The sequence below is a fragment of the Neoarius graeffei genome, chromosome 11 (assembly GCF_027579695.1).
Source record: "Neoarius graeffei isolate fNeoGra1 chromosome 11, fNeoGra1.pri, whole genome shotgun sequence".
Taxonomy (NCBI): Eukaryota; Metazoa; Chordata; class Actinopteri; order Siluriformes; family Ariidae; genus Neoarius; species Neoarius graeffei.
Window position 1 is genome coordinate 6,776,799 of NC_083579.1, and position 72,089 is coordinate 6,848,887.

The 72,089-nt window shown below is 41.9% G+C and overlaps 1 protein-coding gene across 1 annotated transcript; it reads left to right on the forward strand.

The window, feature by feature from the left end:
* The first annotated feature begins 4,651 nt into the window (after positions 1-4,651).
* On the forward strand, positions 4,652-51,026 carry LOC132893745 (glutamate-rich protein 1). Its single transcript, XM_060932863.1, has 6 exons — positions 4,652-5,008; positions 17,649-17,783; positions 17,939-18,082; positions 32,933-33,328; positions 36,281-36,475; positions 50,513-51,026. Exons 1-6 carry the CDS (start codon positions 4,990-4,992, stop codon positions 50,590-50,592), a joined length of 969 nt encoding a protein of 322 aa, XP_060788846.1. The 5' UTR covers positions 4,652-4,989; the 3' UTR covers positions 50,593-51,026.
* Positions 51,027-72,089: the final 21,063 nt, after the last annotated feature.

Below are 72,089 nucleotides of genomic sequence, written 5' to 3' on the forward strand. Positions count from 1 at the left end.
TTCCCTAAGATCAATCAAAAAAAAGGATTTACAATACAGAAATGTCCAACTTCTGAAAAGTATATTCATTTATACACTCAATACTTGGTTGGGGCTCCTTTACCATAAATGCGGTGTGGCATGGAGGTGATCAGTCTGTGGCACTGCTGAGGTGTTATTGAAGCCCAGGTTGCTTTGATAGTGGCCTTCAGCGTATCTGTATTTTTGGGTCGGGTGTTTCTCATCTTCCTCTTGACAATACCCCATAGATTCTCTATGGGGTTCAGGTCAGGCAAGTTGGCTGGCCAATCAAACACAGTAATATCATGGTCAGCAAACCATTTGGTAGTAGTTTTGGCACTGTGGGTAGGTGCTAAGTCCTGCTGGAAAAGGAAATCAGCATCTCCAAAAAGCTCGTCAGCAGATGGAAGCATGAAGTGCTCTAAAATCTCCTGGTAGATGGCTGTGTTGACTTTGGACTTGATAAAATACAGTGGACCAACACCAGCAGATGACATGGCACCCCAAATCATCACAGACTGTGGAAACTTCACACTGGGCTTCAAACACCTTGGATTCTGTTCCTCTCCACTCTTCCTCCAGACTCTAGAACCATGATTTCCAAATTAAATGCAAAATGTACTTTCATCAGAAAAGAGGACTTTGGACCACTGAGCAACAGTCCATTTCTTTCTCTCCTTAGCCCAGATAAGACACGTCTGACATTGTCTCTGGCTCAGGAGTAGCTTGATATTAGGAATGCGAAAGTTGTATCCCCTTTCTTGAAGATGTCTGTTCGTGATGGGTCTTGATACACTGACACCAGCCTCAGTCCACTCCTTGTGAAGCTCTCCCAAGTTCTTGAATCAACTTTTCTTGACAATCCTCTCAAGACTGCGGCCATCCCTGTTGCTTGTGCACCTTTTCCAGCCACCCTTTTCAGCAATGACCTTTTGTGGCTTACCCTCCTTGTGGAGGGCATCAGTGATCATCTTCTGGACAACAGTCAAGCCAGCAGTCTTCCCCATGATTGTGGTTGTGTGTACTGAACTAGACCGAGAGATGCACTGTGTTCATACTGTTTTACTCAAACTCGAAATTAAATATTCTAATATTTTGAGATGGGTTTTTTTATGTTTTTGTACTGTATGCCATACTGATTAAAATTAAAATAGAAAAATGCTTGAAACATTTTAGTTTATGTGTAATGCGTCGATAATATATAACATTTTCACTTTCTTAAATAACTGATGGAAAATATTGAACTTTTTCACAATATTCTAATTTTTTGAGATGCACTAGTACTTACGTTCATTTAACATAGGCCGACTTACAACCAGATCGGTTTACGACCGGTCAGTCGTAACCAAACGCAGTCGTAAGTTGACGACTACCTGTAGACGACAAAGAAAACATTTCTGACCTTTTATTTTTTTTAAAATAGCACTTTCATGTCTCAAGATCTGAAATATTAAATTGCAGATTTGCAGAACATTGCAACACTATTACACTGTTAACCCGAAAGTTCATTCTATGCAAACAGTTTGAGTAAATTCCACTTTTAAAGATTAGTTTTATTGCATTACTTAAACAGTATGAGTATATGAAGAGTATATGAGACAGTCATTGGGTGTACTCATTTTTGTAATTTAAACAAACTTAAACTATCCTGTTTTACCTCAGGCCACAGTGCTGCCCTGTTGTGATTGGCTCAAAACTCAAGACAAGTCTGTGCTTGTCCGTTGACGGCTACAGAGGAAGTTGCATAATTTTCTAATTTACACAGAGCAATTTAAGGTCTTTGCACTTTTGACAGCAAGCTAATTAGCATTTGTTACCGGCTACAGTCGGTACTCGGCACGTTAAAAGTGGGTCAACGTTGTAACGACATAACGTTACTATACAAGCAATGCTTATTTAACGGTAACAAACTTGAGCCCTATATGTTGAAATTCCTCTCTTATTCGTTCGTTAATTTATCACACAGTCTTACCTCAGTCAACTTCTTCCCTCCTTCTGTGAAAATTCAACGTCTCAGACGTGGACAAAAGTGGGCGGGGGATGCGTTTGATTAAGTCTCCTGATTGGTTGGTGATAGATTGGTGTCATTATAGCACGTCGGAGCGGTTCATGCCAGGCTCGAGTCTGATCCACCACTGATGAGTTGCCCAATAAGAATCCAGAATGTCATCTCATCTCATTATCTCTAGCCGCTTTATCCTTCTACAGGGTCGCAGGCAAGCTGGAGCCTATCCCAGCTGACTACGGGCGAAAGGCGGGGTACACCCTGGACAAGTCGCCAGGTCATCACAGGGCTGACACACAGACAACCATTCACACTCACATTCACACCTACGGTCAATTTAGAGTCACCAGTTAACCTAACCTGCATGTCTTTGGACTGTGGGGGAAACCGGAGCACCCGGAGGAAACCCACGTGGACACGGGGAGAACATGCAAACTCCGCACAGAAAGGCCCTCGCCGGCCCCGGGGCTCGAACCCAGGACCTTCTTGCTGTGAGGCGACAGCGCTAACCACTACACCACCGTGCCGCCCCAGAATGTCATCAAAAGACAAATTTTTTCTCAGTAGACGCAGGTGATGTTCAAGCCTATTGGCAGTCACGAGGCAGACTACAAAACCGCAGGCCATCAAAGCCACTGTGGCCTTACGGCAGATATTTTTTTCCAAGGGCACAAGGCCAAATTGAGAGGGCACGAGGACCATGGCCCTCATGAAATTCCTGCCCTGTATATATTAGATAAAACTTTATTAATCCCTTTCGGTAGGTTCCCTCAGGGAAATTAAGAATATATATATATATATATATATATATATATATATATATATATATATATATATATATATATATATATATATATCCATGAATCAGCTACTACATATGCTCTGCATAGTTATTTCTCTATAATTGTGCATCCTTCCTTGTGTATATACTGATATCTAGTGTGCACTGTATATTTATTATGCAGTATGAATAAGTACTCCTGATGCTTCCTCAACACATACAGTAAGCACTAACTATACAGGAAGTATACAAACTGTATTAACAGCTGTATAATAGCTGATGCTGCACTTTAGCTCCCAGATGCTGCAAGTCGACGTGTCCACATGCCTTCCTTCTTGCTCTGTGGATGTTGTGTTACACTTGTCGTTACACTGCTAGTGAGATTTGTGTACTGGATTATGTAAGCTCTTTACACGTTCTTCCTCACAGTGTTTTCAGAAAGCAGTTCAGGTTAGATCATGATGTGATTCTCTCTCTCTCTCTGTCTTGTGTTTTCCAGTTCTCTCATCATGTTTGGCTTTCTTGTCCTCGCTCCTTCATCTCTTTTCATCCCTCTTCCATGTGCATGTTCTGCGTCTCGCACACAAATCACTGACTACTTCATCTCCTTGCCTTCCTTTCTTCTCTCTCCCTGGTTCAATACAAATCTGTCCAACATCATCCAGGCACTGAAGCGGTTCAGTGGGACAGAGTCCAGCAAGCGCTACTCAGAACCCCTGCAGAGGAAACGTCCTTTTCCTTCATCCTTTTATTTGAAATGCCATGCTGTTATCCACTTTTCAATTTTCAACACCGGTTCCGTATCGGACTGGATTTTATACCGCTGATGTATTTGATACCAAATCATATTTTCCATAACTTGCCAACAAAGTCTTCCAAATGTCAGTAGATCAGTATCGGTTCTCGGACAATATTTAGAGCTCATCGATGCACAATTAATTGAAACCATTTCTGAATCAAACCTGCATGCAAATCATTATACAGGATATGTAAAGGGTTATGTCTCTGTGAAGTGCTCTGATGAAGTCTGAAATGAGAGTTTGTTGAATTCTGGTGCAAATTTTTGCAGAATTTTAAAAATATATATATTTAAATATCTACTTGTGTAATATCTATTATTATTATTATAATAATCCAAAAAGTGTAATTTATGTATATCATGCTTAGTGAGCTACAATAAACTAATCTACTCTGACATTATAAGCTTGTCCTCAGTTTGTTTTTATGCAGTTTTTATTTATTTTCCTAAATTTAATCCTCATGCCTGCAAACTGTACGTGCACATGCATCAACTGCTGCAGCCCGCTCATGTGTGTGTGTGTGTGTGTGTGTCATAAAAACAAGATGCACACCAACCTTTTTCAACGCTGACATTCTAGGCGATCCAGTATATTTTCCCCGTGGCTTCCCCCCTTTTTTTTTTTCACATACTGAAGACGTGGAGAAGTTCACACAGGGAGCGAGCGTGCGTGCGTGCACGCGCAAATGCGCGTCCCCGTGCGCGTGCTCGCGTCCGGAGGCTCCTGAGGTGCGCGCGCTCGATCCGGTCCTGATGCTGAGCAACCTCCGTTATCCAAACCCCGCCTTCCTGCTCAAACGCTGTATCGACAAAAAATAATAATAATAATAATAAAAATAAGTCTATAAATATTAAGGAATATGAATAAACATAAAACAAATCGTTTATATTTACTCTTCAAGGTTTTTTTTTGTTTGTTTGAACTCTAACTGACGGATTCTCAATCGTCCAATCAGCACTTTTTTTTGTAGAGACTTTTATCCAGTCATATTTCAGGAGGCGGGATTTTTTACGAGTAAGGGCGGAACAAACGCGACCGTATTGACACAAAGCGGCGCCATCTTGGTTAGGTCACCAATAGTTAGCGCTGTGTGTAGAAGGATGATACCGTACGAACTGGATTAGTTTATGACGAAAAAATTATGCGTATAATTTTTGAAAGAGAATGGTATGCATTTTAAATGATATAAGAACGTCACCATTTCATTTAAGCCGTAACCATATCCGGTTTTTTTTTTTTTAATGCCGGCTAGCTAAGTCTACCTAACTCGATAAGATTAGCTAGGTAAGTTGGCTAGCAGCAGCCAGGTTTGTTTAGAAGTTGTGCAGTTTTAGTCAGCGAAATTAAATGTCAGCTAAATTGTCAAGCCTGTTTAAACAAAGAAGAACATACCCTCAGATAACATGGCGCTGAGAAAAGAAGGTAAGAGATGCTAACGCGGCTAATTCATTTACTGAGGTAAATTTATTTGACGGTTGGTGCAAGTGCAGCGCGCGCAGGCATAACTTGTGGGGGAAATAAATATTTGATTCACTGCTGATTTTGTAAGTTTCCCCAGTTATAAGCCATGCAGAGGGCTGTAGTTTTTATCACAGGTACACTTCAACTGTCACAGACAGAATCTAAAATTAAAAAAAAAAATCCAGAAAATCACATTGTATGATTTTTAAGTAATTAATTTGCATTTTATTGCATGAAATAAGTATTTGATCACCTACCAACCAGCAAGAATTCTGGCTCTCACAGACCTGTTAGTTTTTCTTTAAGAAGCCGTCCTATTCTCCACTCATTACCTGTATTATACAATTCCAAAAAAGTTGGGACAAGGCCATGTTTACCACTGTGAGACATCCCCTTTTCTCTTTACAACAGTCTGTAAACGTCTGGGGACTGAGGAGACAAGTTGCTCAAGTTTAGGGATAGGAATGTTAACCCATTCTTGTCTAATGTAGGATTCTAGTTGCTCAACTGTCTTAGGTCTTTTTTTGTCGTATCTTCCGTTTTATGATGCGCCAAATGTTTTCTATGGGTGAAAGATCTGGACTGCAGGCTGGCCAGTTCAGTACCCGGACCCTTCTTCTACGCAGCCATGATGCTGTAATTGATGCAGTATGTGGTTTGGCATTGTCATGTTGGAAAATGCAAGGTCTTCCCTGAAAGAGACGTCGTCTGGATGGGAGCATATGTTGCTCTAGAACCTGGATATACCTTTCAGCATTGATGGTGTCTGTCTTTCCAGATGTGTAAGCTGCCCATGCCACACGCACTAATGCAACCCCATACCATCAGAGATGCAGGCTTCTGAACTGAGCGCCGATAACAACTCGGGTCGTCCTTCTCCTCTTTAGTCCGAATGACACTGCGTCCCTGATTTCCATAAAGAACTTCAAATTTTGATTCGTCTGACCACAGAACAGTTTTCCACTTTGCCACGGTCCATTTTAAATGAGCCTCGGCCCAGAGAAGACGTCCGCGCTTCTGGATCATGTTTAGATACGGCTTCTTCTTTGAACTATAGAGTTTTAGCTGGCAACGGCGGATGGCATGGTGAATTGTGTTCACAGATAATGTTCTCTGGAAATATTCCTGAGCCCATTTTGTGATTTCCAATACAGAAGCATGCCTGTATGTGATGCAGTGCCGTCTAAGGGCCCGAAGATCACGGGCACCCAGTATGGTTTTCCGGCCTTGACCCTTATGCACAGAGATTCTTCCAGATTCTCTGAATCTTTTGATGATATTATGCACTGTAGATGATGATATGTTCAAACTCTTTGCAATTTTACACTGTCGAACTCCTTTCTGATATTGCTCCACTATTTGTCAGCGCAGAATTAGGGGGATTGGTGATCCTCTTCCCATCTTTACTTCTGAGAGCCGCTGCCACTCCAAGATGCTCTTTTTATACCCGGTCATGTTAATGACCTATTGCCAATTGACCTAATGAGTTGCAATTTGGTCCTCCAGCTGTTCCTTTTTTGTACCTTTAACTTTTCCAGCCTCTTATTGCCCCTGTCCCAACTTTTTTGAGATGTGTTGCTGTCATGAAATTTCAAATGAGCCAATATTTGGCATGAAATTTCAAAATATCTCACTTTCAACATTTGATATGTTGTCTATGTTCTATTGTGAATACAATATCAGTTTTTGAGATCTGTAAATTATTGCATTCCGTTTTTATTTACAATTTGTACTTTGTCCCAACTTTTTTGGAATCGGGGTTGTCATACAGAGGGCCAAATTACTCAATTCTGATTGGTCAATCAAGGAGGGCTTTTTTTTTCCCTTAACACAGGGCCATATTTCTGAAATGTTATTGGCTAGTTTGTTGCCTGGTTACGGTTACAAAAGTTAGCAAATTTTGTCAACAAAATGGCTGACTCTGCTGACTCAGCAATGCCGCGTTTTGCTATATTTGACGAAGAAACGATAAACCAATTGAAAGCTGCAAGCGAAAATGAAAATCCAAAAAAAAGTATGAATTTTTGGCTTTCCGTGTTTAAGAAATGGGCCGCAGAAAGAAATAAACGACTCTGTAGTGGCATATGAATGCTGCGAGTTAGACAAGGTGCTATCGCAGTTTTATGCAGAAGTGCATACTTGCCAACCCTCCCGATTTCGGCGCCCGCTTCCCGATCATATTTGTTAAAAACTGGATAATCTCCCGGTTTGGGGAAATCCCTACCGCCAAATTAAAAATACTCCCGATTATGTCCAATCAGAATCGTATGAGAAACATTCAACTGATTTTTAACCAATCAACGAACAGAACAACAGTCACTTCCGTAATTTAGGATTCACCCAGGCTGTCCATTTTTTACAAGCAGTCATTCATTCATCATGGCCACTAAACCCAATACCAAATGGCAAAAATATGAATGCAAATCCCAGGTTGCCTGGGAGAATGAATTTCCATGGATAAGCAAATGTTCGACCAGCCAGTTACACATTTTAAGGTAAAGATACCTTAAATCAGAATATAATGGACATTTGAGTGTGAAATTAAACTAGTCTTCCATAGCATTTCAGAAACAAACTGTACAACTTCTAAAGTGTTTAGTGAAATTTTGCATGACAGAGAATTTGTTTGAGGAGTGTATTTGAATAGTGTGGTCATGTATTCGTGCCATTTTGAATTTATGTTTGAAAGTTTACAAGTGAATTATCTGGAAAGTGATTGATTTTGATAGAGTTTTGAGGTTTTAAGTGAAAGAGTACTCGTGAGTGTATTTTGGTCATACTAAAATGTTGCATTTGAGTGAATTTCTTTGTGGAGTATATTGTGATAGTATGGTAGTATTTCTAGTGCCTTTTTTTTTTTTTTTGAAAACTTTCAAAGTTTGCAAATGAGCAAATTCCTTTGCTGCATTCCGATCGGATTTTGGTAGGATTTCTAGTGTTTTTTAAAAATTCTGTTGGAAAGTGTTTAGTGAGAGAGATGCATTTTAGTCGTACTAAGACAGTGCAGTATTTATTTAATTGAGTTGTTACTATTTTGGTTAAATCTTATTAAAATTTAATTTATATATGATATTATAGTTCTCTGTATTTTTACATGAGCTTACAGAAGGAAAACACATTTGATGCAATCCAATAATACTTTCATTCACTGCGACTATTTTAAGAAATGATAAACATTTCTTTTAAAGCATCACTTGTGTTATTTTCTGTGGGTCTCTGTATGTATACAGTATTTAGGCATGAGATTTTTCAGCTCAAAATCTGATTTAAGACTTCCCTTTCATTGTTATTATATTAAAATTCAAGATGAGTATTTCAGATGTTTCACTCTGCGCTCTCTCATGCCTGATACATGAATCCCATAACCTATAGTAATTGATAGAACAATCTCAACAATTCAAAAACTCTTTAATTGTATAACTTTCAAATGGTTTACAATTAATTGGGATCCACCGTTTTTATCATTTCAACCGCGCATCATACCCTCGTCCAATTGAAAATGTCGTTCACGCACTTTTCTCCCCCATGAGAATTATGAAAAGTTGGCAAGTATGGAAGTGAGGAAAGAAAAATGGGGAAAACTACGAACCAGACTCTCTTAAAGTAATGCAGGCAGCATTGGATCAGCATCTGAGACAAGAGAAATATCCGAGATCAATCCTGAAAGATGTTACTTTTCAAGAGTCCTCGAGGGAAAAGCGAGAGATTTGCGAAAACAAGGAATGCTTTAGAAACTGATTCAAATGTGCAAGATAGTCTTGCGCTCTGATTTGTTCAGAAAACGTGAATGACAAATGTTGTGAACTTGAATGGCTTCCGAAGTATGAATTTGGCCCTATATATTATAAACAAGTAATCGTATGGTTCCTCATAAAATTAAGGATCAATTTCACTCGTGATTTCAAAGTTTTGAAATCGCCTGGGTCGCCAAACTTCGAAATCACTCGTGAAATTAATCCTTAATTTCACTCGGCCCCATACGATTACCTATACTTGCACCCGTTTGAAATCGTTACCTGTATAAAAGACACCTGTCCACACAATCACACTCCAACCTCTCCACCATGGGCAAGACCAAAGAGCTGTCCAAGGACACCAGGGACAAAATTGTAGACCTGCACAAGGCTGGGATGGACTACAGGACAATAGGCAAGCAGCTTGGTGAGAAGGCAACAACTGTTGGCACAATTATTAGAAAAGGGAAGAAACTCAAGATGACCGTTAATCTCCCTCGGTCTGGGGCTCCATGCAAGATCTCGCCTCATGGGGTATCAATGATCATGAGAAAGCTGAGGGATCAGCCCAGAACTACACAGGAGGACCTGGTCAATGACCTGAAGAGAGCTGGGACCACAGTCTCAAAGCTCATCATTAGTAACACTACGCAGTCATGGATTAAAATCCTGCAGCACGCACGCAAGGTCCCCCTGCTCAAGCCAGCACATGTCCAGGCCTGTATGGAGTTTGCCAATGAACATCTGGATGATCCAGAGGAGGCATGGGAGAAGGTCATGTGGTCAGATAAGACCAAAATGGAGCTTTTTGGTATAAACTCGACTCGCCGTGTTTGGAGGAAAAAAAAGGATGAGTACAACCCCAAGAACACCATCCCAACTGTGAAGCATGGGGGTGGAAACATCATACTTTGGGGGTGCTTTTCTGCAAAGGGGACAGGACGACTGCACCGTATTGAGGGGAGGATGGATGGGGTCATGTGTTGTGAGATTTGGGGCAACAACCTCCTTCCCTCAGTAAGAGCATTGAAGATTGGTCGTGGCTGGGTCTTCCAGCATGACAATGACCCGAAACGCACAGCCAGGGCAACTAAGGAGTGGCTCCGTAAGAAGCATTTCAAGGTCCTGGAGTGGCCTAGCCAGTCTCCAGACCTGAACCCAATAGAAAATCTTTGGAGGGAGCTGAAACTCCGTGTTGCCCAGCGACAGCCCCGAAACCCGAAAGATCTGGAGAAGATCTGTATGGAGGAGTGGGCCAAAATCCCTGCTGCAGTGTGTGCAAACCTGGTCAAGAACTACAGGAAATGTCTGACCTCTATAATTGTAAACAAAGGTTTCTGTACCAAATATTAAGTTCTGTTTTTCTATTGTATCAAATACTTATTTCATGCAATAAAATGCAAATTAATTATTAAAGTCATAAATGTGATTTTCTGGATTTTTTTTTTTTTAAGATTCTGTCTCATAGTTGAAGTGTACCTACTATAAAAATTACAGACCTCTCCATTCTTTGTAAGTGGGGAAAACTTGCAAAATCGGCAGTGTATCAAATACTCATTTTCCCCACTGTATGTGCACATGCCATTATCACTGTATGGTGTTCAGTTAGCATTAGCATGCACGCACACACACTGATTTTAATACGATTTTAATCTATTTTACTCAGAAGTAGACAGAAATTAATTTCAGAAAACCTTCCCTCAATAGAAACGTACACTGTTTACATCTTACCACAGATGTAGTCAGCCATTTGACAACGGTTAGTGTCTAATCTTGGATGAAGCTCATAGATAAATAAGGGGAACGTATCTGTAAACTTGCTAAAGACAAAATTATTCCTTAAGGTTCATATTTGGAGTGTTTTGTTGTTTTTCTAACAAACCATTATTTGAATGTGAACACTACACCTGTGTATAACTTGAGTTGACTACAACAGCAGTTTTCATACTTTTGGTAACTTGTCCATCTTTTAACTGTAAAATCAATTCCATGAACCTCCCAAGTATGGATTTATTTCAAGATTTTTCAAATAATATATTTCTGAAGCCCTAGAGATTTCCATTGTTTAACCTTCCACTGATAGAACACATTAGGTCTGAGGTGACACTGATGCTTGGATCCCTAAATATAACAACATTTGATCAGACGGGTTGCAATTTAACTGCGCTGTAACTATACACGTGCGCACACACTCGCTAAATCATATATAAATCAAGAGCTAACATTCACGTCAAATATCAGAATGGGAAAAATTGTGATCTCAAAGTGTGATTTTCACTGTGGCATGGGTGTTGGTTTGGGCCAGATGGACTAGTTTGAGTATTTCAGAAACTGCTGATCTCCTGGGGTTCTCACACACAACTGTCTTTAAAGTTTACACAGGATAATAATAGGTTCAATTTGTATAGTGCATTTCTCAAAACCCAAGGTCTCTTTACAATTATAGGCAGAAAAAAAAAAGTCCACCAAATAGAGGTCAGGATGTCATTCCAGTGGTGTAGCAGCCACAGTCCCACCAAAAGGCGCACGAAAACAAGTCCCACACCGCCAGCACAGCCGCCGTGACGCTGCCAGCAACATCACTCGGGGCACCACGCCATGGATCCACAAAGCGAGCATAGAAGCACTGCCACGCAGAGCGCTGGTGTGTCCCAAACCGCCTGCACAACCGCCGCGACGCCACCAAGCAACATCGCTCGGAACATCACGTCAAGCACTAAAGCACAGGGCGCTGGACAACCACGATGTTAAAATGAGCAACGAGCTCACTGCAGTCCATAGCTGGGAGCACAGGCATCACCCACGGCGAACCAAGGCCTGGAGAGAACCAACGCCCAAAACTGGGTCCGGAGCTACACCACAACTGGCGGACAAAACACTCAAACATCAAACTACAAACACGCAGAAAAAAGAAATTTTTTTAAAAAGGAGAGAAAATAAAAAAGGCTCCAGTGAGAAGTGGCAGCCAGAATGCGCACGACGTACTCTCAACCAGAAACGTGGTGTGAAAAACAAAAAACATCGAGTGAGTGAGCGACAGTTCTGTGGGTGGAAACAAACGCCTTGTTGATGAGAGGTCAGAGGAAATTGGACAGATTGAGCAGTTCAAGCTGCCAGGAAGGATATAGTATTAGAATTAGAATAGAGTTTGAATAGTTCAAAATAGAAGACAAAAAATAGCTGTATACATAGAATAAGAAATAGGAGGATCTGAAATATACAAATTTGAAAAGTGGACATAATTTAAGGGGTATGTGCAGGAGTTGTTGAAGTCCAAGCTGTCTGGGATGTGCAAAAATAGGTCACATGATGAACATAGAAAAGAGACAAAGGAATGTATGAGAGGAAGAGAATATGTGTAATGGACCAAGTCAGTAACCAAGCTGTACAGTGTGAGCTGTGCAATATTTGTGCAGTAACGGATCACAGAATGGAAATGTATGCCATGATCTTGAAATGTGCAAAATTGTAGGTCAGAGACGAAGTGCATTAATGTCACAGATTGAAAATGTGAGGTTAGAGTCGGTGGGGTCTTGGGCCTGATTGATGAGGCAGGTGCAGTGGGGAATAAGCTGGCCTTATGGCATGAGGTTTTGGTTCTAATGGACCACAACCTCCTACCAGTGGGGAGTGGTTCAAAAAAGTTTGTGTCCGGGGTAAGAGGGATCGGCCACAATCCTTTCCGCTCTCCTCAAGGTCCTGGACTCGTACAGGTCCTGAAGAGATGGAAGGTTGCAGTTGATCGTCCTCTCAGCAGAGCGGATGATGCACTGCAATCTGCCCTTGTCCCTGGCTAGACAGTGATGGAGAAGGTGAGGATGGACTCGATGATGGTGGTGTAAACGGGCACCGTCATTGTCTTTGGCAGATCAAACTTCTTCAACCGCCGCAGGAAGTACATCCTCTGCTGTGCTTTCTTGGTGAGCGAGCAGGTATACGTCTCCTACTTAAGGTCCTGGGTGACTTATAGTCCCCAGGAAGTGGAAATACTCCACAGAGGTTACTGGGGGAGTCGAACAGGTTGATAGGGGAGGGTGTGGCAGAGCTCCTCCTGAACTCTACAATCATCTCCACTGTCTTACAGCATTGAGCTCTAAGCAGTTCTGCCTGCACCAGGACACCAGATGGTCAATCTCCCATCTGTAGGCAGATTCATCCTCATCAGAGAGGAGTACAATGAGGGTGGCGTCGTCTGTGAACTTTAGGAGCTTGACAGACTGATGACTGGAGGTGCAACTTTTGGTGTAGAGGAGAAAGGATGCAGCCTGGGGGATCCGGTGCTGATGGTTCGGGAGTCAGAGACGCGTTTCCCCAGTTTCACGTGCTGTTTCCTGTCAGACAGGAACTCAGTGATCCACCTGCAGGTGGGTTCAGGCATGTTCAGCTGGGAGAGCTTGTCCTGCAGAAGAGCCGGGATGATGGCGTTGAAGGCAGAACTGAAATCCACAAACAGGATCCTAGCATAGGTTCTTGGGGAGTCCAGGTGCTGGAGGATGACATGAAGAGCCATGTTGGCAACGTTGTCTGCAGATCTGTTGGGTCTGTAGGCGAACTGCATGGGGTCCAGGAGCGGGTCAGTGATGGCTTTTGAGGAGGTGGTACAGCACAAGGCGCTTGAAGGATGTCAGGACGATGGGTCTGTAGTCATTTAATCCTGTGATCCTTGGCTTTTTGGGGACAGGGATAATGGTAGAGGCCTTGAAGCAGGCTGGCACATGGCATGTCTCCAATGAGGTATTGAAGATGTCTCTGAACACCGGAGACAGCTGATCAGCACAGTGCTTCAGGGTAAATGGTGAGACTGAGTTGGACCTGCTGCTTTGCATGGGTTCGGCTTCTTAAAGAGCTCGTTAACGTATGAGGCTGTGGTGGAGGATGGATGGGCCTCTGAGGTGTGAAGTTGTAGAGAGGCCCTGGCAGTAGTGGGGGTGGTGGGTTGGACCTAGAGTGTGGAGTCACAGGGGATTATAGTAACTCATAATCACTCTTTAAAACCGTGGTGAGCAGAAAAGCATCTCAGCATGCAACAGCAGAAGACCATATTGGGTTCCACTCCTGCTGTCAAGGTGGGACACTTCCAAAATTTTGCAGTGTAATGTGGCTTACCATCTCAAACTACCCAGTAACCTCCTTGAAACCATGTTAGCTAAAGATCTGAAGTGCTATTGTAGTTCATGGGGAAAATGAGGAGACAGGCTTACGAAAACTTTTTTAGGTTTTCATTATTTTTGAGCTTTTCAGCTGAATGCTTCAAACACACACCACTGCGTTGGTTCTCTCTCTCTGGTTACTGGCTTCTCTTTAAAAGGACACACAAGTAAATTGCCGGTGATCAAACACAGGTGAGGCTCATCACGTTACCTGCTGGTTCGACTTGCTTCCTCTCCGTCCACAGCTGATGCTCGACCACACCTCTGCTGTCGTATTATTAGGGCTGCACAATTAATCGAATTTAATCGAAAATCGCGATTTTGGCTGCCACGATTAAATTAAATGAAAATCGCGATTTATTTCCATTTAAAATGCGAGCTCTGATCAAGCACTTTTTGACCAATTCTCCGCCAAACCATTAGGGGGCGAACCGACACATGTAAGGTTTCATTACTCCGCCTAAATAAGCAAGCAAGCCAAGTGCAGTGTTGCCAGATTGGGCGGTTTTAAGTGCATTTTGGCGGGTTTTGAACATATTTTGGGCTGGAAAACGTCAGCAGCATCTGGCAACACTGGCCAAGTGTGCAGAGTTTCAGTGCAGCGGTATCTTCAAGGGGTGATGGCGTGAGAGTAGGTAACAGGTTGAGGTGAGAGAGAAAAGCTAACTACCGTAAAATACCAAATAATAGCCCGGGCTATTATTTGTCTCAATCACGTAAGAGACCCAGCGCGTATTAGAGACTAGGCGGCTATTTGGAACAGGCGATTAATTCCTTCTTCACAAACACCTTCCCCAAAATCTACCTCAAAATGGGGAAAAAATCATTCTCAGATAGGCCTACTTTTAACCAGTATAACTTACAGTTTGTTTAGAGTTAGATTACAGATAGCACGGTGCCGACTTCGGGGAATTTTGAAGACGCAGAATGCATCTTCGCATGGCACAGTCGGGGTGGATAAAGGATAAATCACACACCTTTTCCTGTTAATGACTAGTTAAGTGCATGCTTTACAAAATAATCAAGAAACTACACCATTGTCTGTGCGCAGCACTGTGATTTAATTACTCCGCAAAGTTATGGTCACTTGCTATCACCCTCACCCATGCAGCCTCCACCCTTTGCGCTTCGCGATGTCTGTCAATCTGAAATTGCATGGAGGGCGCGACGTTGAAGCAACATAATTAGGGTGCGAAGTTTCAAACCAAAGGGTTTTTTCTTATGCTGAAAAATAAGTGACCTGCAGTGGCTACATACTGTCATCTTGCATTCTCACGTTTCTCTCCAAGACGTCTCCCTATTTGGCCGATATGAGCCTATTCCCCGAGTGAGTTGGTACGGTGGCTCGACCCCGTAGAAAACTTAAAGTTCGGATGAAAGTTAGTTGAATAGGTTACTGACTTGTAGGCCTACATGTTGCCTGCCTGACGCGTGCTTCTGCCCAACTTGCACGACAGATTACTTGTTGAAAAGGCCCCTTGGATTAGATTGGCCGCGAGCAGACTGAAATGCATGTTAGAACGCTCTCACCTTTTTTGTAAAGCGTCTTCCAGATCCGAATGGGTAAGGGCAAGTGAAATGGTATAAGGTCTTTAATAAAACTCAGTGTCTGCTTTGATGCATGCATTCGGCAATTTAGGTCGTTTAACAGAAGCAGCAGTCCAACCTTGGAAACCCGCAGTCCTCAATGTCACCACACACGCTGGCTTTCGTTGGGTATACCCAAAGGGGTATTCCTCATTCGATGACGTAAGTGATATCCCACACACCCATGTCAAACGTAATTGGCTAAGACATCTGTCAAAAGTAACGGAGTTGCATTCCTCAAGAAATATTACGGTAGACCAAGATTATAACATTGAAATGGCATGTTTATTATCACGTAACAAAATGTTGTAAACAGTATTATAGAAATAATTTCATTTTGCGTTCATTCATTCATTCATATTGTTTTGGTAGAAAACTATGCAATGCAAAATCGTTTAAACACCAGAAAACCAGAAAAGTGCTGGGCCTACAAACACTCAGACACATGAGCACATCGTAACAAAAGAACAACTCAACTCAAAACTGATTCGATAGCCTGTTAAGTCCATATCCTTCCCTCACTCATCCTCCTCCTCCTCATCATCCTCAACTACCAGTTCATTGTCAAACGCTTCACCCTCATCTTCATGTTGCTCATCTTCTCCATCATCCGCATCCTTCTGGGCAATTGTAGTGCGCCGTCTGGACGAGAAGTTATTGCGTTTGAGGAAGCGATTTAACCACCCAACACTTGCCGTGAATCCCTCCTCTCAGCCATCGCTTACGGTGTTGTACACTTCTTTGGCCTTTTCTCTGATTAATTTTCTCGAGACCCTCTCGTGACGGGTCCTCTTGGCCAGTACCCACTCCCTTACGCCTCGCTAGCCTTCTTCCTGCCCCCGCCTGGTAGCCGTGCTTTGCTGCCCTCCTGCGTTGAAAGACGTTGCAAGTCATCTTTCTGCTTCCTCCACTCCCTGACTCTTTTGGGGTCCACAGAAAAATGTCTTGCGGCCGCTTCTCCACTGTTGTCCTCTGCATATTTTACTACGGAAAGTTTAAATTTGATATCATACTTCTTATTTTTTCGCGGCGGCGCCATGATGAACGTCTCAAACAGCTAGCACAATGCTATGAGGTAAAAAGAATGTTTTGAAGAAAGAAGCCTCAATATTCTAGATAGAACGTTCGGACGCTTTTTTATTTATTTATTTATTTATTTATTTATTTTTATAGACCCCGGCGAGTATTCGGAACCGGCCTTTATTTGTCACAACACACGCGTACACCCGGCCGTTAAAGGGAACTCGGCGGTTAATTGGAACTCGGCTATTATTTGGTATTTTACGGTATGTCGGAACAACAGACTATTTAGCACTGGAGGCAATTTTGTGACCTGCCTTCGCTCATGTTTAAAGCCAGAGCATGTTGATAGGCTGGTCTTTCTAGCTAAAAACTTGTAGGCCTCAGTATAATGCTATGTAATTGTTGCAATTGAGTTTTCAGTTCCTTCATCCTTTGGTAATTTCTTGGATAAATTTCATTTATTTGTCATTTGGAAATCAGAATTTCTCTTTTAAATTTCATTCTGCACTGAAAGCTGTTCATATTGTTTGTTTGAATATAGTGAAATAAAATTTAAGTGATTTCCCTAACATCAAGAATAATCGTGATTAATAATCGCGATTACAATTTTGATCAAGATAATCGTGATTTATCATTTTTTCCATAATCGTGCAGCCCTACGTATTATCTTAAACAAGTCTCAACTCAGAACAGTTATGCATGATCACACATTTGCAAATCTCTATGAAGTTTTATGATCCAGCAGGTCTGAAAAGTTACAAATGGTTGAAACACACAGGAAATATTACATTGAAATATCTGTCATGTGTTTAGTGATTGTCATGCTGGTTTGTTGGTTAGCGTTTGAATGATATTGCATATTGATAAGCAAATCCTTCAGGGTGGATATTTCAGGATCTACTGACGGACACCAATTCAGATTCCACATACAAAGGGCATGCTAAATGTTCTATTATACTTTATTTTTAATACTGTAGTGCACTGTAGTCTGTTTACACATTACTATTTATGTGAAGAGCTTTGGTCTTTTTGTAGCTTTGAACTTTATACGCTCTCTGCAGCCGTACTGTGAATTTCCCCACATGCTCAACATCTCTCCTCTGTCAGTATTTCAGGCAAAAGTCCTGCAGAGACTCTACCCTACTGCCCTAAAGGTAGAAAAAGCACTCGAGACTCCTGTCCATCAACCCCAACCAGCTAAACATTTTAAAGGTGTTCAGCTGAAGCCAAGCAAAGTGACTGGTAAGGCTACAGACTATACCCTCATCTTTCCAATGAATAACTGTATAAAATAGTAAATGAAGTAAACACAATTTCATGGTGTGTATGAGATTGTGTACACTGTTTTCTTAAAACTGAGTACAAATACTTTATGGGTGTTTCTCTCTCTTTCACAGGTCATGCAGGAGAGTCTGCTGTATCAGGCAGGAAGCTGTACACAGTCCTCCCTCCTCCGAAAGACTACGTTCCTGCCAGTGGAGATGGATCGAGGTCGGCTACTGATGCACAACCTGTCAGTAACGCAGATGAGATGCCGCCTGGTAAGAGACCATTTAGAGTGTGTGAGTGTAATGCAATACACATATCTGAACCTGTGCTCCATCAATCCCTCCAAGTGGTGTAATAGAGGAGCCAGGTCACACTCTTAACTGCAAAAGCATTACACACAGAGATGATTCTTCACTGGGACTGACAGGAACAGAGGCCACGCCTCCTTCATTAAGACTAATGGACACAAGCCACACCTTCATTGTCTGATAGACATGAAAGCTCCGCCTCTTTCATTATGCCTGATAGTCAGAGAGGCCACAACTTCCTCATTAAGGCTGATTGATACAAAGGCCACACCCCCTTGATTAAGATTGACAGGAACAGAGGCCACACCTCCTTCATTAATCAGACTGATTGACAAAGGCCACACCCCCTTCATTACATCTGATAGACAAAAAAAAACTTTGCATCTTCATTAAGACTTATAGGCACAAAGGCCACGCCTCCCCACTTAAAACTGACAAAGGCCATGCCTCTGACATTGAGAGACCACACCACCTTCATTAAGGCTGCGTGATACAAAGGCCATGCCTCCTTCATTAAGTCTGACGGACAAAAAGGCTATGCCTCCTTCATTAAGACTGACGGACACAAGGGCCACACCTCCTTCACAAGTAAAACTGACAGACACAAGGGCCACACCTCCTTCACTAATAAAACTGATTGATTGATACAAAGGCCACACCTCCCTCATTAATAAGACTGATAGACCCAAAGGCCACACCTCCTTTATTCATAAGACTGATGGAGACAAAGGTCACACCTCCCTTATTCATAAGACTGATTGATAGAAAGGCCACACCTCCCTCATTAATAAGACTGATGGACACAAGGGCCACACCTCCTTCACTAATAAAACTGATGGACACAAGGGCCACACCTCCTTCACTAATAAAACTGATGGACACAAGGGCCACACCTCCTTCACTAATAAAACTGATGGACACAAGGGCCACACCTCCTTCACTAATAAGACTGATTGATTGATACAAAGGCCACACCTCCTTCATTAATAAGACTGATGCACACAAGGGCCACACCTCCTTCACTAATAAGACTGATTGATTGATTGATACAAAGGCCACACCTCCCTCATTAATAAGACTGATGGACACAAGGGCTACAACTTCACTAATAAGACTGATAGACCCAAAGGCCACACCTCCCTTATTCATAAGACTGATTGATTGATACAAAGGCCACACCTCCCTCATCAATAAGACTGATGGACACAAGGGCTACACCTTCACTAATAAGACTGATAGACACAAGGGCCACACCTCCCTTATTCATAAGACTGACAAATACAAAGGCCACACCTTCATTAATAAGTCTGATTGATGTAAAGGTCACACCTCCTTGATTAAGACTGACAGGAACAGACGCCATGCCTCCTTCATTAAGACTGATTGATTGATTGATACAAAAGCTACACCCTCTTCATTACATCTGATAGACAAAAAGTCTACGTGTCCTTCATTTAAGACCGATGGTCACAGAGGTCACACCCAATAAAGGTCACACAGGTCACACCCGATAAAGGTCACACCTCCTTTTTTAAGACTAACATTATCAGAGGCCACGCCACCTTCATTAAGGCTGATTGATACAAAGGCCACACCTCCTTCATGAAGTCTTTTATAGACAAAAAGGCTATGCCTTCTTCATTAAGACTGATTGACTGGCACAGAGGCCACACTGCCTTCACTTAGCCTGACAAGTGCAGAGGTCATGCCCACTGCACTGCGACAGATTTGAATAAGTAAATATTTACTCACTTCAAGAATGTGATTTAATAAACTGGACTAATCTTTGATCATCATAAACTCTGAATGGATTGGCACATAAGATGGCAGAATTTTTAAAACTAAATAATTAACTGATGTGCAACCTGATTCAATCTTGTGCGTCATGGCAGTAAATGAACAAATATTCTTGTTTGTTGGAGCAGGTGATTGGGCAGCACACATGTAAACAAACACTTGTGATATAACAGTGTTAATGTGAACATTGATATCAGCGCATCCCAGAGTGCATGTGCAGGGACTAGGGATGTTAACTGATGACCGTTTGACTGATGGTTGACCGAATCAACGTCAACCGGTTAATTTTTTTTTTTTTTTGGTTGTCGGTTAAAAAAAATAAATCAATCGTTTTGAAGCTGCCGATTTTGGAGCGGAGAACCTGGAATTCTGTGTTGTAAACGCTTGGGGCATGCATTGCGGTGTAAGGACGACAGCTGATAAATCAAACACCCATTCAGTCATGTCCCGCCCTCCCGCCCCAGTAGAAGACAGCTGACAAATCAGAAACACCCATTCAGTCATGTCCCGCCCTCCCACCCCAGTTGAAGACAGCTGACACTCGGCGAAAGAAAAGTGTAGACACAGGCTTTTTAGCTTATCTGGTTTTTTTTTTTTTTTATTATTAGAAGGCACATCGAGTTTAGTCCTGCCGTGGCCAGTGCATTCTGAAAGTATGTTTCGGTCTGTAGCCAACAATGCATGTTATTGCAGATCATATCTCTCCACACAAACTAAAGGCGCAGGTGCCGACTTTTTCACGACTGAATCGTGCAGATCCGATTTTTTTTTTTTTTTTTAGGGGGGGCGTTGGAATGTCTGAATAATTTCATCAGAGTAAATTCTGTATTAAAATTACTAAATAAGCAAATGCCGTTACAGTCCATGAAACATGGGAAGTATGAGAAGAAAACAGTAAATCAGAAAGCTGTGCACATTTTAGACGGGTACCAAAATTCAAAAAAGTGCTTATTTAAGGAGTTAAAGGCATTTTTGAGACAAAGTCAGCAAACAGTCTTATTTTGTCAATTTGGGTGTGCCGAATTCAAATCTGCAATATGCCGAGCTCTATCTGACCTCTGTTGACCTCTAGAGGTCATTGAACTTTGGGCCTGTAAACGTCTCAGCTGAACCCAGTTTCTCAGCTTTCTAAGGAATGAAATGTACTAAAATGATTAATGAAGTTAGCAAATGGCCTTGTTTGTTAAATGTTTGGGTGCTGAATTCATTTTTCATTTGTAAAACGACATATGACTTCTGATAACCTCAAGGTCATTAAACTTGGCCTATAGGCCTATGCATTTAATGGCATTTTTAAACTGACTTTACTTCCCCAAAAAGAATATGAACAGACAAAAAACAAATAGAAAGGAACAAATACAACATTAAATGCCAGTCCATGTACATGTGACTTACTTTTCACAATGAGAATGCCTAGGCGATCACCTTACATAACATTGCATTACATTTAGCGGTTATTGTTTATACAAAGCTACTGAAAAAAGGACAGATTCAGCAGCATACAAAATGTGGGGGCATACAGGGTATACAGGTTAATCAGGGTTAGTATATATGAGAGTTTTTTTCTTTCTTTGTTGTTTGTTTTGTTTTAAACGGGGTAAAGCCTTTACAAAAAACAAACAACAAAGAAAAAAACTCTCATATATACTAACCCTGATTAACCTGTATACCCTGTATGCCCCCACGTTTTGTATGCTGCTGAATCTGTCCTTTTTTCAGTAGCTTTGTATAAACAATAACCGCTAAATGTAATGCAATGTTATGTAAGGTGATCGCCGAGGCATTCTCCTATAGGCCAAGTTTAATGACCTTGAGGTTATCAGAGGTCATATGTCGTTTTACAAATGAAAAATGAATTCAGCACCCAAACATTTAACAAACAAGGCCATTTGCTAACTTCATTAATCATTTTAGTACATTTCATTCCTTAGAAAGCTGAGAAACTGGGTTCAGCTGAGACGTTTACAGGCCCAAAGTTCAATGACCTCTAGAGGTCAACAGAGGTCAGATAGAGCTCGGCATATTGCAGATTTGAATTCGGCACACCCAAATTGACAAAATAAGACTGTTTGCCGACTTTGTCTCAAAAATGCCTTTGGGTGTCACAATTCTGGATTTTGGTACCAGTCTATTTGCTCAGCTTCCGCGAAAACGTGCACAGCTTTCTGATTTATTGTTTTCTTCTCATACTTCCTATGTTTCATGGACTGTAACGGCATTTGCTTATTTAGTAATTTTAATACAGAATTTACTCTGATGAAATTATTCAGACACTCCAACGCCCCCCCTAAAAAAAAAAAAATCGGATCTGCACGATTCAGCCGTGAAAAAGGCAGCATCCGCCAAAAGGCGCACCGTTTGTATCCCTATTTAAACTCCTAGGTTAACCGACTTTAACTGGCTAATGAGGCTCGGTGGTCGGTCAAGTTTTTTTTTTTTTTTTAAGTTTTCGCCATCCCTAGCAGGGACGTGTTTTTCCATTTTGTATCGGCGGTCGCAATACAAGTTTCAGCTTTAATGCTGTAAAATATCGTAAAATTACAACATTAAATATCAAAAACAAACCCCAAAGTGAGTATAATGCCTACACTAGTTTAGAGATAAAGCTGCTTTTAGCTGCTATAATTTCTCCAGTGAAGGAGGCTTGAAAGTCTTAATTCTGGCTTCTGCATTGTGTTTACGGTGTTGATGATGTTATTTGAGGAAAGAGCAGCTAATAGTGCTATGTGGAATGAAATCAACCAAAAGCAAATAAACCAGAAATATGTGTTAAGACACTGAGAGGATTAGGATCTTTTTTTTTTTTTTTATGAGCTCAGATTCTACTCAGCTCTAACAACTTCTGGATTTGCAATCCAATTAATAACTAGATACTTTTGAGTCCTAGTTCAATTATTAAAGAAGAAAAAAAGAACTGATCTTGCTGTTGCAGCTACAGCTTTTTTCCCCCTTTTAATGCATCCCTGAGATGGGGATGAAGTCAGGAGAGACACTGATCTGTTCTCAGCTGGATGGCCTGCTTTTCCCAGGAATTGATCTCCTAATTTTATATTCATATTCAATATACTGTGCTGAGCGTAAATGAGTGCACCCCCTTTGAAAAGTAACATTTTAAACAATATCTCAATGAACACAAATAATTTCCAAAATGTTGAAAAGACAAAGTTTAATATAACATCTGTTTAACTTATAATGGGAAAGTAAGGTTAATAATATAACTTGGATTACACGTTTTTCAGTTTTACTCAAATTAGGGTGGTGCAAAAATGAGTACACCCCACAACAAAAACTACATCATCTAGTACTTTGTACGGCCTTCATGATTTTTAATGACAGCATCGAGTCTTCTAGGCATGGAATGAACAAGTTGGTGACATTTTGCAACATCAATCTTTTCCCATTCTTCAACAACGACCTCTTTTAGTGACTGGATGCTGGATGGAGAGTGATGCTCAACTGGTCTCTTCAGAATTCCCCATAGGTGTTCGATTGGGTTCAGATCAGGAGACATACTTGGCCACTGAATCACTTTCACCCTGTTCTTCTTCAGAAATCCAACAGTGGCCTTAGATGTGTGTTTAGTCATGTTGCACAACGACCAAGGGCACGGAGTGATGGTAGCATCTTCTCTTTCAGTATAGAGCAATACGTCTGTGAATTCATGATGCCGTCAATGAAATGCAGCTCCCCGACACCAGCAGCACTCATGCAGCCCCACATAAGGACACTGCCACCACCATGTTTCACTGTAGGCACCAGGCATTTTTCTTTGTATTCCTCACCTTTGCGACGCCATCAGTTCCAAAAACATTTATCTTGGTCTCATCACTCCAGAGTATAGAGTCCCAGTAGTCTTCATCTTTGTCAGCATGGGCCCTGGCAAACTCTAGGCGGGCTTTTTTGTGCCTGGGCTTTAGGAGAGGCTTCTTTCGTGGACGGCATCCATGCATGCCATTCCTCTGCAGTGTACGCCGTATTGTGTCACGGGAAATAGTCACCCCAGTTTGGCTTTCTACTTCTTTAGATAACTGCAGTGAACTTGCATGCCGATTTTCTTCAACCCTTCTCATCAGAAGACGCTCCCGTCGAGGTGTTAACTTCCGTGGACGACCTGGATGTCTCTGTGAGATGGTTGCAGTTCCATCTTTCTTAAATTTTTGTACCACTTTTGCTACAGTATTCTGACTGATAAGTAAAGCTTTGCTGATCTTCTTGTAGCCTTCACCTTCGTGGCGTAAAGAAATTATTTTCTTTGGGGAATTCTGAAGAGACCAGTTGAGCATCACTCTCCATCCAGCATCCAGTCACTAAAAGAGGTCGTTGTTGAAGAATGGAAAAAGATTGATGTTGCAAAATGTCGCCAATTTGTTCATTCCATGCCTAGAAGACTCGGTGCTGTCATTAAAAATCATGGAGGCCATACAAAGTACTAGATGTAGTTTTTGTTGTGGGGTGTACTCATTTTTGCACCACCCTAATTTGAGTAAAACTGAAAAATGTGTAATCTAAGTTTATATTATTAACCTTACTTTCCCGTTATAAGTTAAACAGATGTTATATTAAACTTTGTCTTTTCAACATTTTGGAAATTGTGTTCATTGAGATATTGTTTAAAATGTTACTTTTCAAAGGGGGTGCACTCATTTACGCTCAGCACTGTATTTCATCAGGTATTTTTTAAATAATAATAATAATAATACTGGTCAAATCCAGTGACTTAGAAAGACTGATCTTCCCATCATCCATTTCTGAAATGCTCTACCTGTGGTACAGAAACCGTATGGCCGTTATTATGGCAACCTGAAATGGATCTATGTTAATGCAGTCAGTAATCACAGAAAAGAAAGTGACTAAGCGGGACATTGAACATGACAGGAGAGGAAGAGAATTGAGTCTGACTAAAAATATTAGAACTGATCTATGCATTAAAAGATAAACTGACCACAGCAGGTTTTACTCTGTAACATTAACAGTAACATGATGTGATGACATGGCTTCAGTACCCCACCACTAGGGGGCGCAGCATGGCTTTATCTTCGACAGATAAAGCATAGGAGGCTTTTGGGGTTTTGTTTGTTTGTTTTTTAATGTGTAAATAATTAGCTACAAATGACATCAAATTATGTTAGCAAATGATGAACTTCAGCAAGACTGGGGCTGCTGAGTGGAGCAACACAAAAATCCCATGGCTGAGAGTCCATGAGAGCAAATTCGGCCATGCTCTCTGAGCTTCCATATCAATCACAATGACGCGAGCCAATTGTTGGCACCTGTGAGCTTAAGTATGTGGAAGAGGGCAGATAGTTCTTTCCTCTGGGGGTATTACGCTTCCCTGTGAAGCAGCAGTTAGACAAGATGTGGTTGACTGGTTTCATGTGTATCAGAGGAAGCATGTGTTAGACTTCACTCTCCCCAGTTGGTAGCTGGAGAGATTGATAGGGGAGAGTTGGCTGGTGGGTGGAAATTGGCCAAATTATGCGAGGATCAGACTACATGATATTTTTGTCTTTCACGATGGTCACCATGTCCGATTGAACAATCGCAGACCATAAATTCTTGCCATGTCTTGGTCGGGAGACTGGCAGCAGTATTTTTGACTGTTTAACCCCGACCAATCATCGTTCATGTCGTTGGGGAGGAGGATCCAGAGATAGCCATGATTGACAATCAAGGAATACATCATCGGAGTTGTCAAACTAGGCGAGAAAATATAGAAAATTCTGACCTGCCCGCCTGACTTTTCACCAGGATGTTTGTGGAGCGTCCAAGTAATACAGTAACTATTGTTTCTGTTACTGACACAATACTATTATTACTGTGAACAACTTGATGCACTATAGCATAACTGCTAGTGCCACAGTATTAGCTTAACTGTTGACCTTGTTGAGGAGAATTCTGACATGACCCCTCAGAAAGCCATTCAAGTTGTTTTTCTGTTAGGTGACAGAAAATTGGAGCTGTGTATATACAGCAACTGTCAAGTTCTTTAACTGCAAAGCAAAGTGCCAAGCAGGATGAGAGTATTTTGTTTTCACAACGCACAAATCAAGTCAACCATAAACAAACCAGAGGTGAGCTGGTCTGAGTACGGTTCACGTGTGGGACACTTTCGAGGGGTCCGAGTTCATTTGTTGTGTTTATATATGCACAAAAATTCTAAGTCATTGATCCGAGACCACTCGGGACACTGTAATGGACCGAGTGTGAAAACTAAGGCTAAAATGTCCAGAAAGAGAACCAAGTCCCCTTTTGAGTCCACTTGTATTGTGGACACCAAAAGCACTGAGGGCATTTGCAGATGTTCCAGCATGATGAGAATATCCGATGATCTCTTTGCTCGATTAGTCTAGCCTACTTCCAAGTGGCTTGTGCTCCTTTTCTATCGAAATCCTTTGTAATTGTACAATTTTCTTCTCCTCGAAAGAGTGCTGAATAAAAAGTTCAGATATGACGATGCCCAGGTGCACAAAGTGAGCTCCAGGAAAACGTGGTTTGCCAAGGTTGGCATGGAAGAACTTGTGTCTTGGACAGAGCCCTGGCTGAACACCACCTTTGGGATGAACTGCACACCAGGTCTCCTCGCCCAACATCAGAGCCTGAGCTCACTAATGCTCCTTGTAGATGAATGATCACAAATCCCCATTGCCACGCCCCAAGATCAAGTGAAAAGCTTTCCCGGAAGAGTGGAACTTATTATAACAACAGAGAGGGAATAAATCCGGAATGAAATGTTCAACAAAGGAGTGTGAAGATCAGGTGTCCACATGCTTTTGCCATATAGTGTATGTACCTTTTGCCTAATTTTAATATTCAAATATCCATAAGGATTAATAAACTGGTTTTCAGTTAGGAGAGGTGGAAAACATTCTTTCGTATGGTGTAATTAAGTGTCATAACGAGCTTTAGGAATACAGGCCTGGTTTAAATCCCATAGCTCAACTAATAGTTTGGGCGATTACACCAGTTTTAGCCATATTTCATTTCCTTCAGCTTCAAGGTAGCAAGTTTCATCATGTTTCTCACCTACCTGTGGAAAATAACTCACGAGCAGGAGAATTTTCATGATCAGTTAACACTGCCTGAGTGTTTTACAAGTGTTTAGTTGCTGATTACAGAACCCAGGAAGGTCACGGAGACATTTTCCTTTCTCAGAGGAGCTGTTTCAGCGACAGTTATCAGGATGTAAAGGCTGTTTAGCCGGAGTGTTCTCTCAATAGATTGCTTATGGCAGCTTTAACGTGACATTCCTGAACCCCTTTGAATCATGGAATAAGGAACTAAAGGCAGGTTGCTCATATCGCTTTGAGATGCGAATTGCAGTTGATGAGAATAGATTCTGCTGAACCTTTTATAGCACAATCTCTCTCTCTCTCTCTCTCTCTCTCTCTCTCTCTCTCTCTCACATACACACACACACACACACACACACACACACAAGCACCCCCATTATCCGTATCATTAAGTACTCCTCTTTCATCTGCCGCGTCCGAACCCTCCCACTCATTACAATGAGGTTTATGGTGAAAGGCTGTGTGATCCGTGGCTCAGAGCTCGACTTGAAGGGCACTTCAATCACACACACGCGTGCCCGCGCACACACTCTTCAGGGAGTTTTATCCGTACATCATCCTGAGACATGGAACACGGTAAAAGGACTCTAAAGTCCAGGTACAGTACCGTAAGTGTGTGTGTGAGAGATGGATAAATACGTATATCTTACTTTATTGACTCAATAAACGAGATTAAATTGGTTTCGCAGCCAACGACAGCACAAGTGCAGGAATAAAGAACAGCAGACAAGATAGAAAATGAAGTAATGAACTAAAACGAGGTTCATGGAAGACATAATATCGCTCTGTTACACTGTACAGTCCCAGGACATTAAATGTAACTAGAAAGGGATAAAACGTACAATGTGTCGTCATTTAATTTATAAATAAAATTGTAACCGAATTGCTGTCATATAAGAGGAGGAAAACACTGCAGGATTTTTTTTTTCTTTTTTGGAAAATAATAATCTTCAGGATGGTGAGTGTATCTCTGTTTCATCACACCACCCAGTTGTTGATTATTTTCCTATAACAGCATGTCTCCGAAGTGATTAATTTATTACTTGGTCATATCAGCAAAAAAAAAAATTGCTAATATCCACAAAAGGATTGTTGTACACACTTTGCCTGTTAATCCAGAAGTCGTTGATAAGCCAGGGTTTGGTTTGGTGCCTGTTTTTTGCTTTTTTATAATTTGTTCTCCAAACTGCTCCTTTATTAATGGAAAAACATTAAGCACAAAACTATAAGGTATCACATTTTCACTAGCATCTTTTAGCCATGGCTTTTATTGTGGAAAAGAAATGTCCAATGAGTTGCAGCTAAGCACAGCGCGTTAATTATTATTCTATCCATATTCACTGGATATGAGCAATCGTGCGCTCTGATTGGCTACTCTACTACTCAGCTATCAGCTCATATACTGTGAGTAGAGAAAAACAAAATGGCAGAGCATATTTCTGAACCAACCGAGGATGAAATAAAAATGCTACTCAAAAACAAAATCCCAGAAAATACAAAAAAAAAGCAACAAAATATGGAATGAAAGTATTTGATGGTAAGAGTGCATCTTTTTTTTTTTTTTTCCAGAATTATTATAGCATTTTTCATAAATCGCTGTTGTCTTTCTGTCTGCTGGTTTGTTTACATTCTTTGTTTTTAAGCACTAAAATTGATTATTATTATTATTAATTTTTTTTTTTTTTTTAAGACTGGTTCAAAAGCTCGAAGTTTGAAAATTACATCATGGAAATGTCCAAGTTAGAATTAACTAAATGTCTAAAACTATTCTGTACCTCGGCAAGACAGCACGTTCTACAAAAAAAACAACACAAAAGTCAATTCATGCAGCCATCGATAGGTTTTTAAGAAATTCGCCTGAACGGAAATGATTTTGTCGGACGTTTTGTATAGAGATTTTATTTATCGATTTTTGCAAAAAATAAAAATGCTCCGTTTCTCAAAATCCAGTGAATGTGCATAGAATAAAAGTTATTCCACTCAGTCTGGTCGTACATGGCTTATAGACAGCTCAGTGCTATCTGCCTCATCGGCTCATGTACGACTTGATTTTGTGGAACAACTGAAATAGCTTGCGATTTTAATAGCTTTCTTTGTCTGCAAAGCATCAGGAGTGTTTGAAAGCATGATCCTATTTACACCTGCATTACATGTCCTCTGCATCAGGATCACAAACAACCCGGCTGTGTCCTCTCCTTTACGCCTGGGGCCTCATTTATAAAGACATGCATAAAAGAGTGACAAACGTGGATCCATGCATCAATGGGCAGAAAAAAATGTTCCCAAATCCTTCCTCCCTGTGGCCTGATTAACTGCAAATCATCTTAAAATCATGCACGCTTGAACGAGCACTGTACCAGTCAGATCCTAATTGCCGTCACTTCTTAATATGCAAATAAGCTTGCTAACTAAAGTAAAGACTTGATTATACTTGTTTTTAACATGGACGCACGCAAGATGGCTGCAATGCTTCACCTGTGGGTATTTGGAGCGTCGCTTGTGCACATCCTCAGAAATGACTGCTGTGCAACAAACTAGTGCTGTGTCTCGAACCATGTGCAGTACTAATGTACAACCCCGATTCCAAAAAAGTTGGGACAAAGTACAAATTGTAAATAAAAACGGAATGCAATGATGTGGAAGTTTCAAAATTCCATATTTTATTCAGAATAGAACATAGATGACATATCAAATATTTAAACTGAGAAAATGTTTCATTTAAAGAAAAAAATTAGGTGATTTTTAAATTTCATGACACCACCACATCTCAAAAAAGTTGGGACAAGGCCATGTTTCCCACTGTGAGACATCCCCTTTTCTCTTTACAACAGTCTGTAAACATCTGGGGACTGAGGAGACAAGTTGCTCAAGTTTAGGGATAGGAATGTTAACCCATTCTTGTCTAATGTAGGATTCTAGTTGCTCAACTGTCTTATGGTGATGATACACGGGGCAATTTTTTGGCCAATGTTGCCGAGCAATGTTGCTGGGCAATTGCGTTTTGACTCTTTTCTATTGAGATTGGGCAACATTGCTTCTTTCTGAATGGTTTTGATAATCTCTGGCAACTTTTTGAGAAGCCAATCAGAACGCGAGTATCGAGTCATGTGACCTCCGGTGAGGTTCGGATCAGAAATTTCAAACAAATATGGCGGCCGCTCAGTGTCAGTGGAGTGAAGAGATGGAGAGACTCCTCATCTGTTTTTACGCCGGTAAGTTGTTATTTTAATATTCTATATGGAGGAATTTACCTCACCAAAGCTCTAAAAAACAACAGACAGCTTGATTAAATGGTCACAGCAAAAATTAAGACATCGATTTTTTTTTTTTTTTTTTTTAAACTTTTTTTTTTAGCTAACTGTAAACTGCCGTTGCTAACTGTTGTTGCCCTGAAAAGTTGCCCTGTGTCTCACCTAGTTGCCCGTTGCCAGCAACTTTGCTCGGCAACATTGCCCAAAAAGTTGCCCCGTGTATCATCACCATTAGGTCTTTTTTGTCGTATCTTCCGTTTTATGATGCGCCAAATGTTTTCTGTGGGTGAAAGATCTGGACTGCAGGCTGGCCAGTTCAGTACCCAGACCCTTCTTCTACGCAGCCATGATGCTGTAATTGATGCAGTGTGTGGTTTGGCATTGTCATGTTGGAAAATGCAAGGTCTTCCCTGAAAGAGACGTCGTCTGGATGGGAGCATATGTTGCTCTAGAACCTGGATATACCTTTCAGCACTGATGGTGTCTTTCCAGATGTGTAAGCTGCCCATGCCACACGCACTAATGCAACCCCATACCATCAGAGATGCAGGCTTCTGAACTGAGCGCTGATAACAACTTGGGTCGTCCTTCTCCTCTTTAGTCCGAATGACACGGCGTCCCTGATTTCCATAAAGAACTTCACATTTTGATTCGTCTGACCACAGAACAGTTTTCCACTTTGCCACAGTCCATTTTAAACGAGCCTTGGCCCAAAGAAGACGTCTGCGCTTCTGGACCATGTTTAGATACGGCTTCTTCTTTGAACTATAGAGTTTTAGCTGGCAGCGGCGGATGGCACGGTGAATTGTGTTCACAGATAATGTTCTCTGGAAATATTCCTGAGCCCATTTTGTGATTTCCAATACAGAAGCATGCCTGTGTGTGATGCAGTGCCGTCTAAGGGCCCGAAGATCACGGGCACCCAGTATGGTTTTCCGGCCTTGACCCTTACGCACAGAGATTCTTCCAGATTCTCTGAATCTTTTGATGATATTATGCACTGTAGATGATGATGATGTGTTCAAACTCTTTGCAATTTTACACTGTCGAACTCCTTTCTGATATTGCTCCACTATTTGTCGGCGCAGAATTAGGGGGATTGGTGATCCTCTTCCCATCTTTACTTCTGAGAGCCGCTGCCACTCCAAGATGCTCTTTTTATACCCAGTCATGTTAATGACCTATTGCCAATTGACCTAATGAGTTGCAATTTGGTCCTCCAGCTGTTCCTTTTTTGTACCTTTAACTTTTCCAGCCTCTTATTGCCCCTGTCCCAACTTTTTTGAGATGTGTTGCTGTCATGAAATTTCAAATGAGCCAATATTTGGCATGAAATTTCAAAATGTCTCACTTTCGACATGTGATATGTTGTCTATGTTCTATTGTGAATACAATATCAGTTTTTGAGTTTTGTAAATTATTGCATTCCGTTTTTATTTACAATTTGTACTTTGTCCCAACTTTTTTGGAATCGGGGTTGTACGATTCTAGACGATTGTTCAGGACAAGCACTAAACATTTCCCGATTAGGGTTAGCGTTGAATTTTAAAAACCTTTTCATATAACAAAGCCCTTTAAAAAAAGGGAAAAAAAACGATCAAAATATCTACCTTGCATACCAGTTTGCTGGATTTTCGAAATTTAATAAATGCATCTTAATACAAGGTCAGAGTTTTTGATCTGAGAAGCAGTTCACGACAGCAATCATGATGACCGCAGAAAGTTTTAAAGAAAAAGAGTTGTGAATGGGTTTGATGTGCGTGAAATCGCTAACAGTTTGATTCGGAAACCTGAACAGGGAAGTTTTAGTTCTAATGTTCCGTCTAGTTGATGTGTTTTATTCCGATGTACTCGCTGGCCACTTTATTAGGAACCCCCATGCATCCACTTGCTGTTCGATGCAGTTCTCTAATCAGCCGAGCCCTTGACATCAGCACGATACATCAAATCCCACAGATACAAATCGACAGCTTCAGCTAATGTTCAAACGTCAGAATGGGAAAACTTGTGATCTCACAGCGAAGTGTGACTTTCTTTCACTGTGGCATGGTGTTGGTTTGAGCCAGATGGGGTGTTGGTTTGAGTATTTCAGAAACTGCTGATCTCCTTCCTGGGGTTTTCTCACACAGCAGTTTGTAGAGTTTACACAGAATGGTGCGGAAAACAAAAACCGTCGAGTGAGTGACAGTTCTGTGGGTGGAAACAAATGCTTTGTTGATGTTGGAGGACAGTTTCAAGGTGGTTCGAGCTTTTTTTTTTTTTTTTGGTCAGGAAGGATATAGTAACTCATATATAATCACTATTTACAACCATGGTGAGCAGAAAAGCATCTCCGCATGCAACAGGAGAAAGAACAACACATTGGGTTCCACTCCGGCAGCCAAGAACAAGTTCCTATTAAAGTGGCTGGTGAGTGTATATAAGGTACGTAGGCAAGCATGTGAACAATGCTGCTTTAAACCATTTTTAAGATAATTTTCTCTGCAAAAAAAAAGGGCTCGTCTGTGTTAAGAAGCTAATGATGATGGGCTACAGTATGTTTGCAGAAATTCCAATTGGACTGTCATCCATTTGAGTTCTTTGCCTTTTCTTTTTTTTTTTTCCTCATTAATTTGATGTGAACACGAGACACATTTTTAGGGAAGTTGTCAAAGGGATTTACTTGTACAAAACTAACAGGCTGTTGCTTTGTCCAGCTGATCCTGAAGGATCAGAAGACCGCAGTGCCGCTGAAGATAACGACCATGCAAGCAAGAAGAGGAAACGGAGGAAGAGAAAGGCAGCTGCACTCTCTGAAGGGAATCCGCCTACCACTGCTGCTCCTGCTGCTGATGATGGCAAAGCTGAAGATGCTGAGGAGAGAATTAAAGGGAATGCAGAGGGCTCAGAGTGCCTCAGCAGAAACAGAAGGAGGAAGATGAAGAAGAAGAGGCACAAAGAGAAGCTGCTCGCGCTTGGCCTCGTGCCCCGATCCATGGCCCTCGAGTTCACTTACAAACAAAGCGAGGAAAAGGAAGATGAAGAGGAAGAAAAGAAGGTGGAAGAGGTTCTGGAGTTCCTTCAGTCTACACGAGATCTCTACCAATTAGATCGTAAGTTTAGAATGAGTATAAAGCAATGTAAAATTATGTTGGAATCAAAATGACAATGGGCAGGTTAGGTTAAGGGAAAAACACACACACACACACACATTTAAATCCCTTATTGAACCCTTAAAGACGGAGCCAGAGGTACAGAATCGAGGAAAACTTACTAAGATGATACAAGGAAGTAACACTGAGCCTCATTTTTAGCTTTTTTTTAGTAAATTTGTGTGTAAATGTTTGTGTAAGCTAAACTTTTCCATCAGATTTATAAAAGTGTATGTTGATCACCTGTAAAGTGCAAAGCGTCTTCTGAACGCGTCTGATTTGCATATAGTGACGCCTACAAAACTCCATAAATGGTAACAAAGCGCAAAATGAACAATCAGTGTAAAGTCCGAACGGCAGACATGGACGTTATTTTAACTTGCGTCGATGCCAAGATACGTATTGGCTGGCGTTGAGTGGTATATCAGATATATTCCATTCAGCTAGCATGATATTGAACGAGCCGAAGACGAGTAGCTGAATGGAATATATCTGATATACCACGGAATAAAGCCAGCCAATATTATTATTATTATTATTATTATTATTATTATTATTATTATTATACATACACGTTCTCTTCATATCAGCATTCTTGAAGGCCAGTGCTAGCTAACTCATACCCCTTTTCCACCAAATCAGTTCCAGGGCTGGTTCGGGGCTGGTGCTGGTTCACAACTCGTTCAACTTGCGAACCAGCTGAGAACCAGTTTGCTTTTCCATAGCTCGCGGTGCTAAGGGGAGCCACGTCATTACGTCACTGTATACGTCAGTTACGTCGCTGCGTTTGCATAAACCTTGGCCCGAACATCGAAGCAGCAACAACAACATGAAGAAGAAGCACCAACAACAACAATAATGGATGACTGCTGCTTTACTGCATCCATGATATCTCGTCGCTTATTTAAAAATGGCACCCTCTCGCAGTCTTGCTATTGTTGTTGGTCTTAACAACTCCGCCCCCCCGCTGACGTAAGCAGTTCTTTTCTCTAGCCCAGCAAAGAGTTGGTGTTATCCTGGAACTGGTTTTTCTGGCCCAGAGCCAGTTCTTTGTCAGCGGAAACAGAAAACCCGGTTCCAAACTAAGCACTGGCCCCGAACCAGCCCTGGAACTGATTTGGTGGAAAAGGGCTATCAGTGCTGTTAGTGTGGCAGTGCAGTTACCTTCCAGCCAGTGTAGCATTGAATAGTAGCATTAGCGAAGGCCAACGCTAGCTTCCCCGCACCTCGGTGCTGTTAGTGCAGCAGTCCAGTTACCTTGCAGCCGGTGTAGCGTTCATCACACTGCAAAAAATGATCTCTTGTTGAGAGAAAATATCTTTAATATGGGTGAATTTATCTATTATTTCTTATTAGAAGTTTACTAGAATTCAAATCTAAGGTTATTTAGCTTACTTTGAGACGCTTTTACTAATTTCAAGCTTGAAATTTTCTTATTCTATTGGCGTTGGAGCGTCCGACCACAACTTCCACGAATGACAGGTTTTTACAAAACGTTCTGGATGATGCTCTTGGTCCCTGATCTAGTGAACCAGCATGAAAGTGTGTTTGAGGCTCCAAAGCTCTTCGAGAAGTCGTTCTGGATAAACGCATCCGCTGCACGTAATAAAAATAAGCAATTTAAACTCCGCAGTATATTCCAGATATAAAAGTGCAGTCATCTGTTCAAATTATATGATCTGAAGTCAGGATTTATATCAGTTGGTGGTCTTGTGCGTAGATGTAGATTTACACACTTTTTTTTCCTCCCCTTGCATAAACACTTGTACGAACGATTTTGCAAATAAATCCGTTCGTGTCCAGCTTGATAAATGAGGCCCATTGTGAGGAATCGGACTCTAAAGGGAACATGTCCTACTCTGGGTGACACCGGATACTGGGGTTATAAATCACTACAGTATATAGGTGCAGAAGATAAAAGACAAACAGGGCGATTTTATTGTGAAACAGTTGCAGAAAGCTGCAGATGAAGAAGCGGGATGAGCAGAGGAACAGATTTTACTTTTTTATTTTCTTTACTCTTGAATAAGAGCTGAGATTTATTATCGGTGGTGGAAAAATATTAGTACAGTACTTTGTTACCGTACTTAAGTACCATTTTGGAAGATTATACTTTTAGTAAAGTATTTTTGAAAGTACTGTAAGTCAAGTACATTTCCGCGAGGGGGAGGAAAAAAAAAAACATACGTTTTGTAGTGGTTAGCGCTGTCGCCTCACAGCAAGAAGGTCCGGGTTCGAGCCCCGTGGCCGGCGAGGGCCTTTCTGTGTGGAGTTTGCATGTTCTCCCCGTGTCCGCGTGGGTTTCCTCCGGGTGCTCCGGTTTCCCCCACAGTCCAAAGACATGCAGGTTAGGTTAACTGGTGACTCTAAATTGACCGTAGGTGTGAATGTGAGTGTGAATGGTTGTCTGTGTCTATGTGTCAGCCCTGTGATGACCTGGCGACTTGTCCAGGGTGTACCCCGCCTTTCGCCCGTAGTCAGCTGGGATAGGCTCCAGCTCGCCTGCGACCCTGTAGAACAGGATAAAGCGGCTAGAGATAATGAGATGAGATGAGAAAGTATATGTTTTAAAGTAAAAAGTATAGTAAATTAGCTTGTATTCCCATAGTGAAATTAGCTAGCTTGTTCAGTTAGCTAGCTAGGTAAAGGTTTTAAATATTAGCTGATCATTCACAATCCAAATGATTGATATGTCAGAGTGAGCAGGATATTTTCTTTGATTGATTGTTTACTGAATTAGCTAGTCATACAGAATCGCAAACGATGAAAATGTTTCCTCTTTAGTCTTGAATACTTGAGTTTGTTTGTTTTTTCCACTTCTTTCACTCAAGCAGATCTTCGCCTTCGTTGAACACGGCATTGAAGATGAAATTAAACTGCATTTTAACTCTTCTTCCCTTTCTCCTCCCCCAGGCTCCCACAGTCCAGGTGATCCGTCTGCGTTTTTCAGTGCGACCGAGTCGCTGTTCACTCGTCTGTCGGACGGTACGTCGCCCCCTGCTGTCCTGTCCACCCTGTGCGGGCTCAGATGCCTGTTGCGTCAGAGGGAGGTGGAGAAGTTGCACGCTGTGCTGCAGGAGTTCACACACACTTCCACACTGCCTCAAGGTGAGTGAAGAGAAATTTACAGGGAGGAGAAGATAAACCTGCTCACGATAAACACTTCTGCGTTGAGCTTTTAATCTCGAATCCCAGCACAACAAGCAACGTTTAGAACCATGCGAAGAGGTGCGAGCGATGCTGAGTCATGGTTTTTTTTTGCAAACGTGTAAATGAGGTTACATTTCATCTAGATGTGATTTAACATTTATATGCCATCAGAATGATCCCTGAGCATCAACACCATTCATATTCCTCAGAGGAGGATGAGACGTACAGGGTGTTTTGAAATAAAGTCGAGGTTTCTGGCACGCAGACACACCCATGAGGGATTCACTAGCCGCAGAAGCGGAGCGCGAGACGTCATGCTGTCAGAAATGAACCTCCGTGTCCACAACACAAGCACTGAGCTTTAGCTATACACGCTGACCCAACATCATCGAAGCACGCTCGTCAGCCTTTCTAATTCAAATCATCTCTTTATCCTCCCTGAAAGGGTTTAATACTTTTATTTAATAATTATTTGCTGAAGGTGAGGTGAATAATACCTGAGACAAAGTCGAGGTTATTATTACCTACTTATTAACCTCGCTTGCTCAGTCTTTACGGGAAAATATCAGACCTCAGTCTTTTTCTACGGACTGATCCAGTCTCGGTCTGTGCTGTCAAGATCTCAGTCTGATGTTTTCCCGTAAAGACCAAGCAAGCGAGCTTAATAAGGAGTTTATTTTGGTCTCTCATTTGGGACATTATGGTCAAAAAATACATTTTCTAATTTTACTTTTTTTTTTGCATTTACTCAACACTCAATGTTTCTTTTGTCATGTTTAATAAGAATAAAGATAGTATCTTGCTTTATCTGGCCTCCACTGTGGAAAATTTTTTTGATTACAATTCAAATGCTTTTGTAAAATTGATTTTCCATATAAAATAACTAGGCAGCACGGTGGTGTAGTGGTTAGCGCTGTCGCCTCACAGCAAGAAAGTCCGGGTTCGAGTCCCGTGGCCGGCGAGGGCCTTTCTGTGTGGAGTTTGCATGTTCTCCCCGTGTCCGCGTGGGTTTCCTCCGGGTGCTCCGGTTTCCCCCACAGTCCAAAGACATGCAGGTTAGGTTAACTGGTGACTCTAAATTGACCGTAGGTGTTAGGGGTGTAACAGTATACAAAAATCACGGTTCGGTACGTACCTCGGTTTTGAGGTCACGGTTCGGTTCATTTTCGGTACAGTCTGGGAACAAAATGCAAAACCATTTTCTTTCTCAGCACGTTGTTTATTAAACCACAAAATTGTCAATATACAAAAAGAAACAGTAAATAAATTCAAAGTGCTGCTTGGTACCAGTAAATTAAATGAAATATTCTCAAAAGATTAGCCAATGTTTGAAATTAAAATTAATGAATTCCTTTTAAACAGTAAACAAAAGTTTTCAACATGTAAAGTGCAGCACTCAGTTCCAGTATTCCAGTAAGCAATTTTACTCCATCTACTCAACAACTGAATACGGTCTTAGAGCCGATGCTATAAAGACGCCAGTGGATGCTGTTATGGCTTTAGCCCGATCTGAATTGCCAGGGAGAGGGTGCTTGAATGCAGAAGTCAGCTGCGTTTGCACTACGGTGTTTTTTTTTCCTTGTCGCAGTAATCTTAACACTTGGGTGGTGTCGTTTCAGGTGAGTTAGCATGTTTGACGTATTGCCCGAAAAATAGCCAACCCCAGTAAAACAGTGTCGACATACCGCCTTCGTTTTGTCCACTTGTCTTTCTCCGTTGCAGTATTTCACTGGGAAACCGAAGTGTTCCCAAACGGGAGATTTTAACGACAGGGGAGGATCTTCTAGCTCCGGTTGGTCGCTAGCAGTAGCCATAATGTCAAATCAGATACACCATTCTCTGATACAACACAAGCCGGCACCTCGCTAAAGTTTTTTGAAGAGTGCTTGGGAAAGGCTCGTCTGATTGGTTCGCCGTGCGAAGTGACCTCCACATGGTCACAAGAGCACGAATCACAAACGAGTTTCTTTATAAATATTAAAGAGTCTTCCCTTTACTACTCCAATCACGTACAGGTATCCTCATGAATATTAAAGAGCCAGATGTAGTGGCAGCATATAAAAACACACATAAACTGACTGTACTTGTTCGGTACAGCACTGTACCGTACCGAAGGTCTGTTTTCCAACGGTCCGGTACGAATACATGTACCGTTACGGGCCTAGTAGGTGTGAATGTGAGTGTGAATGGTTGTCTGTGTCTATGTGTCAGCCCTGTGATGACCTGGCGACTTGTCCAGGGTGTACCCCGCCTTTCGCCCGTAGTCAGCTGGGATAGGCTCCAGCTTGCCTGCGACCCTGTAGAACAGGATAAAGCGGCTACAGATAATGAGATGAGATGAAGAATTAAAGCCTGTCCTTCACAGATGAGTGAAAATATTGAATAAATTTCCTCTTTTTGATTGCTTGGGTTAAAAATGCCAAGTTATGATGACTGAATTGATTTTTCACTTAAATATGAAAATGTGAAATATGAATATGAAATATATGAATATAAATATGAAAATTTTTCACTTAAATATGATCCTCTTCCCATCTTTACTTCTGAGAGCCGCTGCCACTCCAAGATGCTCTTTTTATACCCAGTCATGTTAATGACCTATTGCCAGTTGACCTAATGAGTTGCAATTTGGTCCTCCAGCTGTTCCTTTTTTGTACCTTTAACTTTTCCAGCCTCTTATTGCCCCTGTCCCAACTTTTTTGAGATGTGTTGCTGTCATGAAATTTCAAATGAGCCAATATTTGGCATGAAATTTCAAAATGCCTCACTTTCGACATTTGATATGTTGTCTATGTTCTATTGTGAATACAATATCAGTTTTTCAGATTTTGTAAATTATTGCATTCCGTTTTTATTTACAATTTGTACTTTGTCCCAACTTTTTTGGAATCGGGGTTGTATTTTGCATGACGTTTTATTACGGTTATGATTATTCTGTGAGCGCACCGATCCTTAGGTGTCTAAAGTTACAACTTAAAGGAACAGTCCACCGTACTTCCATAATGAAATATGCTCTTCTCTGAATTGAGACGAGCTGCTCCGTACCTCTCCGAGCTTTGCGCGACCTCCCAGTCAGTCAGACGCAGTCAGACGCGCTGTCACTCCTGTTAGCAATGTAGCTAGGCTCAGTATGGCCAATGGTATTTTTTGGGGCTGTAGTTAGATGCGACCAAACTCTTCCGCGTTTTTCCTGTTTACATAGGTTTATATGACCAGTGATATGAAACAAGTTCAGTTACACAAATTGAAACATAGCAATTTTCTATGCTATGGAAAGTCCGCACTATAATGACAGGCGTACTAACACCTTCTGCGCACTTCGGCAGCACATTGATATGGAGCTCAGAGGGTGTATACGCTCCCAAAAATCACGCTGTCTTTAGTGAATGATGCATTTTAGTAGCTGTGGTTCTGCTGTTTCTGGGGATATAAAGCACTTGATGATCTCATTTGAAAAAATGGCAGTTTTATATGGTAAAACACAAAGGCATCCAAAAACAGAAATGTCCCTTTGTGGGTCTCGGAGGGTTACAGAGGACAAAATATTTGCAGATTCATTTCAGTCTGGCATGTGATGAAGTCCCATGGCTGCGAGATACCACGTGACCTTCATTTAGGCAACAATTCGGCATCATCTTGGATTTTTTCAAGTATTTCAAGACTAAGTTTAAACACAATCATCACATACTTGCGTATATAGTTTCTCAAATTTTTTTTTTTTTTTTGGAGCACCTGGTTCAAACCCAGCATCGTTTTCTTTATTCATTAAACTGTCTTTATTTCCTCATTTATTAAACCTTATGCATGTTTAGAAAACTTTTTAAACAAGTTTTAAAAACTCATTCAAAGAAGGATTGGATCCGCATTGTGAAGAAGAAGCTGAATACAAGTCATGACCTCGTGGAACATTAACCAAATCACACGAATGAAGATCAGTGCATGTTCCACGCAATTGAACATGTCATTTGGAGCAGTATCTCATATATTATCATGGGATTACTGTCAGGAAATGCTCCTCGCACCATTTACGAGTCCATCATCCATGATTAAAGAGGATCGTTCGGAATAATCAGCTGTGTGGGGGGATTTTTGTTGGGGTTTTTTTCTTTTTTTTCCCTTTCCTGAGCACGACTGATGGTGGAATCTCGATATTATGTCGGAGCAGACGAAGTTTAAGGTGTACTCAACCGGAGACGAAACAGATGTCAGTCATACAGGAGTGCATTAGAGCTTTTTGTCAGTCTCTGCTCACTCTGCATTGATGAAGATGCACATTGCTGAGAGTCATCTGCATAAACGTGAAGTTTTTCATGCATATTTCAAACTGTTCAGGTGCATAAAGAGGGTGGGAGAAAGTTTGCAAGATGCTAAACTGGTTGTGATATACACTCACCGGCCACTTTAATAGGAACTTGTTCTAATAGATATATTACGTTCATTATGTCTTCTTATTAAATCAGGTTATTAGTTTTCTTTTGTTACAGACATGTAAAAGTTTTTTCCTTTACCTGACATGTTTCGACGGTGTAACTTCCGTCTCCATCAGAGGGTCACCCGGATGTTGGTGTGTGACGTGCTTTTATAATCAGCTGATGTTACGGAGGTGTGGCCTCCCTGTCAACATTACAGTGACTCTACCGTATGTCAGAGGAGTTACAGAACGAATCCAAAGAGCCATGAAAAAACACAACATACAAACACCCGTGAAACCACACACCAAACTACGACAGCTACTAGTTCACCCTAAGGACAAAATCGACCAACACAATAAATGCAATGTTATATATGAAATACCATGCCAGTCATGTAATAAAACCTACATTGGGGAGACAGGAAGGAGTTTTAGCACACGAAAAAGGAACATAAGAAGGAATGTGAAAAACAGAACAGAGACAAACGAGCAAAAAAAGATAAAGCCATGCAAGAGAACCTCAAATCAGCAATAACGGACCACTGCAGAAGGGAAAATCATATAATGGACTGGGACAATGCTCAAATCATACAAGAAGAGAATAACAGGTTCCACCGTTGGATTATGGAGTCAATAGAAATCAAAGCGTAGCCCAAGAACAATAAACAGGGATGAGGGGGCGTACATGCTCTCCCACACCTGGAGTGCCGTCCTGAGGGGGAAACACTGACAGCGGGAGGTGTGACCGACAGGGAGGCCACACCTCCGTAACATCAGCTGATTATAAAAGCACGTCACACACCAACATCCGGGTGACCCTCTGATGAAGACGGAAGTTACACTGTCGAAACATGTCAGGTAAAGGAAAAAACTTTTACATGTCTGTAACAAAAGAAAACTAATACCGTATTTTTCGGACTATAAGTCGCACTTTTTTTCATGGTTCGGCTGGCCATGCGACTTATACTCCGGTGCGACGTATATTTGTTTTGTTTTGTTTTTTTTCACCGCGGAATAACTGGAGCTGATGCTGAGTCTGACGACAGCCACGCAGAAGAAGAGGAAACGGTGCTTCATCTGCCGCTGGAGTTGGCAGAGTTGTTCAGAAGCGACACCGAGGATGAGGAATTCAATGGATTTGCTGATTTGGAGTGAAATCGTCAGCTTGATAAACTTGATTGACCTGTGTTTTATTATTAATGATAGGCCTATAGTTATTTAAATAAGTTATGTAGTGATTTTAGGCAGTGCTTAATTTGTGAAGTGGGAGGTCCCAGAACGCAGGAGGTGGGTGGGTCCGGCGACTCAAAAAAAAAAAAAAGGCGGGGGATGGTTTACTATAACTTTACGCACATGCGCTTATTGTGTGTGTAAAATAATAATAATAATAATATCAGACATTATGATCTTAGAAAACGCTTTAGTTACAAACAGTAATATGTCGTGATATTATATTATAAAATATTAATTTTTATTAGTCTATATATTAAATTATATATTACATTTATCTTCTAAAATAACAGACTGTACTCATCACAACTGGTTTATTTCACCATTGGAGATCAGATCACACAAGACATGAGTTAAATGACTCATTTTAAGGATTTAAGTAGGGGATTTAAAAGCGGTTGTTGTTGGGGTTTTTTTTTCACTAGACGGTTGTTTTTACTACCGTACCTGTCTTTGGAGATGATATACCTATAGCCTACTTGACCTCTGATTTGATGAAATAAAATTTGACAAAAATGAAGAATGACACTCCTCGATGATGACTACAGCTTTAATAACACAGATGAAAGAGCCATGGGGCGATAATAAGCCCTACTGGTAAAAATATTCTAAAAGCAAACTCATTAATGCATCAGTAATAGGCTACTAATATTAGTTATAATAATAATATAGGCTATTAGTAATAATGATAGTGATAGTATTAAAGATAGTAGTAGATATTTAAAATAATCAGACTAGGCTACTTACAGGGCAAAGGGCGCGTCATCACTGCTCAGCTGTTCGTTTATTAAATAAACAATGCAGTCGCGCAGTAACCACGCGCCGCTTATCAGATAGAATCACAGATTCTATGGATAGAATAACCCTTCAAAAAAGTGCGACTTAGTCCGGTGCGACGTATATATGTTTTTTTTTCATCTTCATAATGCATTTTTTGGCTGTTGCGACTTAAACTCCGGAGCGACGTATAGTCCGGAAAATACGGTAACTTGAGGAACTTGTTCTTGATTCAAAGATTCCTGTTCTTGGCTGGCAGGTGAAGATGCTCTTCTGCTCACCACGGTTGTAAAGAGTTGCTATGAGTTGTTCTGTCCTTCCTGGCAAAAAAAGCTTGAACCAATCTGGCCATTTCCCTCTGACACCTCTTTTCTCAACAAGGCGTTTGTTTCCACCCACAGCACTGTCGCTCACTCCCTCGACGTTTGTTTTTTGTTTTTCGCACCATTCTATCTGTGTAAACTCTACTCAAACCTGGCTCAAACCAGCACCCATGCCACAGTGAAAGAAAGTCACACTTCACTGTGAGATCACAGTTTTTCCCATTCTGATGTTTGGACATTGTGAACATTAACTGAAGCTCTTGATTTGTATCTGCGTGATTTTGTTCTGCTGTCGAAGGATCGGCTGATTAGAGAACGGCATCAAACAGAACAGCAGGTGGATGGATGGGTGTTCCTCATAAATTGGCCAGTGAGTGTAATTCGGTAAATAAAATAGAAGTCAGGTCATCTTTAGTCATCTATATTTAAACCAAGATTGAAGGTTATTTACTTCTCGGCACATGAAAGGAATATCATGGGCAAAAGTGAAACGTACTTCATTTCCTCCTTTGGGCTGTTTTATGCTTTTGCGAAGACTTCTTTGAGACCTGGAGTAGGAGTTTTAAGGTGCAGCAAAGAAGTTGATGTACACGTCTTCAAAATCTACAAAAGAAACTCTATGATGCCTATTTTTATTTATTTTTTTTAAACAAAACTGATTGGCTAAACAGGGAAGTATGTTGTGTAGCATTTAGATTAGGGCAAGACCCAAGGTCGTAATCACAGAACAGTGACGTGGCGTTGTATTCATGATGGGAAATGGTGAAAACCTTGAGCTAATATTCGGAGGTGTGCATTCCCAGAATGAGCGCCAAATCCGAGGAAGTCCTTCATTGTGCTCCGTGATGGAAAACTTAACAGCTTGACCTCTGACTGCAGTATTAGCTCACATAACAGTGTGCGCCTGAAGGCATCCGTTTTTCTACAATTACAGTGCCATGAGAAAGTTTGGGCACCCTTGACAAATCCCAGTATTTTTCATTCATATATAATTGGGTGTTTGATTCTACAACTTAGTCTTGACATATGAAATAAATAAAAGACACAGACATATTTCAGCATTGAAGAGAAGTTTATTGGGCTAACAGAAAAAGTGCAATATGCAGCAAAACAAAAATAGGCCCGTGCATAAATTTGGGCACCCTAACAGAAACATTCCATCAATATTTAGTGGAGCCTCCTTTTGCAAAAATTACAGCCTCTAGACGCTTTCTATAGCCACCAATGAGTGTATGGATCTTGGACGAAGGCATCTTGGCCCACTCCTCCTTGCAAAACATCTCTAATTCCTTGAGGTTTGAAGGTCTACGAGCATGGACAGCTTGCTTCAATTCATCCCACAGATTTTCAATGATATTCAAATCTGGGGACTGGGATGGCCATTCCAAGACATTGTACTTGTTCCTCTGCATGTATGCCCGAGTGGATTTTGAGCAATGTTTCGGGTCATTGTCTTGTTGAAACATCCATCCCCGGCGCAACTTCAACTTTGTTACAGACTCTAGCACATTATCCTCAAGAATCTGCTGGTATTGAGTGGAATCCATGCGACCGTCAACTTTAACAAGGTTCCCAGTACCAGTACTCGCCACACAGCCCCACAGCATGATGGAACCTCCACCAAATTTCACTGTGGGTAGCAGATGTTTCTCTTGGAATTCTGTGTTCTTTTTACGCCATGTGTATTGCCTCTTGTTGTGACCAAATAACTCGATTTTTGTTTCGTCAGTCCACAAGATCTTATTCCAAAAGGATACTGGCTTGTCCAAATGTGCTTTTGCATAGTTCAAGCGACTCAATTTGTGGCGACTGCGAAGAAAGGGCTTCTTCCTCATCACTCTCCCGTACAGTCTTTCCTCATGCAAATTGCGCTGTATTGTTGCCCTATGCACAGTGACCCCATCTGCAGCTAGATCCCTTTGCAAGTCTCTGGTGGTGGTCTGTGGGTTGTTTTTAACAATTCTCAGCATCCTTCGTCTTTGCCTCCCTGAAATTTTTCTTGGCCTACCACTTCTGGCCTTGACAAGGACTGTGCCTGTGGCTTTCCATTTTCTTACAATGTTCCTCACGGTAGACACTGACAGCTGAAATCTTTTGGAAAGTTTTTTGTAGCCTTCCCCTAGTCCATACTGCTCTATAATCTTCGTTTTGAGGTCATGAGAAAGTTGTTTTGAGGCCCCCATCTTGCAGCTCTTCAGAGGACAGTCAAAGAGAAAGAGAACTGGCATTTGGCCACCTTAAATAGCCTTTGTCATGATTGGATGCACCTGCCTATTAAGTTCAAGGCTTAATGAGCTCACTTAACCAACTTGATGTTTTCAATTACTCTGTGATGATTAGTTACAGGTTTTCAAAGCAACAAAATGTCAAGGGTTCCCATACTTTTGCACAGCCTATTTTTCACATTTGATTTAATTTCATACAAAGGAATACACCAATAATTAAAATCAGTGTCTGCAAAACAACCCAGCACTTGGCTCTGATGGGCAAAGGAAGGACATGCCACTAGGGTGTTTTTCTGTGGAGACAGAGTCAATTATTGTACAACCTCAGACGGGGTGCCCAAACTTTCTCATGGCACTGTAAGAAATATTGACCATTAATCAAATGTATTTGTGCCAAAAATAACTTCAAATTAGAAGTGCCCATTTAGAATCTCCAGCGGTTGATATGGCGCTGATCCAGTACCCAGGATGCAAGTAGAAAATGATTGATCAGATACCAGAGGGGAAAAAAATGTCATTTAATCTGATCTTGTAACACAGGGGTTTTCAAAGTGTGGGAGAGTCGGCCCCCCTCAGAGAGCAAATAAACAGCCCCCCCCCCCCCCCCCCCCCCACACACACACACACACACACTTTCTGTTGTTGCTATACATAATGTTCCATTTGTATTTTTTAAAAAAAATGGTTGTAGTACACCTTTTTATTTTTTTCTTTTACACATTTTAAACATCTGTGCTCTTTGAAAACATCCTCTTTTTTTTACACATTTTAAACATCTGTGCTTTTTGAAAACGTCTTTTTTTACACATTTTAAACGTGCTTTTTTAAAATATCTTTTTACACATTTCGAACATCTGTGCTTTTTGAAAGCATCTTTTTTTACACATTTAAAACATGAGCTTTATTTAAACATCTTTTTTTACACATTTTAAACATATGAGCTTTATTAAAACATTTTTTTTTTACACATTTTAAACATCTGTGCTTTTTTAAAACCTTTTTTTTTTTACACATTTTAAACATCTGTGCTTTTTTTTTTTTTAAACATCTTGTTTTACACATTTTAAACATCTCATAGCATCGTTAGCGAGCACCTCTTGGCAGACAACACACTGTGGCAGTGGAGCATCTTCAGATCCAGTCCATGAAAATCCAAACTTTAAATAATCGTGGTCATACTTCCTTCTTTTTTTGCTTGGCCCAGACTCTGTCTCCTCACTCACTGTAGCTTTAGGTACTAAAAATCCATCCATTTTGTCTCTGGCAAAGGCTAGCTGAAGTTCGCTAAATGTCCGCAATAGTAACTTATTCTGGTTTATTTTTCCTGACGTCCCCCCCCCGAAGAACTCTGGCGCCCCCTAGGGGAGGCGCGCCCCACACTTTGAAAAGCCCTGTTGTAACAAATGGAAAAGGTTGGAATACAGTTTCGAAAAGATTGGGGGGGGGGCTGCAGTTTCATGTGCACATCATGTAGTTGTAATAATGAGACTATCAATGATGGCGTAACTCACTCTGGCCCCATCTAGTCCAGAAGGAACGATCTAAAGTGGGCCACCTTGTGCAGTTCTACTCTCAAATATTTGAGCTGGACTGGTTGAGAGTAGAACTGCACAAGGTGGCCCACTTTGGATCGTTCCTTCTGGACTAGATGGGGTCAGAGTGGGTAGAAGTTCTATGCACCCTAGGTACCCTACCTTCATGCCAGAAAGAATCAAAATCATTGAAGAATTGATGGAGAAGAAGCAATTTGTGTGGAAACTGCTCGTTAGGGTTTAATTACTCCATATCTTAATTATTAATTGCAATTATGCAAATTTGGGTAGAAATTATATGCACCCCCAGGTGGACCTACCTTCCTGCCAAAAAGAATAAAAATCGGTGAAAAATTGAGAGAGAAGAAGCGATTTTGATGAAACGTGGACGATGGACGACAGATAACCTATGATGGCATAAACTCATCACCTGTTGATCGGATGAGATATCTCATTCATCTCATCTCATTATCTCTAGCCGCTTTATCCTTCTACAGGGTCGCAGGCAAGCTGGAGCCTATCCCAGCTGACTACGGGCGAAAGGCGGGGTACACCCTGGACAAGTCGCCAGGTCATCACAGGGCTGACACATAGACACAGACAACCATTCGCACTCTCATTCACACCTACGGTCAATTTAGAGTCACCAGTTAACCTAACCTGCATGTCTTTGGACTGTGGGGGAAACCGGAGCACCCGGAGGAAACCCACGCGGACACGGGGAGAACATGCAAACTCCACACAGAAAGGCCCTCGCCGGCCACGGGGCTCGAACCCGGACCTTCTTGCTGTGAGGCGACAGCGCTAACCACTACACCACCGTGCTGCCCGGATGAGATATTATTATTATTATTATTATTAAGTTTAACTTGTATAGCATCTTTCTCAGACCCAAGGTCGCTTTACAATTTAAAAAAAAAAGTCCACCAAAAGAGGTCAGGATGTAACTCAAGTGGTGTAGCTGGCCCCAGTCCCACCAAAAGGCACATGAGGGTATGTCCTATGCTGCCTGCACAGCCGCCATGACCCCACCAGGCAACAGCGCTCAGAACACCACGCCATGAATCCAGAAAGCAAGCACAGAAGCACCGCCATATAGACCCCTTTCACTGACGTCACCCGAAACTGGAAGTAAACAGACCCTGCGCCATTTTGGAAGACCAACAAACTCGTGATTAGGGGGAAATAACGGCAGCGGTATGTGAACCCACGAGAATAAAGTGGAGTGGCAAACGACTTAAACAAACAAATCTGAGCTGTTTTATTTATGATTTATTGGCCCAACAGTAGACTTGAAAGAAACCTGTGTGAGACTTGGCAAAAAACTGTGGATATAATGGATGTCTGTGCATGATCTGTGGACACTTTGAGGTAAGCAAACGCAAGAAATTCAGATTTAAAACATGCTAAATTGGCGCCAAGTTGATAACTGTATGAGGAGCAAGCCTCCCAGACTTCTACAATTTAATAATAATAATAATTTAGGATGGTTTGGAGCTTGCTCGCTGCTGCCAGGTTGGTTGTTGAGTAGCCTGACTGTTTTTTTTTTTTTTTCTTGCATGTGGTATCATTGTTGACGCGAGGTTGTTTTTTGAACATGCCAATGCGGACACGATTTCCCCTGATGAGTTATGACTTCAGCCGCGATGCGTGTGTGGAGGTGTGGAGTCCGCGTGATATGTGCGTAAGATAGGCTTCTCGTGTGTTTGGAGATCCGCGCTCCGAGACGAGCGCAAGCGCGCCCCCCCCCCCAAGGGAAAAAAAGGGGCCCCCCGAAAATATCGGCATAGTTCGAACACTGAGTGTAGGTACTGGGTGTAAACAACAAATAGTTTACAATGTCTGGGTAGCAAACAGATGGCAGAATTGTTGTCCGGTCCTCCTTATGTTTCCATTCTCCCTTGCCCCGAGTCTTATCATATGGGTCAAACCCATCAATCACAGCCAGTTTCTCCACATACCGTGCCCTTTCTGCAGCTGGTAATGTACTCACATAACCAGAATTATCAGCCATCGTGTCACTTTACTCTCGCTCGTACTTTGTTTTATATTGTGAGTGCATGTACTTGGTCTTCCAATATGGCGCCTAACAAAATCTCGCGGCGCGGTGACGTCATGTGAAAGGGGTCTATAGAGCACTGGACAACGCCAATATTGGAGAACAACAAACTCACTGCAGTCTGTAGTGAGTAAAACAAACATCTCCCATGGCGGACCAAGGCCCGAGGAAACCGACACCCAAAATTGGGTCTGGAGCAACACCACAACCAGTGGACAAAACATTCAAGCAAAGAACAAACATCAAACGAAAGAAAGGAAAGAAGAACCAACCAACCATCCATCTCTGGTGAGAAGCGGTAGCCAAAACGTGCACAGCGTACTCTCAACCGGAAACGGAAGTCATTCTCCAAGCAAAACAAAGGCATCCGGGTTTTAACTGTTTTAGCTCTGTCTGGGTTAGTTTCATTTTTTTAATTTATTTTTTCCTGTCAGTTGAAAAAATTATTTAAAGCTTAGTAGATTTGAACGAGGGAAGAAATATCTATATTGGCTGACACTCAGTTTCAGTCGCATCATGGCATGACCTCTGTAGTCCCCAGAAATCATTAGCTCTGGTTGCAGATGAATGACTTCCAGACACATTGACGAATTGCTGTTGGTGGACACGAAGCGATTCGCACGTGGACGCCGTCCTCCCCAAGTCAGAAGTGGATCAAATTACAGTAGGATGAACCGAGGGAGTCGTCTTGTCCAGAATAAAGATCCCTGATTAGTGTTAAAATTCTGTCATTACGTTCTCTTCTGCATTTGATTATTATGGCTAATGTCCTGCTTGTTCTGCAGTGATTGCACGGTAATTCAGGTCTTTCAGATGTTCTTTACAGCACACTAATGTGTCTCAGCACAGTAAGAGTCAATGAACTACAGCATCTGTGCCTGGAGCTTAATTTTGGAAGACCAGTCAAGAGTGGCTGCAGCCGTTAAGTGCTCGCTCCATCACTCGTGCAGAGTCCTTTCAGGGTCCTTACACGCCAACATTTGGTGGAATGGTGCTATAAATGCGGGAGATACTTTATGTAACCTGCTCTGGGGCCTTGAGGTGCAACTGATGGCTGCAAGTAATAGTTCAATTTCCACAGCGTTCCTCTTACCCAAATGTAGTCAATCAGGCGAGACGTTTTTGGCATCCTAAACCTTTATTCTGATCTTGGTTAATGGTACAAGGGAACGTTAGGAAGGGAAGCTTCTAGATATGGTTTCTAGTTATCCATCAGACATGCTTTTGTGGGTTCTGGCACTGTATGACACACTGTTATAGGCATAGTGATGATTTTGAAGCCAAAGCCCTTATTTCCACCATTTTGTAACCTGAAAATGGCCACTTTTTAGTCCTGTGGATATTGTCACGCTTTTTAATCTTTTGGTTGCGTCACGGTGATGAGGTGACGGTGAAGTGATGTTAAATATCTCTCTCTTTTGTCTTTCTTTCCCATCAGATGAGACTAAAGTGATCTACACACTCTTCCACTACTGGATAACTGAAGTTCTTCCCATGCAAACAGAAAAGAAGGCATGACCACAACATACGCACTGCAGTTCCACAGTTCGGTTCCAACTCCAGATCCAGTTCTCTTGTTTAATATTAAGAGGATTGGGACGAGGAAGCCAGTTTCTGTCAGGGTATAAATATGGAGCTGTACAGGGGCGCCACCAGAAATTTTGGGCCGCATGAAAGATTAGAATTTTGGGCCCCCCAACTTTGCCCACCCTCGTCACGATTGCACTATTGTCATTATTTGACTTTTGATAGCCCATGGACCTTGAGTTTGTGACTTTATTACATTTTATGTATTAACCTACCAGGGACTAGATGAAAACTGGTCAGTGACTAATTCTGGTGCATTTACAATCACAAATGAAAATTCAAGATTTTGCCACATGCCTTTTTGTGCTAGGACAATTGGTAGTGAAATGTGTGATGTGACTGCTAATAAATCATAGAACACGTAACCATGTCAAACACTTGACTGGTGTCCCTTATTAGCAACACTTTAATCTAGCAAACTGTATATGGCGCTCGCTCATTAAAAACTTCAATCCTAAAGCATTTATGGGTTGTATTGCTGCTTACCTCCTTCTCCAAAGGGGGGTTCAGTGGTTTGGTAGGGCGGAGGTCCCCCTGAGGCTGAATCTGTGCATATTTAGGGTACCCCATTAGTTATGAAACTGGTTGTTAGCACTAGTTATTAGCACCAGCATAATGTAATATTTCATCTTGTTTATTATCACACAAGTCAGTTCAGTTATTAAAATGGAAAAAATGTCACTGTACAAACTGTAAAAGTGTTCTCTTGATAGGCTAATCCAACCACGTTCATACTGTTCATTTACCATTCACTAATAATATATATTTTTTTAAAGATATTTTTTTGGGCTTTTTTCACCTCTATTGGACAGGACAGCGCAGAGACAGGAAACGAGCGGGAGAGAGAGACAGGGAGGGACCGGGAAACGACCCCGGGCCGGAACCGAACCCGGGTCCCTGGATCCATGGCACGGCGCCCCATCCACCCGAGCCACGACGCCCCTCATTCGCTAATATTTTGAACACACATGTGAGCGATAGCTACCTTTCTTTGGGAAAAACTGAGTGACCAGTTGCCTGCCTCTCCGGTCCCTCTCAGCTTTCAGCTGCCTTTCTTTACGTTTTTGACAGCCACTCTTCATATTTAGCGATCATAGACTGTACGCACTCCACTGCTGGCTGGCTGGCTGCTGCACCGCGACACAGCAGCAAGTAGCGTTGCACTGATCAGCACACAGATTTAACGCATCGCGCTTCTACCAGAACTGGACCGTACCATTTCGCAAAAGGGGGAGGGTTAAATGACAATATGTTGAAGAACTCAAGAAATAGACAACCTTGTTCAATTAGCTCATTTTACCAGATGGAATATTGCATTGTTGTTATTTCAAAAGTCTTATTAAAATCATTAAAAGCATATTATCAGCCCCTTAAAGGGCCCCATGGCAGTGCTGGGCCCCTAGAATTATTCTAACCTTTCCCCCCCTGGCGGCGCCCATGGAGCTGTATGTATGAATAAACGTAGTGCTGCATTTCCTGCCATCAATACTGAGACATTTTGTGGTTTCAAAACTAAAGAGGTCTAGTTTAGTGCAATGTATAAAACTGTGGACTAATCCAAAGATCCCAGAAACATCTAAATGAATTGTAGGTGATTTGTACCTGCTAGGGGAGTGGTTCTAAAAGTGAGACTGGTGAAGCATTTACTTTACAGGGTACCATTAAGATTAAACGTCTTGCTCAAGGGCCCAAGCATGCCAGCTTGGTGGTGCTGAGGTTTGAGCTCGTGATTTTCAAAAGCCGCCAGTTCCTGAAGCATAGCCAGAGGGTCTGTGATATTATTCTTAAAAACTTTTTTACAGTCCTGGCAATCGCAACCCATTGTTATCATTACTATAAGTTATTATATTTATTATCGAGTGATAGTTATTCGCCTGTTTGACTGGTCCCATCCAAAAGCTCAATAACTCAAAGCAGCCAAGTCTTGAAATAATTTCAAGCAGGACCTCATGTATTCTGTCTGCTGGAATTATAGGAAAAGTGCTATAGCTGCAATAAATATCCAAAATATTACTATAATGAGCCCAGGTTACTAGGGTGTGAGCTTATGGCAGATTCTACCGTAACTGGATCCATTAACCACTTGCCCACAAAATAAGAAATTTTTCTTGTCCTTTTTTCAGTGAGGTAATATTTTCAAGATTGAAAATATGGTATTTGGTCTTCTAAAACAGCACGTCATTTAAAAATACACCGAGTATATCAATAAAAGATTTTTAAAGAATAAAGTTCTATTTCTTTGACATATCTGACAGACATAACTCCCATTTTAAAAATCATTTTCATTATCCCTGTTGCTATCGTCAGTGAATTTCTGTCAGATGACCTGACGATAGACTCAGCCATTATGGATCTTTGGTAGTTATCGTGTGGAAGCAGGCTTTATCATTTTTGGGTGTCAACAGATAGAGTTGAAATAGATTAACAGCGAAAAAACTATTTCGTTCACGAGAGAAGCCCACAGTTATTTTTAAAAAATGCTATCGTCAGTCTGTCAGTCAAATGCACCTGACGATAGCAAAATTCAAGCCCTCACCACGCACATGTTGACTGGCGCAAAGAGGAAATTCTACTGCGCGTGATTTGTGTGACAGCAGACATTTACTTCTGGGCAAGACTTGGAGTTCTGACAGCTAGAGTTCATCAAATAAATCAAGGTAAGATTTTCAGTCAGCTATCCTGACCATAGAAATTTTTGACAATAGAAACATTGAGAATATATTTGTGCATTCATATTTAAAGTTTTCCTCCAGAAAATTATCGTAAGTTGAGATAAATCAGAGCCACTTGCGACCCTTTCAGCCGACAGGCCATTTCAATGTGTTATTTCCCCGCGAAAGTGACACAGTCGTGTCTATCATCACTGTTCTGACAATTATTGTGATATTTCAATTTTGAAAATAAATTTTATCTTTTTTATTTCAATATTTTATTTTATTATTTGGTTCTAGTGATGAGGTATTTAATATTATTACTAAATTTGTCAGATTAATAATGTAAGAAACAGTTTTGTTGCTATTGTCATCTAGAGTGTCTGTCAGAATATGATGGTAGACGTTAGTTTGTCTGTCAGATTTTGATGATAGAAACCGATGTGTTTCTATTGTCATTTAGCATGTCTGTCATGTCAGGCTTTCATTAATTAGTTACCAGGACTACTGTCCTAAAATTTACTGTGAATGTCCAAGACCCCAAATGCTACTAGAAAAACTTAATAGAATGATCAAAATAATCAATTCATGCACTGGGGCGGTTTGCAGTCGAGTGTGAAGCGGCTGGGATGAGAATCAGCACCTCCAAGTCCGAGGCCATGGTTCTCGACCGGAAAAGGGTGGCTTGCCCTCTCCAGGTTGGTGGAGAAGTCCTGCCTCAAGTAGAGGAGTTTAAGTATCTCGGGATCTTGTTCACGAGTGAGGGAAGGATGGAGCGTGAGATCGACAGGCGGATCGGTGCAGCCTCCGCAGTGATGCGGTCGCTTTACCGGTCCGTCGTGGTGAAGAAGGAGCTGAGCCAAAAGGCGAAGCTCTCAATTTACCAGTCTATCTACGTTCCGACTCTCACCTATGGTCATGAGCTTTGGGTAATGACCGAAAGGACAAGATTGCAGATACAAGCGGCCGAAATGAGTTTCCTTCGCAGGGTGGCTGGGCGCTCCCTTGGAGATAGGGTGAGAAGCACAGTCACTCGGGAGGAGCTCGGAGTAGAGCCGCTGCTCCTCCACATCGAGAGGAATCAGCTGAGGTGGCTCGGGCATCTTTTTCGGATGCCTCCTGGACGTCTCCCTGGGGAGGTGTTCCAGGCATGTCCCCCCGGGAGGAGGCCCCGGGGAAGACCCAGGACACGCTGGAGGGACTATGTCTCTCGGCTGGCCTGGGAACGCCTCGGTGTTCTTCCCAAGGAGCTGGCCGAGGTGTCTGGGGAAAGGGAAGTCTGGGCTTCCCTGCTTAGACTGCTGCCTCCGCGACCCGGTCCCGGATAAAGCGGAAGAAGACGAGAACGAGAAAATAATCAATTCAGCAGTTTAAGGAGATGGGACTTAACTGGCCTGTTATGGTAGAATCTGCCTTATACTGTTTGGACGCTATCCTTGAACTTGTCCGCTATGGTCTTGGGCTTCTATAAAGTGGTCAGATTGGCGCAGAATATATCAAGTGTTTGGTTTCAGAATGGGGGGGAAAAAAAAACAAGTTCTCGCCAAAGAAGTTTGGTACAGTATTTGATTGCTATTCAAAGTTCCATGTTCAGTTTGATGCAAATCGTGATATCTGCCATGTTTCTCTGCATAGTACGGTACTGTGCAAAAGTCTTTGGCCCCCCTTTTATTTTCCATACAAACTTTTGTTACAGATTTTTATTTTATGACTTCTACATTATTGAGTCAAAATAGTATAAAAAACATTTTAGAGTTCCAAATGTTCGTTTTCCAGCACAAAATTAAATGTTACGGGAAAAAAAAGTTTGTATCTGAGCAGCATATTCCATAAGAGCTCAGGTTTTTTTTTTTTTTTTTAATTTAAAAAAAAAAATTTAAAAACTGTACCATTTAGAAATTTGTACACCAGCAGCAATGCTTTAAAGTCAATTCTGTAGCTTACTGGAAGCCAGTGAAGGGACCTTAGAATTGGAGTAATGTGCTCTGTTCTTTTTGTTCGTGTGAGAACCCTCGCCGCTGCATTTTGAATCACCTCAAGTCGTTTGATGGTCTTTTTTGGCAGGCCTGTGAAAAGGCCATTGCAGTAGTCAACCCTACTAGAGATGAAGGCATGTATAAGTTTTTCCAGATCAGTTTTTGACACAAGTCCTCTTAGTTTGGAAATGTTTTTTAGGTGATAAAATGCCGATTTAGTGATTTGCTTTCATGTGACTGTCAAAGTTTAGCTCACTGTCAATGAAAACACCCAAGATTTTTAACCATATCTTTTGTTTTAATCCCCTTTGTGTCAAGAATAGTGGTAATCCTGAGTCTTTCATCTTTTTTCCCAAATAGAATTACTTGTGTTTTATCTGTGTTCAGCTGAAGAAAATTTTGTGACATCCAGTTGTTGATCTGGTCGATACACTGGTAGAGACATTCAAGGGGGGCATAATCATTAGGTGATAGAGCAAAATAAATTTGGGTGCCATCTGCATAGCAGTGATACAAAATTGAGTTGTTCTTGATAATTTGTCCAAGTGGGAGCATATAAAGGTTGAATAGTAATGGTCCAAGGATCGACCCCTGGGGGACACCACAGGTCAAGGACATTGATATTGAGGTACAATTTCCCATGGTAACAAAGAAGCTTCTATCTTTTTAAGTATGATTTTAACCAATCGATAACTTTACCAGTCAACCCAACCCAGTGTTCAAGTCAATATAGCAGTATGTTATGATCAGCAGTATCAAAAGCTGCACTGAGGTCCAGTAACACCAGGACCGATGTTTTGCCTGCATCAGTATTAAGACGTATGTCATTTATAACTTTAATCAGCGCTGTTTCAGTGCTGTGATTGGCACGAAATCCTGACTGAAAGTTATCAAAACAGCTGTTTGATATCAAGAAGGCAGTTAATTGATTGAAGACGATTTTTTCAAGGATTTTTCCCAATGAATGGTAGATTTGATATTGGCCTGTAGTTGTTCAATACTGAAGCATCCAGATTATTCTTTATAAGTAGGGGCTTTACAACGGCTTTTTTCAGGGACACAGGAAAAATGCCAGTCTCTAGGGATGTATTTATGATCTGAAGCACATCTGTAATTATGAGGTGAAGAACAGACTTAAAAAAGTTGGTGGGCAGAATGTCCAATTCAGATGCTGAGGAACTGAGATTTTGTACAGTTTTTTCAAGAGTCTCGTAATCAAGCAAACAAAATTCTGACATTGTGTTGAAATTGTCTGTCTGTGTCACTGGTGATTGCAGCTTTTCAATTATTTGCAACTGAGATATATTCTGAGCAATATTCTGCCGTATTTTATCAATTTTACCTTTGAAGAAGGATGCAAACTCATTGCATTTATTAACTGAGAGAAGTTCAGGTGCTAATTGTGGTGGGGCATTAGTTAGCTTCTCTACTGTTGAAAATAGCACACGGGCATTGTTCATATTCCTGTTGATGATGTTGGAGAAGAAAGACTGGTAAAGCAAGACAATTTCATAATTATATTTACAAAGCATCTCTTTATGGATTTGATAATGGATGTGAAGTTTAGATTTGCCCCATTTTCTTTCAGTCTTCCTACATTCTCTCTTTAGCAGTTTAACAGCCGGGTACTGCTTCCATGGTGCTTTCTGCTTGTCATTGACTCTTTTGATTTTGAATGGAGCAATATCATCCATAATTTGGGTCATATTTAAATTAAAAATTAAATTAAAAAAATTAAAGCAAATTGAACTGCCACTGTGTATGAAATGCGCTCTATAAATAAATTTGCCTTGCCTCAGTTTTCAGATTAAAAAAGAAAACATCATGAAGGCTACTGGGTTTTGGTGCAAAATGAAGACGTGAGTGTGATAAAGTGTCCAGAAGAACTGTGGCTGGTTCTGTAAGATGCTCAGTAAAACCTACAGCTCATTTCTTTATCAAACTGGACCTGAGGCTCTTTAATATACATACATATATACATACATATATACATTTTATATATATATATATATATATATATATATATATATATATATATATATATATATATAAAAACACAAAGGGTCATCTCACACCAAATATTAACTTTGTTTCATTTATTATGGCTTACTGATTATTGTGTGTGTGTGTGTGTATATATATATATATATATATATATATATATATATATATATATATATATATATATATACACACACACACACACACACACACACACACACACACACAGTGCAATGCAATGCAATAATGAGTACACCCCCCCTGAAAAACGACATTTTTCACAGTATTAAAATGAACACAAACAATATGTCCCAAACAGTTCCTTGATGATATTTATTGCACTATATTCTTACATTATAACTCAAGCAGAAAGGTGAAAAGATGCCTTAAATTACATATTTTTCTGTTTCCGTGAAAGTGGGGTGGAGCAAAAGTGAGTACACCCCACAACAAACTCAATTACATCCAGTATATTTAGTACTTTGTATGGCCTCCATTATTTGCAATGACAGCCCCAAGTGTCCTTGGCATGGAGTGCACAAGTTGACAACATTTGGCTACATCAGTCTTTTTCCATTCTTCAAGGATGACATCTTTCAGAGCCTGGATGTTGGATGGAGAGTGATGCTCAACCTGCCTCTTCAGTATTCCCCAAAGATGCTCTATAGGGTTCAGATCAGGTGACATACTTGGCCATGGAATCACTCTCACCCTGTTCCTCTTCAGAAAGTCAGCAGTGGCCTTAGATGTGTGTTTTGGGTCATTGTCATGTTGAAAAATGGCACGACGACCAACGGCCCGAAGTGATGGAAGCATCTTAGCTTTCAGTATAGAGTAGTACATTTGAGAATTCATGATGCCATCAATGAAATGCAGTTCTCCAACACCTGCAGCACTCATGCAACCCCACATAAGAACACTACCCCCTCCATGTTTCACTGTGGGCACCATGCATTTTTCCTTGTACTCCTCACCCTTGTGACGTCAGACTGTTTTGAAGCCATCAGTTCCAAAAAGATTGATTTTGGTCTCATCACTCCAGAGTATAGAGTCCCAGTAGCCTTCATCCTTTTCAGCATTTGCCCTGGCAAACTCTAGACGAGCTTTTTTGTGACTGGGCTTTAGGAGAGGCTTCCTTCGGGGACGACACCCATGCATGCCATTCCGCTGCACTGTACGGCATATTGTGTCACGTGACGCATTCACTCCAATTTCAGTCTCTACTTCCTTAGATACCTGTTGTGCACTTGCATGCCGATTTTCATCAACTTTTCTAATTACAAGCCGCTCCTGCCTGGGTGTTAATTTTCTTGGCCGGCCTGTACGTCTCTGTACTTTGGCTGCAGTTCCATCTGTCTTGAATTTTTGGATCACTTTTGCAACCGTGTTCTTACTGATAAGTAAGGCTTTACTGATCTTCTTGTAGCCCTCACCTCTCTTGTGTAAAGCAATAATCCGCTTTCTCAGATCCAGAGACATTTCCTGGCCATGAGGTGCCATTGCTGACAGCAGGAAATGGGAAAGGGTGGTTTGCTTTAGGTAACAGCCTTTTGTAGCCAACTGCCTAATTAACACCTGTGTAATGACTAATTAGACTCCCCTGTGGTTAATTGTTTGTTCAGGTCCACATTGGTAGCCTAAAAAGTTGCTTTACTCAGAGCCCTTCAGTGGGGTGTACTCATTTCTGCACCACACAAATTTCACTAAAACTGAAATAAAAATCATTTAAGTTATATTATTAGCCTTTGTTTTGAGTTCAAAAGCTCAACAGAACCTGTGTTTAACTTAGTCTGGGAACATTTTGGAAATATATCTTTGTGTTCCTTGTCATATTGTGTGAAATGTTACTTTTCAAAGAGGGTGTACTCATTATTGCATTGCACTGTAATATATATATATATATAATAGTGTGTGTGTGTGTGTGTGTGTGTGTATATATATATATATATATATATATATATATATATATATATATATATATATATATAAAATCTCCTTCTCACCCCCGGTGGGGGGGTGGTATCCATGTCATCCTCAAGCTCGGGTCCTCTACCAGAGGCCTGGGAGTTTGAGGGTTCTGCGCAGTATCTTCGATGTTCCTAGGACTGCGCTCTTCTGGACTGAGGCTTCAGATGTTGTTCCTGGGATTTGCTGGAGCCACTCTCCCAGTTTGGGGGTTACTGCCCCAAGTGCCCCCACTACCACGGGGGCCACGCAACCCTTGACCTTCCACATCCGTTCCAGCTGCTCTTTCAACCCTTGATACTTCTCAAGTTTCTCATGTTCCTTCTTCCTGATGTTGGCGTCAGCTGGGATCGCCACATCTATCACCACCACCCTCTTCTGCTCTTTGTCCACCACCACTATGTCCGGTTGGTTAGCCAGGATCTGTTTGTCAGTCTGGAAGCTGAAGTCCCACAGAACCTTGGCCCTGTTGTTCTCAGCCACCTTCTGTGGTATGGCCCATTGGGACTTGGGTATTTCTATTCCATACTGGTTGCAGATGTTCCTGTATACTATCCCAGCCACTTGGTTGTGCCTCTCCATGTACGCTGATCCAGCTAGCATCTTACACCCTGCTACTATGTGCTGGACTGTTTCAGGGGCTTCTTTGCACAGTCTGCATCTTGGGTCTGATCTACTCTGGTAGATCCTGGCCTCTATGGCTCTTGTGCTTATGGCCTGTTCTTGTGCTGCCATGATTAGTGCCTCTGTGCTGTCTGTCAGTCCTGCATTATCCAGCCACTGGTAGGATTTCTTGATATCAGCCACTTCCTCTATCTGACGGTGGTACATGCCATGTAGGGGTTTGTCTCTCCAGGTTGTCTGTTCCTCCTCCTCCTCTGCACTCTCATCAGGGTTCTGCTGCCTGAGACATTCACTTAGCAGTTCATCCTTTGGGGCCATCTTTCTGATGTATTCTCGGATTTTCGATGTTTCATCCTGGACCGTGGTCTTGACGCTCACTAGCCCTCGGCCTCCCTCTTTCCGCTTAGTGTATAGTCTCAGGGTGCTGGACTTGGGGTGGAACCCTCCATGCATGGTGAGGAGCTTTCTAGTCTTGATATCTGTGGCTTCTATCTCCTCCTTTGGCCAGTTTATGATACCAGCGGGGTATCTGATGACTGGTAGTGCGTACATGTTGATGGCTCGGACCTTGTTTTTACCATTCAGCTGACTTTTCAGGACCTGCCTTACTCTCTGGAGGTATTTGGCTGTGGTTGACTTCCTTGTGGCCTCTTCATGGTTTCCATTAGCCTGTGGGATGCCAAGGTACTTGTAGCTGTCTTGGATATCACCTATGTTGCCCTCTGGTAGGTCAATCCCCTCAGTCCGGATCATATTGCCTCTCTTTGAGACCATCCGGCCACACTTGTCCAATCCGAATGACATCCCTATGTCATCGCTGTAGATCCGGGTGGTGTGGATCAGCGAGTCTATTTCTCGCTCGTTCCTGGCATACAGCTTGATGTCATCCATGTAGAGCAGGTGGCTGATTGTTGCCCCACTACGGAATCGGTACCCGTAGCCGCTCTTCGTGATGATCTGACTGAGGGGTTCAGGCCTATGCAGAACAGCAGTGGTGATAGCGCATCTCCTTGGTATATGCCGCACTTGATGTTGACTTGGGCAATGGGTTTTGAGTTGGCCTCTAGGGTTGTCTTCCACATTTCCATTGAGTTCTGTATGAAGGTCCTTAGGTTCCTGTTGATCTTATACAGTTCCAGACATTCCAGTATCCATGTGTGTGGCATTGAGTCGTAGGCTTTCTTGTAGTCAATCCAGGCAGTGCACAGGTTGGTCTGTCTCTTCTTACAGTCTCGGGCGACTGTTCTATCGGCCAGTAGCTGGTGCTTGGCTCCTCTGGTGTTACTGCCGATTCCTTTCTGTGCCTCGCTCATGTATTGAGCCACATGCTTACTCATTTTTGCCGCAATGATGCCTGACAGGGCCTTCCATGTTGTGCAGAGACAGGTAATTGGCCGGTAGTTGGATGGGATGGGTCCCTTCTGGGGGTCCTTCATGATTAGGACTGTCCTGCCTTGGGTTAGCCATTCTGGGTGGGTTCCATCCCTCAGCAGCTGGTTCATCTGTGTTCTGGAACTGGTTCTTGTTCTGGGAGGTTGCTGTGGTCAGCTCTTAGGTCCACTAACCATTGGGCATCGGTGTTGTGTGATGCCTTTCTTTCCCATATGTCTTTCCAGTATTTTTCCACCTCAGCTCTTGGTGGGTCTGACCGGTTGTTGTTCCCCTGCCATTGAGAGTACACCTTGGCTGGTTCAGTGGAGAACAGCTTGTTTATTCTCCTGGCCTCTCCTTCCTTGGTGTATCTCCTCAACCGGGTGGCCAGAGCTGTTAGTCGCTGTTTGGCAGTTTCGAGTGCCTCTGGTATGGAGAGTGAGTTGTACTTCCTGGGCGCCCCTTTATTCACCATGTTCCCTTTCTGTAGTTCAGCTAGCTGGCTAACTTCTCTCCTTGCTGCCTTTATCTTGGCCTCTAATCGTCTCTTCCATGGTGGATACTGTTTGTTATGTCCCGAGCCCACCTTGTGTCCAAGCATCTCCATGATTACTGTTGCTGTACTGTGTATCAGCTTGTTGGTCTCAGTGATTGTTCTTGTAGAGATTGTCTTCAGAGCAGCATTCACATCTACTAGTAGATCTTCTGAAGGTACTTGGCAACTCAGCTTCGGTATTCGTTGGGGGCTCCAGGTTTCCAGTTGGGTCACGATCTTCCTTCTCAGGTCAGCAGCTCTTGTGTTGAGGCTGTTAGCTGTTGGGGCTTGGTACCCAATCTCTGGTTGTGGGGATGATGACATCTCCCCGCTGACCTGTCTTCCTGGCTCCCCCTTGCCGTAGCATCGTTGTTGTATTTCATTAATCTCTAGTTGTGATAGCAGATTTCGATTATGGATGTTGGAACACTGGGCTAATAGCTGTTTCTTTGTTAGCCTTGATTGTGGGTTTCGAAGTATCCAGTGGTCCCACATTCTCTGCATGCATCCCCTCTCTCTGGGATTGCTTGTATAGTAGCATTCCAGCAAATCCGTATTTTCTGTCCTCGTCCATCGATGTCTTGTTCCAGTAGCCCATTTCTCATCAGTTTGCCCTGGTTCCCTAGCAACTGACGCAGACCTTGTTGACCCGGGCGACGTCTGAGCCGGTATGACTCTATCAGTTATGTTTTCACTCATTCCTGAGGTAGGCTGATATATCATGAGGGGTTTTGCCTAAGGACCCTTACTGGATGATGTTTTGCCCCGACCGGGATTCGAACCCCGATCTCCTGCGTCGTAGTCAGTGAGCATTACCACTGTACTATCCAGCTGATATATATATATATATATATATAATGTTTTTTTTAATGTTGAAACATTTCATTTCATTATTTAAGTGATTTTTTTCGTCGACAGCATTTCTTTACATGAGCCTAAGACTTCTGCACAGGACTGCATGTTCTCTTTCTTGCCAAACCATGACAAACGCCACTACTGATTTTCAGTAGAATGTGATTTCTCTGCTCAGCCAATCACAGTGCATCATTCAAATACAGAAACAGTAATGGCATCGCCCAGTGATTGTCAGCATCGTGGAGAATCCCCGTCTTTTAGTGAGATATTAAACTAAATAAATGAATAACTGATGGAATAGAGGAGTTTCTCCCAGGGGGAAGGAACGTAATCTGTCTAAAGAGAATCATATTAAGTGGGAGAAAGTGAAGAAAATGCAACATTAAATGAATAAATTAATTTAAAATAAATACAAAAAAAATTATTATTATTATAGTAGAGAATGTGATCCAGTGTTATTGTTCCACTTTGAGAGCACCTGATTCCTCCTGGGATCTAGAGATGTTACTTCTGAATTTAACTGTACATGCTGTACATGGTGTCCAAATTTCTAAAGTTATTGTTAGGAATAAAAAGGTTTTGTTTTTTTTTTAAATAAAGTTTCCATGTAAACATCTGGTCTGGTTGGGTCTATTAACATTCCTCAGAGCTTTGTGTGTAAAATAGATTGGGGCTTGGAGACCAGATGAATGTAATTTGAGAAAATCTGTGGTCCAGTATAAGAGATGGTCCAAGTTCAGAGGCTGTCGTATGGGTAGATCAACTTTACTTCTTGTTTTCTAATTATCTCACTCTCTCTCACACACACACAACAAAAAAAGTTTTATTGATGCAATGGATTTATAGCATTGTGAGGGGAAAATAAATTTTGGTAATAAAATTTTTAAAAATCAAAATTTGGATTTGCATTTTTAATGTTATTACAACCTCAGAGTGTTATATTAAAGTTTCAAACAGAAAATAGTGGTTTTCATGCTACCTATTTTTTTTGGTAAAGAAAATCTTTTTTTTTTTCTCTCAACTGTATTGCAGTGGATTTATAGCGTTTTTGGAACCAAACTTCATATAATTTTTAGGCAGAATTCTGTTTACTGGACCAGATTTCCATAAACGTTTTGGCAGATTATGTGGTTAGCTTGTACTAATACTGAACTGCTGCTGCCCAATGAGATGATTACCTTTGGAGGGATGAAGGTGCCAAGACAGACAGCTGCCTCTTGGATGGAATAAATTGCGCACTAGTGTGGAAAACCAGCTCTATGAGGTTCAGCCTGACTGTGATGAAGTCCTTTAATGAGTAAGAGACTGTGTGTGTATAATGGATGCTTTTCAAACAGAAATGCAATAAAATTCTCCATTTTAAATTGTTAGTTATGGGCCAAATTAAACTTTAACTTTCACAATAACATAATTAACAGACTTGTGATTTTGGGAAGTCAAGTTTATTTCTATAGTGCTTTTAATAATAGACGTTGTCGCAAAGCAGCTTTACAGAATTTTAATGACTTTCACATGAGCTAATTTTATCCCCAATGAGCAAGCCTGTGGCAACAGTGGCAAGGAAAAACTCCCTCAGACGACATGAGGAAGAAACCTCGAGAGGAACCAGACTCAAAAGGGAACCCATCCTCATTTGGGTGATAACAGACAACGTGATTCTAACATTTTTAACAGTTTTAACATGAAGTCTGTTTCGTTGATGTTATAAACTCTTCATTGATGGAAATTTGAGTGCAAAACTGTTCATGACAACTGCAGTCCTAAAGTTAGCAAGTCATCTGTAGTCCTCAGCCATAAAAGCATTACTATAAGTGTCCCAAACATCTTCCAAGTGTGACTTTCAACTGTCCATATGGGGCCGTCCTCTACAGGGGCGATGTGATGAGACTCCAACCAGACACAGGGCATCAGGATGGATCAGGCAGGTCCGAGGAGCAGAAGAGGTTCAGCATCTCGATCTCAGGATTGACATGTAACTCAGAGGGACAGACAGAGTGGGTGGGGGAGAGAAAAAGAGAAAGAATGTACATAGTTTTGAAACAATCTCTACAAGGCCATTTTTGGGTGCGGGGTTTTTTTGTTTTGTTTTCCCCAGGAGGTTATTTGTTGCTAGCTAAAGGTGTCACTGAGAAATAGTTCTTGGTCAAAGTAATTGATCAAAGGTTATTTCTTGCTAGCTTCAGTTGCAGCACAAGGTAATTTTGTACTAGGAGGTTATTTCTTACTACCTAAAGTTGCCATATGAGGTTATTTCTTGTTAGCTAAAGGTATCACTGAGAGACCTTTCTTGCTAAGGGGTTATTTCTTGTTAGATATAATTGAGAGAGGCTTATTTCTAGCTAGCTACAGTTGCTGCAAAAGGTTATTTCTTGCCAGGAGGTGATTTCTTGCTAGCCAAGGTTGCCCTAGAAGATTAGTTCTTGCTAGCCAAAGTTGCGCTAGGAGGTTATTTCTTGTTAGATATAATTGATCAGAGGTCATTTCTTGGTAGCTACAGTTGCTGCAAAAGGTTATTTTATGCTAGGAGGGGATTTTTTTGCAAGCGAAAGCTGCCACAGGATGTTATTTCCCGCTAGGAGGTCCTTTCTTGCTAGCTAAAGCTGCCACAGGATGTTCTTTCCCGCTAGGAATTTCTTTCTTGCGAGCTAAAGTTGCCACAGGATGTTCTTTCCCGCTAGGAGGTTCTTTCTTGCTAGCTAAAGTTGCTTAGCAGGAAAGAACGTCCTGTGGGGGTTCTTTCTTGCTAGCTAAAGTTGCCACAGGATGTTCTTTCCTGCCAGCTAAAGTTGCCACAGGATGTTCTTTCCCGCTAGGAGGTTCTTTCTTGCTAGCTAAAGTTGCCACAGGATGTTCTTTTCCGCTAGGAGGTTCTTTCTTGTCAGCTAAAGTTGCCACAGGATGTTCTTTTCCGCTAGGAGGTTCTTTCTTGCCAGCTAAAGTTGCCACAGGATGTTCTTTCCCGCTAGGAGGTTCTTTCTTGCTAGCTAAAGTTGCTTAGCAGGAAAGAACGTCCTGTGGGGGTTCTTTCTTGCTAGCTAAAGTTGCCACAGGATGTTCTTTCCTGCCAGCTAAAGTTGCCACAGGATGTTCTTTCCCGCTAGGAGGTTCTTTCTTGCTAGCTAAAGTTGCCACAGGATGTTCTTTTCCGCTAGGAGGTTCTTTCTTGTCAGCTAAAGTTGCCACAGGATGTTCTTTTCCGCTAGGAGGTTCTTTCTTGCCAGCTAAAGTTGCCACAGGATGTTCTTTCCCGCTAGGAGGTTCTTTCTTGCCAGCTAAAGTTGCCACAGGATGTTCTTTCCCGCTAGGAGGTTCTTTCTTGCTAGCTAAAGTTGCTTAGCAGGAAAGAACGTCCTGTGGGGGTTCTTTCTTGCTAGCTAAAGTTGCCACAGGATGTTCTTTCCTGCTAGCTAAAGTTGCCACAGGATGTTCTTTTCCGCTAGGAGGTTCTTTCTTGCTAGCTAAAGTTGCCACAGGATGTTCTTTTCCGCTAGGAGGTTCTTTCTTGTCAGCTAAAGTTGGCACAGGATATTCTTTCCTGCTAGGAGGTTCTTTCTTGCTAGCTAAAGTTGCCATAGGTTGCTCTTTCCCGCTAGGAGGTTCTTTCTTGCCAGCTAAAGTTGCCACAGGATGTTCTTTCCTGCTAGGAGGTGATTTCTTGCCAGCTAAAGTTGCCACAGGATGTTCTTTCCCGCTAGGAGATTCTTTCTTGCTAGTTAAAGTTGCCCTAGGATGCTCTTTCCTGCTAGGAGGTTCTTTCTTGCCAGCTAAAGTTGCCACAGAATGTTCTTTCCCGCTAGGAGAGTCTTTCTTGCGAGCTAAAGTTGCCATAGGTTGCTCTTTTCCGCTAGGAGGTTCTTTCTTGCCAGCTAAAGTTGCCACAGGATGTTCTTTCCTGCTAGGAGGTGATTTCTTGCCAGCTAAAGTTGCCACAGGATGTTCTTTCCCGCTAGGAGATTCTTTCTTGCCAGCTAAAGTTGCCACAGGATGTTTTTTTTTTCCCGCTAGGAGGTTCTTTCTTGCTAGCTAAAGTTGCCATAGGATGCTCTTTCCCGCTAGGAGGTTCTTTCTTGCCAGCTAAAGTTGCCACAGGATGTTCTTTCCTGCTAGGAGGTGATTTCTTGCCAGCTAAAGTTGCCACAGGATGTTCTTTCCCGCTAGGAGATTCTTTCTTGCTAGTTAAAGTTGCCCTAGGATGCTCTTTCCCGCTGGGAGATTCTTTCTTGCTAGTTAAAGTTGCCATAGGTTGCTCTTTCCCGCTAGGAGGTTCTTTCTTGCTAGCTAAAGTTGCCATAGGATGCTCTTTCCCGCTAGGAGGTTCTTTCTTGCCAGCTAAAGTTGCCACAGAATGTTCTTTCCCGCTAGGAGAGTCTTTCTTGCGAGCTAAAGTTGCCACAGGATGTTCTTTCCCGCTAAGCGGTGATTTCTTGCCAGCTAAAGTTGCCACAGGATGTTCTTTCCTGCTAGGAGGTTTTTTCTTGCCAGCTAAAGTTACCACAGGATGTTCTTTCCCGCTAGGAGAGTCTTTCTTGCAAGCTAAAGTTGCCACAGGATGTTCTTTCCCGCTAAGCGGTGATTTCTTGCCAGCTAAAGTTGCCACAGGATGTTCTTTCTCGCGAGGAGGTTTTTTTCTTGCCAGCTAAAGTTGCCACAGGATGTTCTTTCCCGCTAGGAGGTTCTTTCTTGCTAGCTAAAGTTGCTTAGCAGGAAAGAACATCCTGTGGAGGTTCTTTCTTGCTAGCTAAAGTTACCACAGGATGTTCTTTCCCGCTAGGAGGTTCTTTCTTGCTAGCTAAAGTTGCTTAGCAGGAAAGAACGTCATGTGGGGGTTCTTTCTTGCTAGCTAAAGTTGCCATAGGATGTTCTTTCCAGCTAGGAGGTTCTTTCTTGTTAGCTAAAGTTGCCACAGGATGTTCTTTCCCGCTAGGAGATTCTTTCTTGCCAGCTAAAGTTGCCACAGGATGTTTTTTTCCCGCTAGGAGGTTCTTTCTTGCTAGCTAAAGTTGCCACAGGATGCTCTTTCCCGCTAGGAGGTTCTTTCTTGCTAGCTAAAGTTGCTTAGCAGGAAAGAACGTCATGTGGGGGTTCTTTCTTGCTAGCTAAAGTTACCACAGGATGTTCTTTCCCGCTAGGAGGTTCTTTCTTGTTAGCTAAAGTTGCTTAGCAGGAAAGAACATCCTGTGGAGGTTCTTTCTTGCTAGCTAAAGTTACCACAGGATGTTCTTTCCCGCTAGGAGGTTCTTTCTTGCTAGCTAAAGTTGCTTAGCAGGAAAGAACGTCATGTGGGGGTTCTTTCTTGCTAGCTAAAGTTGCCATAGGATGTTCTTTCCTGCTAGGAGGTTCTTTCTTGTTAGCTAAAGTTGCCACAGGATGTTCTTTCCCGCTAGGAGGTTCTTTCTTGCCAGCTAAAGTTGCCACAGAATGTTCTTTCCCGCTAGGAGAGTCTTTCTTGCGAGCTAAAGTTGCCATAGGTTGCTCTTTCCCGCTAGGAGGTTCTTTCTTGCCAGCTAAAGTTGCCACAGGATGTTCTTTCCTGCTAGGAGGTGATTTCTTGCCAGCTAAAGTTGCCACAGGATGTTCTTTCCCGCTAGGAGATTCTTTCTTGCCAGCTAAAGTTGCCACAGGATGTTTTTTCCCGCTAGGAGGTTCTTTCTTGCCAGCTAAAGTTGCCACAGAATGTTCTTTCCCGCTAGGAGAGTCTTTCTTGCGAGCTAAAGTTGCCACAGGATGTTCTTTCCCGCTAAGCGGTGATTTCTTGCCAGCTAAAGTTGCCACAGGATGTTCTTTCTCACGAGGAGGTTTTTTTCTTGCCAGCTAAAGTTGCCACAGAATGTTCTTTCCCGCTAGGAGGTTCTTTCTTGCTAGCTAAAGTTGCTTAGCAGGAAAGAACGTCATGTGGGGGTTCTTTCTTGCTAGCTAAAGTTGCCACAGGATGTTCTTTCCTGCTAGGAGGTTTTTTCTTGCCAGCTAAAGTTACCACAGGATGTTCTTTCCCGCTAGGAGGTTCTTTCTTGCTAGCTAAAGTTGCTTAGCAGGAAAGAACATCCTGTGGAGGTTCTTTCTTGCTAGCTAAAGTTACCACAGGATGTTCTTTCCCGCTAGGAGGTTCTTTCTTGCTAGCTAAAGTTGCTTAGCAGGAAAGAACGTCATGTGGGGGTTCTTTCTTGCTAGCTAAAGTTGCCATAGGATGTTCTTTCCTGCTAGGAGGTTCTTTCTTGTTAGCTAAAGTTGCCACAGAATGTTCTTTCCCGCTAGGAGGTTCTTTCTTGCTAGCTAAAGTTGCCACAGGATGCTCTTTCCCGCTAGGAGGTTCCTTCTTGCTAGCTAAAGTTGCCACATGATGTTCTTTCCCGCTAGGAGGTTCTTTCTTGCTACCTAAAGTTGCCACAGGATGCTCTTTCCCGCTAGGAGGTCCTTTCATGCTAGCTAAAGTTGCTTAGCAGGAAAGAACGTCATGTGGGGGTTCTTTCTTGCTAGCTAAAGTTGCCACAGGATGTTCTTTCCTGCTAGGAGTTTTTTTTCTTGCCAGCTAAAGTTACCACAGGATGTTCTTTCCCGCTAGGAGGTTCTTTCTTGCTAGCTAAAGTTGCTTAGCAGGAAAGAACATCCTGTGGAGGTTCTTTCTTGCTAGCTAAAGTTGCCACAGGATGTTCTTTCCTGCTAGGAGGTGATTTCTTGCCAGCTAAAGTTGCCACAGGATGTTCTTTCCCGCTAGGAGATTCTTTCTTTTCAGCTAAAGTTGCCACAGGATGTTTTTTCCCGCTAGGAGGTTCTTTCTTGCCAGCTAAAGTTGCCACAGGATGTTCTTTCCTGCTAGGAGGTGATTTCTTGCCAGCTAAAGTTGCCACAGGATGTTCTTTCCCGCTAGGAGATTCTTTCTTGCCAGCTAAAGTTGCCACAGGATGTTTTTTCCCGCTAGGAGGTTCTTTCTTGCTAGCTAAAGTTGCCATAGGATGCTCTTTCCCGCTAGGAGGTTCTTTCTTGCCAGCTAAAGTTGCCACAGAATGTTCTTTCCCGCTAGGAGAGTCTTTCTTGCGAGCTAAAGTTGCCACAGGATGTTCTTTCCCGCTAAGCGGTGATTTCTTGCCAGCTAAAGTTGCCACAGGATGTTCTTTCTCGCGAGGAGGTTTTTTTCTTGCCAGCTAAAGTTGCCACAGGATGTTCTTTCCCGCTAGGAGGTTCTTTCTTGCTAGCTAAAGTTGCTTAGCAGGAAAGAACATCATGTGGGGGTTCTTTCTTGCTAGCTAAAGTTGCCACAGGATGTTCTTTCCTGCTAGGAGGTTTTTTCTTGCCAGCTAAAGTTACCACAGGATGTTCTTTCCCGCTAGGAGGTTCTTTCTTGCTAGCTAAAGTTGCTTAGCAGGAAAGAACGTCATGTGGGGGTTCTTTCTTGCTAGCTAAAGTTGCCATAGGATGTTCTTTCCTGCTAGGAGGTTCTTTCTTGTTAGCTAAAGTTGCCACAGAATGTTCTTTCCCGCTAGGAGGTTCTTTCTTGCTAGCTAAAGTTGCCACATGATGTTTTTTCCCGCTAGGAGGTGATTTCTTGTTAGATATAATTGATTAAAGGTTATTTCTTGGTAGCTACAGATGCCACAGGATGTTATTTCCTGCTAGGTGGTTATATCTTGCTATATGAAGTTGCCACAGAATTACCGAACAAAAACTGGAATAATTTTCTGTATTAGGGTTTGTTTGTACCAAATGAGGAAATGTTAAATATCTGTAATGCTGTAGTTTATTATTTTTGTTTTATCAGTGCACAGTTTTTTATCAAAATTTTAAAAAATTACAACTACAGTTATGTTTTCTGCCACTGGTAGATAATCGTAATTAATTACAGGTATTTACATTTATTTTGGCAAGTCATAACTATTGTCAGTATCTGCATTTCTCCGTACTGTTACTGAAATTAGAAAACACAAGACCTCTAATCTCTCGTTAAATGTCTGGTTTTGTTCTATCAAAGTTTAAGGAGTTCACTGAATATTGAAGTTTAAATGCTCCGTTAATTGCAGCAAGCCTTATTTTCCTCGTTCCTAACTATAAGCCACATCGTTACCAAAACCTTAATCATCATAAGACCTTTAACATTTATACAACCTGTCAATTCACTGTTCGTCCTGCTTATAATCTCTACAATACTAAGCTCATAAACATATAATTATTGATCAAAACTTCTGGTCCACTCATAATGAGTAGCCTCTGGGTTAGCCTCTGAGCTAATTATTTTAGCAGCAAATGTCAACAGGCCTTTGCTGCTCCCTGTCCTCACTTAGATGGTGACATTTACTCTCCAGCGCAGGCCCGAGCGCTCATTATCTCCATGCTGCTCACACAGCCCAGCCAGGAATGAAGGTCAGAGCAAAGACGACTCCGTCATGCAGGCAAATTACGATAAATGATTCGTATTTTTTATTCAGGAAAAGTTTGGTATGGCAATTTAAAACTGCACAAAACTATCTGAGGAGTGGACTGATTGTCTGAGCTGGTAAGCAGAAATCTTGCAGCAGGTTTAGATGAGGGCCAACCAGCTTGAAGAATTACCACCTAAAAATTAAACCATAATATCCTTTCTTTTGCTGTAGTGACACAGTCGAAGCATTTTTCTTTTCTAAATTAAGCAAGGTCTAAAAAGCTTCTCTGTTACTTGGTTGATCAAACACTATAATATGTAGCATAATAAACACCATGATTTTAGCAATGATCAAAACTTTTAGCTGTTTTTTTTTTTCCTTAAGTCAATGCACTTCATGGACTAGCCTTTTTTTTTTTTCTTCTTTTTTTTTTTTTTTTTAAATCTAATTGAACCTGCCCACTCCTGCAGAAAAGTTGACTGGTCCCATCCACTCATGCAAAAGGTTTGACTAATCCCGTCCACTCCCACAGAAAGTATTGATTAATCCAAATCCACTCTAGCATGAAAGCTTGACCAGTCCACCTTTTTCTGACAGAAGGGTTAACCAAATCCCACCCGCTCCTGCGGAAAGGTCGAACCAAATCCCACCCGCTCCTGCGGAAAGGTCGAACCAAATCCCGCCCGCTCCTGCGGAAAGGTCGAACCAAGTCCCGCCCGCTCCTGCGGAAAGGTCGAACCAAGTCCCGCCCGCTCCTGCGGAAAGGTCGAACCAAGTCCCGCCCGCTCCTGCGGAAAGGTCGAACCAAGTCCCGCCCGCTCCTGCGGAAAGGTCGAACCAAGTCCCGCCCGCTCCAGCGGAAAGGTCGAACCAAGTCCCGCCCGCTCCAGCGGAAAGGTCGAACCAAGTCCCGCCCGCTCCAGCGGAAAGGTCGAACCAAGTCCCGCCCGCTCCAGCGGAAAGGTCGAACCAAGTCCCGCCCGCTCCAGCGGAAAGGTCGAACCAAGTCCCGCCCGCTCCAGCGGAAAGGTCGAACCAAGTCCCGCCCGCTCCAGCGGAAAGGTCGAACCAAGTCCCGCCCGCTCCAGCGGAAAGGTCG

Coding starts and splice junctions, on each gene's coding strand:
- LOC132893745 (XM_060932863.1), top strand. Junction 18,083..32,932: donor CGCAGATGAGATGCCGCCTG/GTAAGAGACCAT, acceptor TGCTTTGTCCAG/CTGATCCTGAAGGATCAGAA. Junction 36,476..50,512: donor CACTTCCACACTGCCTCAAG/GTGAGTGAAGAG, acceptor CTTTCCCATCAG/ATGAGACTAAAGTGATCTAC.